The sequence below is a fragment of the Neopelma chrysocephalum genome, unplaced genomic scaffold, assembly GCF_003984885.1.
Source record: "Neopelma chrysocephalum unplaced genomic scaffold, ASM398488v2 Primary Assembly neopelma1_77, whole genome shotgun sequence".
Lineage (NCBI taxonomy): Eukaryota > Metazoa > Chordata > Aves > Passeriformes > Pipridae > Neopelma > Neopelma chrysocephalum.
In genome coordinates, this window is record NW_020897738.1 from 1217348 (window position 1) to 1287138 (window position 69791).

At 54.9% G+C, this 69791-nt stretch overlaps 2 protein-coding genes across 3 annotated transcripts in view; both read right to left on the minus strand.

Annotated features, from left to right (window-relative positions):
* Positions 1-1499: 1499 nt before the first annotated feature.
* Positions 1500-39229, minus strand: SEZ6L (seizure related 6 homolog like). 2 transcript variants are annotated; one of them, XM_027689504.1, is made up of 17 exons: positions 39076-39229; positions 16015-16776; positions 15217-15350; positions 11464-11656; positions 10754-10939; positions 10152-10317; positions 9855-10021; positions 8827-9021; positions 8599-8737; positions 6309-6505; positions 4991-5185; positions 4675-4866; positions 4246-4440; positions 3853-3885; positions 3605-3716; positions 3269-3371; positions 1500-2968 (listed from the first exon to the last, which is right to left on the minus strand). In XM_027689504.1, exons 1-17 carry the CDS (start codon positions 39143-39145, stop codon positions 2939-2941), a joined length of 3069 nt encoding a protein of 1022 aa, XP_027545305.1. In that variant the 5' UTR covers positions 39146-39229; the 3' UTR covers positions 1500-2938. The 2 variants fall into 2 exon arrangements, with proteins under 2 accessions (XP_027545305.1, XP_027545304.1); XM_027689503.1 differs by having other exon boundaries at positions 3605-3719.
* Positions 39230-67288: 28059 nt separating this feature from the next.
* MYO18B (myosin XVIIIB) overlaps positions 67289-69791 on the minus strand; it is a 55937-nt gene continuing 53434 nt past the window's right edge. The window contains exons 42-43 of the mRNA XM_027689712.1: positions 68819-69791; positions 67289-68020 (exon numbers count right to left, since the gene is read on the minus strand). The exon at positions 68819-69791 is cut by the window's right edge and continues 325 nt beyond it. Coding sequence (XP_027545513.1) covers positions 68820-69791 — 972 coding nt within the window. The 3' untranslated portion in view covers positions 67289-68020; position 68819. The remainder of the gene's footprint in view (positions 68021-68818) is intronic.

Genomic DNA, 69791 nt, shown 5'->3' on the forward strand with positions numbered 1-69791 from the left:
GCCCAGACAAAGCTTCATCTGCAGCACAACGCGTGAGGCCAGAGATTGGCTCTGGCTTTACGTCACCAAGGAGGAACGGCAGCATCAAGGGTTTGGGTTTTTTTCCCTTCACTTTAATTCTCTTGCAATCTCTGTCCAAAAATAGCCCGAGCTCCCTCCCCCAGGAATGCTCTGCATCAGAGCTTTGGCTCCCTCGCCCCCTGTGCATTAGCCTGGCAGCTGCTATGCAAAGCCATTATCGATGTCACAGCATAACCTTGTTTAAAAGCACATTTGGAGAGGACAAGGTTGTTGCATTGTTTTGTGTAGGGAGGTGCAGGGATGGATGGAAGACCCTAGGATTCCTTGGACGGGTGGACACCCTGGGAAAGGGCATTTCCCAGACCATCCCCCTCCCTTCCCGCTTCCAGGAACTCTGCAAGCATCAGGAAACACTGTTTCAACTGGGGTATCCCGGTGGCCCTGCTCCTTGGCGAGGTGACAGCCACCCTTCTGCCACCACACTCCTGAGCAGGACTATGCTCAGGGGGTCCCCTGCTCAGGGTGTCCCCACAGGCACCTGAGGTCCCCCCACATGACCCTGTCCTACCCACACCTGATGCTGGGGGGAAACCTCCTGGAGGTTTGTCGCTACAGCCACCAGAGCAGCTCAGCCCAGAGAGACTCCCAGGGAGCAGCAGGGGGACTTTTCCCACCTAGCCCTGGGAATCTTCCCTGAGCCATGCCTGTGGGATGCAGCTGGTGTGGAGCTGTATGGAGGGGGGCAGGCCAAGCAGCCCCCCCATCCCACCATGTTCTCCCTGTTGTTTTGGAAAGCTGTCCTGCCCCAGCTGTAGGAGCTGCCAGGTGACAGCCATGGGTAGTTGGGCAGCTGATGGGCGAGCAGAGCACCTGCAGGATGGGTCCCCAAAGACCCCCTGCCCGGAGGGAATGGGCTAACAGGGCTCCCCCAAGCCTTCTGCACGTCCTCCGTAACAGGGCCACAGGTCTCCAGCAGGGTCCCAAGTGCCTCGGGCAGTGCTGAGTTCAGAGGGTGCAGGGGGAGCCAGCGCTGACTCCTGCAGGGTGTATCAGGGGGAGATGTCCCCAGGGTTGTGCCAGCTCACTCCGTGTCCCAGCAGGGCTTGGGTGCCTCCATCCCACAGGAGCAGGGGGCACTATGGGGCTGCACCAGGGCAGGATCTGGCACTCAGAGCCAAGCCAGTGGCATCAGGCCACCATCCCACAGGAGGGCACACAGCATGCCCGGCCCTCGCTCTCCCCTGCACCGCTGCAGCCTGCGGCCCGAGTCTCTGCAAACTGATTTCAGACATTTAAAAAGACAGAACAATTGGTATCGAGGTTATACTGAACGCTAGAGTTTCCCACGGAACTACTTTATCATGTTCAAAAATATTTAATCCCAGCAATTTTCACATTGTTCTTATAAAAACAGACATGTATGAAGGGAAATGAAATGCTTCGTACATTTTTGGCACATTTTTTTTCTTTTTTTTCTCTTTTTTTTTTAACCTTTACAAATTACAAACACACATTCGTTGTTTTCAAAGGAAAAACCCCAAATCCCAGCTGTACATTGCAGAGCTGCACTACCACCCCAAGCTAACCCAGCCTCCCGCGATTGTGATTGTTCTACAAGGACAAAAGAAGGACACGGGCAGCCAAGGATGTGGTAGTGGCTTCACTGCCCTCCCCAGGGGCTGGCTGGGGGCTGTGGCATGGGGGGCACGGGGACAGAGTGTCCTTTTGGGGTCTGTATCCCTGCAGACAGGGTGGCCCTGCGAGTGCCTGGCTCTGGCAGAGGTGATGGAGGAGCACAGGGCATGCCAAGGGTGGAACTGGGGTTCAGGACCAGCTCTGAGGGGCTGTTCTGCTCCCTGTGGGCTGGTCTCCTGTGTCAGAGCCCCCACGCATCCCATCTGCCTTCCATCCCCAATATACCTCCATCTTCATTCCCTGCCCCTCTCCATCTCCTGCCCAGCTGTGAGACCCAGCCAGGTGCTAATCCGGGATGTGCTGGGTGGGATGTGACGCCGGGGTCGGCCGCAGACCCTCCTGCAGTGGAAGGAGCGGTGACAGGGAGCCCAGCCCGTCCTGCTTACCCTGAGATGCTGCCAGAGGGACAAGGGGTGGCCTCAGGCCGTTACCGGGTCATGGTGTTCCTGGCAGGGTGACTGGAGGTGCTGCTGAGAGGAACAACTGGTGTGAGCAGAGGCACCGGCTGCAGGGCGGCTTCTAGGGCTGCCCACCCTGTTGGGCCGGCAGCCGGGGGTCACTGCTTGGTGCTTCTCCGCAGAGCATCACCCCGTGAGTCCTGGCTCACTGCCTCTCCACATCCAACGCAAAGTGGGACAAGAACGCAGCGTGTGCCTCATGAGTGCCACGCTGTCCTGGCTCCCTGGATGACAGCTTTCCTGAGCCCTGCAGCAAGGATGATCCCTGCACCAGTGCCACCCGAGCCCCTGGGTGAGGGTCCTACTTGGGGAGCTGGGAGCTGCAGGATGGGAACCCTGCAGGGGACCCTGCGCTACCTCAGCTCCCAGCAATCAACCGCAGGCTCTTGCAATGGAGACATCTTTAATTTTTAACAACACCAGAACCGCAAAAATCCCTCTGCATGTGTGGGCAGTACCAGGGGACACTCTGCCATGGAGGGGGACACAGCAGGTGCCCCTGTGCCCCCCTGGCCTCACCAGGACCCAGCTCTGCCCCGGCTCCCACTGCTGCCTGTGCCCAGGGCTTGGCAGCACACCTATCGCAGTTTAAATAGAATAAATACAGTGAAGAAAACAGTAAAATCTTCAATAAAGAGGCAAAAGGAAAGACAACAGCAGGTCCGGGGGTCCAACCAAACTCCACGTGGCCTCTGGATTAGTTACTGAGGAAGTTCTATGAGAGCACATTAAGTTCACAGCCGGAGACTCTCTTACCGCTGTCCTTATATTGAAACCTCGTATTCTCGTGTTTCCTGAAAGGAAGGAAAAGCCAGTTGAGGGCAGCAGCTGCATTTCAAGATCATCTCCCCATTCCCAGGCAGCAAGAAAGATCCTGGGTATTGTTTTGTCCTCAGGGGAGTGATGCCCTCCCAGTTAGGACCCTGCACCTTCTGCACCACCGACCCAGCTCCTGGTGAGTGACCAACAGGGACAGACTCCTGCCCTGCTACTCAGCGCTCCCACAGCAGTGTGGCTGGACTCATCCCATGGCTGCCCACCCAGCCAAACCCCTCAGGAGGGTCCCCAAGGAGGATGGGTGCAGAAGGACTCACCCCTGTCTCATAAATCGGGTTGTCGAACTCTGTTTCTACCGTGATCTGGCTGTAGGGGTGGGAGTACATGAGGGGCAGGCGGAGGCTGGAGTAGTACCGACACCTGCGGGAGATGCTGGAGTCACTGGGCTGCACGGACCAACCCCGGAACAGAACATGACCAGCCCCATCTACCAATTCCCCCATCCCAGCTCCCCACCAGCACCCCAAGGGCCCCGAAGCACTCCCGAGGACCGTGGCCAGGGTGTGCAGCTGGCAAGGGCACGGCAATGCTGAGCCAGCCCTGGCCGTGTCCCCCCTGCTCTGTGATGGTCCCCAGCCCAACTGTATCCCCACCTTGTGAGATAGATGTACGCTCCTCCCAGCAGCAGGGAGATGATCAGCACTGGGATGAATATAGCCAAGGCCATATTTCCACCCTCGAGCGATGTCTCTGCAGCAGCTTCTGCTACTGAAAGGACAAGATCTATTATGTTGGCATTTGCAGGCACCGTGTGATCCCCTCTCTGCCTCTCCCCCTCCTCCCAGGCTCCACCAGGCTCTGGCTCAGGTCCCTGCACATCCAGCAAACCCGCATCGCTCACCTTCCAGAGCGTGTTCAAAGCTGTCTTGGTTCACTAGAAGAGAAATGGAGAATTACTGGTATGTAGCTGGGTTTGACTGGGCACTGGCAGTGGTTGGCTGCTGGGGAGCCCAGACTCAGGGTCTCCTGCCCCATTTGGTCCCAAACCACACTGTGAACTCCCAGATTTTAATAAGCTTTTGATGTCTGTAAGTGCATGGCCAGGACTGAGCGGGCTGGGTCGAGCAGAGCTCACTCAGCCCAAAGCCAGAGAAGCTCCAGGTCTCAGCTGAGTTCAGCTCCCAGCCAGAGACATGCCAAGGTCTGCAGCCAGACCAAGGGCTGTCCCTGGGCTCTCCCAAGTTGGGGACAGAGGTGTGAGCTATCCCCAAGTCCCCCAGGCCCCCCACGTTACCTTTGCAGATGGGCAGGGGTCCGCTCCAGTGGGACGGCTGGCCCAGGATGCATTTGATGGTTACCTCCCCCATGAGTTCAAAGCCCTCATAGCACATGAAGGTCAGGGACTCTCCTGGCAGGTAGAGGCGCTTGTAAAGAATTTGGTACCCATTTTCTGGTACTCCTGGATTATCACAGGCCAGTGACTCCTCAGCTGAAAGGGAACGAAACAATCCGGAGTTAGCTCAGGGCTTAGGCTACTGAGGGAGAAAAGGACCCTGGAGGGCAGTGGGAAGTACCTGAAGTCCCACCCCATCCTGCTTCCAGGTAGCTCAAAGTTCTGTACCACCCCCCTGCTGGGAAAGGTGCTGGCTTCAGGGAAGGACTCCCTGGGACCCCCAAAGAGGAGCTGAACTGCAGGAGAGCAGGAGAGACAACCCAAACTCACAGACACAGTGTGGAAGCCGTGAGGTCCAGATGGGCGTCCCGGTCTCACGGCTGTAGCAGGTGAGCAGGGAGCTGCCCTCCAGCACGAAGCCAGGGTTACAGGTGTACTGGATGGTGGTGCCCACCAGCAGCACTGGGTCAGAGATGAGGCGGGTCGAGTGCTCCACCTCCCCCGGGTCCGTGCAGTACATAACTGGGGAGAAGAGGACGGCTGAGCACAGGATCCCCTCGGAGCAGGGAGCCCCGGCGTGGCAGCAGGACCAGCACCATTACGGGGGTGTGGGACCGGGACAGCAGCACCTTGCTGGGGCACTTACTCTTTTCACAGAAGGGGGGGTCGCTGCTCCAGCTGAGGTCCCACTGGCAGGTGAGGGTGTCGCTCCCCACGATGTCGTAGCCTGGGTCACACTGGTAGGTGATCTTGGCCCCTCTCACCAGCTCCGTGTGTGACGTGGTTTTCCAGCCGTTCTGGATCTCGGGCAGGTCAGAGCAGGAGTCGTTGCGAGACACCTCTGCAGCCAAGAGGGATTCTCACCCACCGAGTGAGACCCCATGGCACTGCCCTCCTTGGAGCCACCACACCTGGACTCATGGCCCAAGTACCTGTCCCTCCCCAGAGCTCTCCAGCCTCACAGTCCACAAATGGCCCAGCACAGCTGGCAGCTGGTCTGCAGGTGGCAACTCCTGGGCACAGGGAAGGGGCAGCAGTGGGTGATGGGGGCTCTTTGAAACCTCCCCAGCCCTGACCCTACCAGCAGACAAAGGGCTCAGATGGGGCAGTACCTGCGCTGGGGTCAGGACAACCTGGGGACACCAGGCTGAGCTCTGGCTGCAGGTGCAGGATCAGTGCAGGTACCATGGATGGTTTGCTCAGGTGAGGGGTCTGTGCCCTGCCCTCCCCAGCCCTGTGCCCACAGCTGAGCCTGACCCCGTGTGCTGCAGAGCACCAAGGAGGGACCTGCAGCCTCACAGGTGCTCTGCATTGCAGTTTGCTCTGTTTGTCATAGCCGGGGCTGTCAGCAGCCAGGGAAAACACGATTGGAAGGAGTCTGGCAGGGGAAGGCAGATGGGGGAGAGGCAGCCAACAAGGCCACAGGCAGCCATGGGGAAGGAGTGCCCTCCCCAGCACTTGTCCCCTGTGGGCACTCCCCACCCCAGTCTGGCAGACAGGGCTGCCCCAAAGGACAGTGGAACAGATGTCTCCAGGTGCTCTGAGCCATTCTGGAGCAAGGAGCTGGGAAAATCCATCTCAGGAGCCCACCCAGGGACTGGCTTCAGTGACCTCTCCTACCATCAGCTTATGCCTGACAGGATGTGTGTGGGGATCCTGCATCCCCATTTCCAGCAATTTCTTTCCCTCTGGGCCAGACCAAGGCTAACAGGAACCAAAAATGGCACTGCCTTGTTGCCAGCCTGGAGGAGGGAGGCACACAGGGACACCCCAGAACTGGCTGACCCAGAGACCTGCAGCTGGGCTGGGGGTTCTGCAGGAGGTTGGTGGGATGTGGAATGCTGGTGTCACAGCTGTTTTTTCCTCTTCCAGACTTGGCACCTGGACAGCCTGGGCTGGCTGTGTGTCACATCCCCACCTCCATGGCAAGGGCAGGGCACACACCAGCCCCCTGCTCTCCGTACCTACATAGTTCATGATGAATCCCTGCCCCTTCCCGAAGATGAGCCCGGCGGGGTCTGAGTGGAACTGGATGGTGAGGTCAGGGCTGGAGGAGTAGAGCTTCTGGGGGCCACTGCTGCCAACGTACTGCCCCAGGATGCGGGCGGTGAGCTCGTCCCCGTCGTAGATGGTGAGGATGTCGCTGTTGGTGATGTTCAGGCTGAGAGGAGAGTTTGGTTAGAGAGCAGGGCAAGGAACCCAAACAGGATGCAATGGTGTGGGACTCAAAGGGCAGTGAGGTGACCACTTGCCCCAACACTGCAGTGCAGCAAACTTGCCAGGCTCATCCCTGTCCTGTCCCATCCCCATCCCTCTCTTGTCCCCATCCCTGTCCATATACTGTCCCTGTCCCATTCCCATCCTATCCCCATCCTGTACCTGTCCCCATTCCCATACCTGTCGCATCCCCATCCTGTCCCTGTCCGTATCCCATTCCCTGTCCCCTCTGCCATACCTGTCACATCCCCATCCTGTCCCTGTCCCTGTCCCTATCCCATTCCCTGTCCCCTCCTCAGGCAGACTGGGCAGCGCTGTGGCACTGTCCCGTCCCCGCCTGTTTGGGCCGCAGCCCCACGGCTCCCTCTGCCCTCCGGGTGTAGCTCCGGGGGTCGAGGTCGGGGCGGTACCGGTGGCTCCGGGGACAGCGCGTCCCTGCCCGTGGAAGTGCCGGTCCCGGCGGCGCCGCGCTCGTCCCCGCGGCCAGCAGAGCGCAGTGGCGGCCCGAGGATGGCGGGGACGGCCGGGGACACCGGGCAGCGCCGGCCGCAGCATCCATCCGCCCCGGCTGCGGCGGGGATGCGGCTGCCCTGGAGCCGGAGAGGATGGGGTGGGGTCGCCCTCTCGCCCCGCTGCCAGGCCAAGGGCAGGATATGGATGCACACCCCGGGGGATACATGGCTCTGGTGCCAGCGCTGCTGCCAGGAGGGTTCTCTGGCTGAACGGATCACATCAGCCCCAAGAGTGGGCACTGACACCCCCTTCCCTGCTCGCTGTCCTGCCGAGTCCGCATCCCAGCAAGGCTCTCCGGCGCTCTCCGGCGCTGGGAGCACAGCCAGCACCAGTAGTGGGGGCACAGCCGGCACCAGCGCTTTGCTGCTGGGTGGCACAGGAGGGGCTGAGGCAGAAACACCCCCATCCTCCCCTTCCCCAGGGCAGGAGAGGGACAGGGGAGAAGCAGCAGGGTGCTCCTGGCCCCACAGGAGATTTCTGAGCTGATACCCAAACGACTTATTAGGAATGTTCTTGGAAGGAGCCCAGCTAATCCCCATGGCAAGCTGACATTTGTAGTAAATCTCTGCTTTCTGTCAAACACGATTTTCTCAGTGACATTTATGTCTGATGATTTCAAATCACTTGGCCTCCAGTTCTGCTCAGCCCAAGCACCCACAGAGCTGGGAAAGGTGCACTGGGAGCTCTGACTTGGGATTTTATGGGAAGCTTTAAAACCTTTATGACTCTAAGCCTCTACTTGAAACACGTCCTCCTCTTGAAAACCCAAAATAGCATCAAAGGAGACTCCCTCTACAGAGGCAGCATTACCATGCCAAGGGCTCCCAGCCCAGCATCGGATCCCATTCCCTCTGATCCCGGCATACTCAGCCCATGCCTGAGCTTGCTGAGTGGCTCTGCTCCCTTAGTGCCCGTATTTCACATTCAGCCCAAAGATTCAGCTGTTTGCAGCTCATGGATGCCCCCAGGTTCTCCTAACCCCATATAACCCAGCTCCTGATGGTGCTGTGTGTCACCCCACGTGGCACATGGCCACGTGCTGCTGTGGCGTCACTCCCTGTGGCAAGTTCCAAAGCCACTGGAGGAGCAATAAACTGCTGCAATGGATGGTGTAACAGTGTTTTGAACTCAGGGAGTAGCACTCGGTCCTGCCCACTGTGCCAAGTGCATCAACAGGGATTAAGGAAGCTCTGAGGGGGAGAACAGGAACATGGCATGACTCTTCTCTGTGAGGGTGGTGAGGCCCTGGCACAGGTTGCCCAGAGAAGCTGTGGCTGCCCCATCCCTGGAAATGTTCAAGGCCAGATTGGACAGGGCTTGGAGCAACCTGGTCTAGTGGAAGATGTCCCTGCCCATGACAAGGAATGAGATGAGCGTTAAAATCCCTTCCAACCCAAACCATTACGGGATTCAATGATCCTATGATGGTGCAAGATCCCTGGGGCAAGGGGAGCAGGATACTACAGCAAAGAGGGCTGTGTTCTGTTGGGGCAGAGACAGATACTGAGGTCCTGGGCTACTCACAGCTGGATGTCCAGGAAGAGTCGCTTCTCCTCACCCACATGGATCCTCCAGATGCAGTCCTCCCCCTCTGCATAGGGCTCTGGCCAGTTGGGGGACAGGATGACCCCAGCCACAGCGGTCAGCTCCCCCCCACACGTGGCTGCGAGAGCGAGAGGTGGTCAGGGCTCAGCGGGGTCACAGGGGTGTTCACCCTCACTGCCCACTATTGCCCGTGACACAGGCACTGACCTCGGCACAGCGGCTCCGTGTCGTTCCAGTACGGGTCCCGCATGTTGACGCACTCGATGACGGCGGGGCCCTGCTCCAGGGAGTGCCCGGGGTCACAGGTGAACTCCACGGTGGTGCCCAGGTTGTAGGTGGGGTCGGAGGTGGTGAAGTTCCCGTTCTGGATGTAGGGCTCATAGCAATGGCCCCGCTCGAAGGCTGGAAGAGAAGTCCTGTTAGCCACAGGGACATGGAGCTTCTTCCCTTGCTGGGGGTTCACTGGATGAGCCCCAGGCTCTGCTACTGTCCCCGGCCAGGAACCAACCCCTGCCTCCCCACTAGCATGGACAGCCTCTTCCATGGTATGTTTTACAGGCAATTAGGATTAGCAACAATTTATCTGCCCTGAGCCATGCAGGTTTAACAAAACCCCACTCCTGTGATGTATCAGCATCAGGGACACACTCACGGCACTGCCAGGCACTGTGTTTGCTGAGCCATCCACCCTGGGATTACTGAGTGTTACCGAGCCTGCTCGGGGGCACAGGGCTCCTGTGGGAATGATCCTCCAGTGGGATCCACCTAAATGATTGGAGCAAAGCTGTGTGAGCTGCCAGGGCTGGTCCTGCACCTTGTCCCTGAAGGAGATGGATCCGGAGGATGGCAGAAGGGTAAGTGGGAGGACAGCCCTGTCCCTGACACAGGAGACATGTCCCATGGACACTCAGCTCACCAACAACCTTTCCTGCTGGAGGAAATGCCATTTCACTATTTCTTTCCCTATTTTTTCCTAGACAAATATATTCCCCAAAGCTCCTACAGCACCCACGAGGTTCAGGTCACCCTGTGTGCCCACAGTGACACAGGGACAGTGGCACAGGGGAGCACCAGGTCTGCTGGTGCCAGCGGCAGCTGAGACCCTTCCTACAGCCATGTGTAGCTATGTGAGCGCCCCAAGGCCGGGTGTGCTGGTTGAGGCCGGGTGTGCTGGCTGAGGCTGGGCACAGCCCTCGGGGCACTGCCCCCGGGGCACCGCGATGAGGACACAGCACCTTCGAAGCGGATGTTGAAAGCCGTGGCGGCCGCGGGCTCCTCCGCGAGGAAGTCGATCCTGATGGAGGAGCCGTCGCTGATCACCCCCTCGAAGGGCACGCTCTCCGCACGCAGCGAGTCGTAGAGCACGGCAGACTGGTTGGTGTCCCCGCTGTACACCACCATCCTGCACGGCAGGACACGGCACGTTACGTGGGACAGGAGTCCCTGTGTCCCACCCAGCCCCAGGAGGTCCGAGATAGGGGAGCTGGGACCAGCTGGGAACTTCCAACCCCAGGTGGCTCCTGGACCCTCACCTGTCCTTCTCAGTCAGCAGGAGCTTCTCAAAGTGCAGGTGCAGCTTCTGTCCCGGGGGTGCCCCGATGGCCCACACGCAGTACATGCTACTGGACTGGTTCCCAGTGTAGCTGGGTGACAGGACACGGCCAATGGTGGCATTGTGGACCTTCCCTCCGCAGGGAGCTGTCAGAACAGAGCACAGCCACACTGGTATGGGCAGGGGGACGGGGCAAGGCGAAGGGGACGGGGGCATTTGTACTCCCACAGCCCACGGATGACCCCCTCCTCTGGCACCTGCCCGGCTCTCCTCAGTCCCTAATGCACAAACCTCTTGCCTAGTTTGGCTTTGCTCTATCTGTACATACATACATATCACACATATATACTCACACATACACATAAAATCTATAATTTCCTGTTCCTTTCCTGCCTAATGAGGGGATAGATTTTGCAGTCTCTGCCTGGCCAACAGCAGTACCTTGGGCTGTGCTGTATGCAGAGCTGGGCATCACTCTCACCCTCTCCCAGGACCTCACTCAACCTATGGCATGAAGAAAGGGACTACTTTTTTTTGGTTGTGGACCCCAGTTTTCCTTAGCTCTGAGGATATGCAGTGTACCTGAGCAGATGGGCTCGGGGCTGCTCCAGTGCGGCCGGGATGCGTTGATGCACGTCAGCACCCGGGGACCCTGCAGCTCGTAGCCCAGGTGACAGTGAAAGTGAGCAATTCCACCCGAGTGCAAATCCATCACAGTGACGTCTCCAAAGTCAGGTCTCCGTGGGAAGTTGCAGCTCAGCATAAACACTGCAACAAGAACACCCATTTGGAGTTTAGGGCTCGTCTGCTCCCAGCCACCCCACAGGGGAGTGAATGTGGGGATGTGCTGGATGTCCCCACGTGTCACAGACAGACCCGGCTGTCAGGTGCCAACCCCCTGCTCTGCTGCTTCCTCACCTGTTACTGCTCTTGCCCAGACCCAGTTTCTATTTTAAAAATAATTTGCTTGAACTCATTTATTTTTTACAGCTCTTCGAGGTAAAAAATAGACTCACAGTGTAAGTTTGTGTAGGAAGAGCTGCTGCACAGGGACAGAAACAGGGCAAGGCAGGCGTGAAAGGCGCAGCCAGTGCCAGGGTTGAAGACATCAGGGCACGTTGAACCGTCTGCTCTGGGCACAACACCTTGACCGCCCCATGCTCTGAGCGTGGGCAGGCAGTGCAACAGGAGCCCAACTGGTCTGTGCAGGCAGAGCCCACCATCCTCCCACCCCTGCAGCCCGATGGGACTGACCCCCATCCCACCCCTACCCACATCAGGGAGACACCCACCCTGATAGTGGAGCTGGAAGGTCCCCACCACCTCGTCCTGGAAGGTGCGGAAGTAGACGGAGATGGTGTTGGTGGGGCTGCGGATCACCTGGCCCTCCACCAGCAGGGTCTGGTTGGCCAGGACCACGAGGGCATCACCATCCACACCGCGGATGGAGAGCACCTCCCCGTCAGACAGGTTCACACTCTTCACCTGGGAGACAGCAGAGACCTGTGAGCTGCGGGTGAAGGGGGGGTCCCAACAGGGTTCCAGGTGAGGGCTCACATCCCAGCCCTGGACACACAGTGCCCACAGAGCACTGCACCAGCACAGCCCTCCCTCTGTTCGGTGCTCACCATCCACCCTGGGAATCCTCCCCAGGATCCCTCACCCCACCGAGTGGGGGGAGTGGTGGGGAGTCACACGGCAAGTGCATCTAATTGGTAGTCCCAAAGCCTTTAATTATTATTTGGAAATAGCTGAGCAGTAACCTCACATTTGCATTTCACGTCCATTTAGCTTAATAAATGGGCTCATATTTCAGCAGAAAGATGCTCATCAGATCGTTTGTTTCCTTAAGTGTGCGAGCCCAGGGCTCTATATTTAGCACCCAGCCCAGCCTGTGATTACAAGCGCTCCCAATGATGTTGTGACTGGAGGGATTGGTGGCTGTTGTCACCACCATGCCACCTCCCCCTGGCCCACAAGGTAGGACACAGCCACTGGCACTACATGAACCCACACACAGCCCTTGGCATCCTCTGCCCTTCTGCTGGGAGGAGGGAGATTTCCTTGGGAGAAAGCACCCTAGTTCCACCAAGTGACTCCCTGCATGACCTGAAGGAAAATCCCTGGAAAAGCCTGATCTTTGCTGTGGGGCTGGACTGAGCACCCCCCGGCTGGGTCAGAGTATGCCTGAGTTCACCCCAGCCCATGTTTTAATCCAGGAGGAGCTGATTTAACCATTTTTTTGCAGCAGGGTGCTGGGTCCTGTCAGGGAAAAGCATCATCAGAAACATGGGCTCAGTGCAACCCCAACCTGCCCCAGGTCATTCCTTCTTCTCCAGGTTTTGTCCCAGAAATGTGCCTCCCCAGCACAGCTGGCACACACTGCAGCTTGTGGGATGGCTCAGATCTAGTTATTAATAAATGGAATGAAGTGTTATTTGGGATAAATTATTTGGAACACGGGATCCAGGGATGCTGAGTGGGCTCCACACAATGCTAACTACTTCCTGCCAGCTCCTACCAGGACAGAGTTTTGCTTCCCCATCTGGGTCTGAATCCCTGCAAAGATGTTCCCAGGGTTTTCTAACACATTTTGTTCTGAAATTCCTCCAGCCAAACCTGCTCCCCAGCTGGCTCCCTCCGGTGAGGATGGTATCATGCACACTATGCAGAGCCAAATCACTCCAGGAAACTGGGAAGGGGAAACATTCAGGAGTGCTGCTGGAGGAGCTCTGCCCTGGGAAGGGGATTCAGGAGAGCATCAGGAGCAGGCAGAGCTCTGTGGAAGGGAGGAAGCTGAGGAGCACTGCTGGGTGCCATGGGACACACATACACACAGAGCACTCAACTCCGCCAGCAGCCTCCCCTCCAGCAAACCCAGGCCCAGAGCAGCCCGGAGCTGGGTGTCACTGCAAATGTCACATGCCATTCCCTGTGCCAGCACCAGGCTGGCATCCTCAGAGGAGTCCAGAGTACCCAGCGAGCCCAGACGATGCAGTGGCCTTGTGCCAGGGACCGTCAGCGCTGCGAGAGGGACCATATGTGTGAGCTCCTGCCAGGGGCTGGGAGGACAAGTTCTAACTTTAATCAATGCCTGCACTGATGTCAGCTCCTCCAGAGCCTGTTGGGAAGGCAGGAGGGATCCTCAAGTCAGGCTGCCAGCCTCGCTCACCCACTAGAAAACCTCTTTAGGGAAATTCTATTTCCTGCCAAGAAGATTCAAGAATTTTAAAAATAAATGTAATTTCACAAAGCATTTGGAGAGCTGGCTGCTCCCAGCTCTCAGGGCTGCCATGGCACAGCCTGGCTGGCACAGGGACAGGCAGGGGCACAGCTGTCCCCGAGCTGCTGTGAGGGATGTGAGGGGCTGCTGGCAGGGAGCCAAGCACGGACCCCAAGCTCTCACACACCCCTCCATGTTCAGCTTCCAGCAGGACCTTCTGAGACCCTGCACCACTTGTGACTGGGGTGGGCACCAGCCCAGGCTCCACACAGAGACCATCCACCCCAGCTCCCCTGGTCACCCCACCACAGCACCTGCAACACAGAGCAACACAGCACCTGCTCCAGAGCTCCCAGCCCAGCCTGGTCTGGCATCTCCCAAAACAGCATCCCTGAGTGGCTCTGGCCTCCAGAGCTCCCAGTTCAGCCCACCCATGTGAAGAAAGGAATCCCCTTCAAATTATTCCTGCATCACACCATCCTGGCAGGAAAGCTCATCCCCTTCCTAACCCAATAAAGACCCTCTCCTTATCCCCACTCCAGGAGCTGTGAATTAAATCCAAACCCCTCCAGTAGTACCAATTATCCACATCACAAGAGGCAGCTGGGGAAGGTGCACTGCATTATCCAGCACCTACCAGATGGAATTCACCTCAGAGTCCCTGGACCTCACAGCCCAGCTGTGGCCGGGCAGCTCAGGGCACTGCCCAGCTGCAGATGAGGCCACACTCTGCCAGCATGGACCTGCTGTTGTGATTTAATTTGTCTGAAATGCTCAGAAGCATCAACAAAGGGAAATGCAAAGCTTGGGGGGTGTAGAGGCTAATTTTATGCTCCATTAAAACCTTGGCTTACAACAGAGCGAGGTCAGGAGTGGTGTCACCTGATGGATTATGGGCAGAGGCGAATTTACAGCAAAGCAGCCTGTCTTTAGCACCCTGCAGATCTGGGGAGACAGTTACTGCCATGGAAAAGTGTCTGAGATGCTCAGACCCCCCAGTGCTCACCCTGTGCTGTCACCACTGCCCCACTTCTGGGACTGGTGGCCACCTCGCCATTGTGCCCGGGGGATCAGCCACAGCGTGTGCCCTCTTGAAGGGGACAACCCCAGTGGAACCCCTGCTCCTTCTAATGCACATTCTTAATTACACAGATTAAAAGTCAATGGATGTTAATTGGATGCAAACAGTGACATGGGGAGAATGCAAGAAGAAAGAATTGAATGCCGGAGTATGGGGACTCTGGGCTGGTTTAACCTGGAGAGTGTTTGGAATGTGTTGAGGCCGCTGCCCTGCTCCCAGCCTCACCAGGCTGAGGGGTGCTGTATTTCGGGGAGAGCTGATGGAGCACATCAACCTAGTGAGAATGCCCCACTCTGATGGGAGGGCACATGGCGAGCACCTGCATTGGCTGGAGAGGGGATCTGGGCTGCCCACCCTGCTGCCTCGGGGCTTCCTGCACCCACTGGGGCCACCCACACCTTTCCCAGCAGGCAGGGGGATGCAGGGACCAGGGGACTTGTGTTCTTCCCACCAAAACCAAGTGCCTTTTTAGCAAATTGCTTGCCAGTACCTCGTTGTTAAATTAATTGTGTGACATTTAAGCGGTTTGATCATCACTGACATTCAGGGTGTACCAGCTCCCTCGTACAGTTTGTTTATTAGGAGGCCTAAGAAAAATCTATTTTTTCCCTGGGAAGGTTTATCTTAGCAAGTGCAGGTGCCCAGGGCAGTGGTGCCCAGGGCTGTGGGTGCCTTGCACAATTTGCTGCTGTGAACACAGGGGTCTGGCTGTGAGGATCCCCAAAGTGAAGCTCTTCTCACCTGGAGCTCGACGCCGTAGCCCGTGTAGACAGTGACATTGTAGGTGCACTGCAGGTACCCATGCAGGGGCAGCGGGGGGTAGTCCGTGGAGTCGATGTAGCCCTCGGGGTCGTGGAAGCTCATGCTGCACAGGACTGGGGGAACACACGTCAGCAATCACACCAGGGGACCGTCACCTGGCAGCTCCCGCCCGCACCCCAAAACCCAGCACCCAGGTCCCTTCTCCATCAGCTGACCCCACTGAGTCATAGGATCAGGGAGTGATTTGCGTTGGAAGGGACTTTAAAGATCATCCAGTCCCACCCCCCACTGTGGGCAGGGACACCTTCCACTAGACCAGGTTACTTCAGGCCCCGTCCAACCTGGCCTGGAACACTTCCAGGGATGGGACAGTCAGAGCTTCTCTGGGCAACCTGTGCCAGGGCCTCACCACCCTCACAGGGAAGAATTCCTTCCCAATATCCCATCTAACCCTGCTCTCTGTCAGTGGGAAACCATTCTCCCTTGTCGTGTCACATCAGGCCCTTGTCCAAAGTCCCTCTCCAGCTCTATTGGGGTCCCTTTAGGCACTGGAAGGGGCTCTAAGGTCTCCCCAGAGCCTTCTCTTTTCCAGACTGAGCAACCCTAACTCTCCCAGCTTTTTCCCATAGGAGATGTGCTCCAGCCCTCTGAGCACTAAGATTTTAGGCAGCCCCCCAAACCCAGGTGGTGTTCTGGTTTTGGGGGGCTGCCTAAACACAGACCTGCTCCCCTTCAGCTGCCGTACCCCTGTACCTGTGCTCTGGCAGCTCATCTTACCTGGGGTGGGCTCTGTGGTGGTGACAGTGGTGGTAATGATGGTGGATGTGGTGGTTTCTTGGCTCTCCTCTGATGAGGAGCTGTGCACGTCTCTCTCCGCGCTGTTCATTGGGATAACGGTGTCACCGCTGGGAGCCGCGGTCGGAACCTCCTCAGCGTCACCTGTGCTGTCAGGGAAGGGCCGAGGCAGGGCTGGTGGCAGGGTGGACGGGGAGATCTGCAGCGTGGGGCAGCTGGTGGTGGCCTGGTCCCCCCAGGGCAGCTCTGGGGGCCCCTGGTCCATGTCCTCTGCTGGCACTCGTGGATCTTGGGCAGTGGTGGGAAGCCGGGAGTGCAGCGGGCTGGCTGGGGAGGCAGTCCCAGGGGGCCCTGCCAGGGTGGGCTTGAGCCTTGGGTGCTTTCTTCCCGTATTTACTTGCTTTAGAGTTGGTGGCTTTTTCTTAACAGGGACAGGTTTTTTTGCGTCAGTGCTGGGGGCCGTGGTGGCTGTTGGCAGGACATGGCTCTGCATGAGCAACGTTGTCTCCTCTGCTGCTGGTTTGGCACCATCCTCCGTGGCTGGCAGCAGGTTGAGTGCAGTGGCATGTCCCTGCTCCTCAGCTCCACCATCTGAACCCATGGCATGCCCAAAATCCTCAGGTCCACTGGCCAAACCTGCTCTGTGCCCAAACTCTGCAGCTCCACCGACCATCTTGTCCACAGGCTCATCTGCAGCAAGAGGGTCTGGGCTGACAGGGACCAGCGCCGCCCCTGATCCGCTGTCTGAAAAAAAAAACAGGCAAAAGTGGGACTTGGGCAACTCTGGGCATGAAATTATAACTGTGGTGCTGGTGTGAAATCAGTCCCCTGGGAAGCTGTGGCTGAAGGAACACCTGCTGCTCTCCCAAAGAAGGAATGACTGGTCCCCACTGCACAACACAAGCCTTGGCAGAGTCCCCTTAGGCACCCCTTGTGCTGGGCAAACCCAACACAACCTGAGGGATAAAAAGCAAGTGACCAAAGCCACCCAGCACTGCCCCAGTCAGGGGATAATTGCATAAATACAGATTTATCCAGCGCAAGTGGGGTGTCCGGGCTGTGGTCTGTGGGGTGAAATATAGGGTGATCTTTGTGAGATACTGCAGAGAGCTCCGAGAGCCAGAGAGTCAAAGCTTTCCATGGAAACAGCAGTTGCCAGGGAAAGTGCTTAATGCATGGTACTTAAAGGCCGTAATTCCAGCCCCCTCAGCTCCCCTGGGAGGGTTTGGAGCCCCTAAAATTCAGGATCCCTGCCCTTGTGTGGGCATGGGGGGTCTGAAAGCCCCCAGTCCCACTGCTGGCTGCCCAGGCACGTGCTCCCTTTCACAGCTGCACACAAAGGCACCAACCTGCTCCCAAAAGCAGTTTGAGCTGCTGTGATGTGCCCATGGGGTCAGCCAGGACATGTGCCCACCACAGGGCCAGTTCTCCTGGGGATGGGGAGCTGGAGCAGCAACCAGGGTTTCTTTCCCAAGCAGACTCCAGATAAACCTCCGGATCACCTGTCACTACGGTCAGTACTACAGGTGCTTTAAAGAAAAGCACAATGCTTGGGCTAGACTTAACTTGGTTTTTTTGTGCTTCAATTCTGCCAATTTAGGTAGGACCAGAATGAAAAGGAAAAAAGGAGCTTCTGGATGTGAAATCTGAAACACAGGGACACTGCTGGGTGACACTGCCCACGGGGATGGAGGGATGACACCAGAGCCTGCGTAGAGGGACCGAGCAACTGATGAAAACTGACTTTGCTCCATCTTCTGGAAAATCAGAGCAGTTTCTGGCAAGAGTTGAAGATAAGGAATAAGAGGGAAAGGCAAAGGCTGGTGAGTTATCCTGAAGGATGGAGTCACCAAAATTCACTGACAGCTCCTGTGCTGCTTCTGGTCCTTGGTCCTAGAGAGTCTTTGGACACACTGTAAGTACCTGGGCTGGTCCTTCACCCCTGGAACAGCCAGGGATGGAGCTGTGCCCACCCCAAGCCACTGTGTCCTGCTGCCAGCCAGTCGAGTCATGGATCCAGCCACCAGCAAAAGTGTTCTGGCCCCAGAGGGTTTTCTGGCCTCTCCTACTATGTTTCCCACAAGTTAAAACATTAATACCTTAATTAGCAAGTGGTTCAGCAAATCAATTAGCTCATTCCCTTAGCACATTAGGAGACATTTCACACACATCATCTGCAACCACCAACTGGTGTCAGCTCTGAATAATCTCCCCTGGCTCCCCCTGGGTGCCTTGGTGTCCCCACACACTGCTGGGAGTAGGACCTGGCAGACCCTGCAACCTCCACTTTGTTCTGGCAGTCTCTGCCTCCCTCTCCATCCCACCCTGAACTGGTCCTGTCCCCCATGGGCATCCTGCCATGGGCTGATGGAGGGCAATTGGTCCCCAAGGCATTGCCAGTGTCAACTCTCCTGTCATGAGGAGTTTTGCAGAGCTTTCATGGGCTTTTGCCTTCCTCTCGCAGCTGAAGTCCATGATGGTGGTTGCTGTCCCACAGGTCAGCTCACTGGTTTTAGTGCTCTGCAGCAAAAGGCTTTCTCCATGATGGGAGAAGATGAAGGTTTCAGGCAGGGAGGAGGCAGCACAGTCCTGGAGGTGAGGGGATGGGGCTTGCTGGCTGGTGGGATGTGGTGAGACATGGTGGGACATGGTGGGACACTGGGTGACAGTGGGACAGTCAGAGTGTTCCTGCAAGACCCCAAGTCCTTAAAGCCAGCGTATTCCCAGAAACATCAAACCAGCATCCCAGGGTTATTTGTCACATGAACCCTAATTCTTAATGGATTTTGCCATTAAACCATGTTTTATGCTTTTGGAAAGTTGACTAATTCCTTATTAGATCCTTTGCCAGGATGCATTTACCCGATTCTGTCCTTAACAAAGCATGAAATAAAACACCCTGTAAAGTGACTCTTTAATGAGACACTGAACATGCTTCAGTCTGTAAAGGGCAAATGTGCATTCCAGGGAAGTGGAGAAGGCGGAATGAAGCCAGGCTGTGGTGGGAAGGGGGACGTGCAGGGGCTTTGGCATCAAGGATTAATATAGGCTTATTCCACGTTACAAGAAAGAGAAGTGATTAATGATCTCAGCTCCAGATTGCATCACCACCCCCAAACCCGAGCTGTGCTCCAGCACATCCCCAGGCTGCCAGACTCTGCTCCCTCCCCACCTACCTCAGAGCTGCCCCACAGCCCCAGCACAGCCCCAGCGCAGCCCCCTGCTCGCTCAGTCCTGCCTGGACCCCATCTCAGGAGACAGAATCAAGTATCCAAATCCTTAAGGAAGGATTGCAATGGGTTTCCATATTTTGTATTGATCAGGGTGGGCTTTGGAAAGCCTTTTCACACCGATTTGAATGCACACAGCCGTTCTCCCCCCTCCAAGGCCCACAGGGTGAGAGATGACCTGGCTCCACAGGAGGCTGGGCTGGGGCTGGGGCTGAGGCAGGCTGAGTAGGACTCTCATTGGCTGCCAAAATCCATCCTGTTCTCACAAATTATCAATCCGGAGACAGTGAGCTGGTGGAAGAGAGATGGTCACGTTTGACCTTGATCTAATCTGCTAAACCAGCTCTGGAGGAAATAAATGCTATTGAGATGAACAAGGGGTTTATCTTGTATCTTGATCAGGAGCTCTCTGCAGGCGGTTGAGGACTGGAAAGGCTTCTTCAAATCCATGGAAGGCTCTGTTGTGGCCCTGCAGCCCCTGCTCCCCCAGGTGTCGCACCCGTGGCTCTGTGCTCTGCACAGCAGGGTGGGCACGGGCGGCTGCTCCTGAGGGATGGGACAGATACGTCCAGGACAGTTTGGAGCACAAGTGACCTTAATGCAAAGTGACAGCTCTTCTTCAGGTCTATTCTGGGATCTGCCTGGATACCGGCGTGTAAACACCGTGGAAGGAAGCTCGGCTCCAGGGAGGATGTCTCCAACCAGCCGCACTCCCCCGCGGTTTATACTTAGCTGTGTCGGAAGCTCTGGCTCCTCGGTGGGATGAGGGTGCTGAGCACTGTGGGAGCTGCCAGTGGGACACGGCCCTTTCTCGGGGCTTGGGTGATGGCACAGGGGTCTGGAAAGGCAGCAGGATAGGAGGGGTTGCAGGGCAAGGGCTCCCAGAGCATCTCCCCTCACCCAGACCCAGCACTGACACGGATGATTGCAAGGCATCAACCACCCGTGGGAGCCCCAAAGTTTCATCCGCATGTGAGAGGGTCCCCAGGATCCCTGCAGCCCCAGCCAGGGAGATGGGACTCTGTCCTGTGGGCTGTGGTGGCAGAGAAGCATGTGCTGCTCCAGAGGCGCCGTGGCTGGAGAGCTGCAGGCAAACCTGATTGCTGAGATACCTCAGCCAGAGGGGCTTAGAGGAATTACAGAGCTGCAAATGCCTGATAAAAGGATGCTGGAATAATCACAAAGGCCTCATTTTGCCGCTGTGCTCCTGAAAGGGCTAAACCACGAGTAGCTGTATCGCGGGCTCCCATTACTAATGCCGATGGTATCGCTGCCGCACAATGAGCACATGCTCCTCGGCTGCTGGGAATGGCAGCGGGATTGCTCCAGCTCAGGAGTCACTGTCCAGGAGGGTTTAGGATCTGATTATAGCAGAAATGGATAAAGCTTATCCAGATGCTATTAATGGTGGTGTTCAGCCCTGTGCTCTGCCTGTGTGACGGGCTGGGCAGATTGACAGGTGCTGGGCTGGGCTAATCCGTCCTAGAGCTGCTGCTCATGTCTCATGTGAGCCTTTGTGGAGAGCTGGGATTGATCCTGCACCCCCCAGCACCCCATCCAGGACTGATCCCTAACCCTCAAGGACCCAAGCCTCTGCATGCAGGCTGAACCCCCAGAATTCCCGGTTCCCACACGGGTGATAAAGGAGGGTTGGCAAGTGCTGCCATGCACTGGATCGTCAGGAGGATGAGTTCATACAGGGCTTGTCCAGATCTTGGACAAAAGAGGGCTGTTGAGGCCAGTCCCTGATGCAACCCAGTGTCAGTGGGGTCTGGTGGGCGGGAAGGGGCAGCAGCACCCTGGGCACCTCCTGCTCTTCTGCCTCTTCCCACATCGATCTCCAGCACCTGCCACACAGGTTTCACCCTCAGGGAGGAAAACAGAGGGTTTGGATGGGAAGTGAGGATCTGAGAAGAAGTATGTTGTGCCCATGAAAACACTCAGCTGTGACGGATTGGAAATTTTTTGGTTAAGTTTCAGATTTTAGATTTTTGCCTTGAATCTTGAAGAGCAGAAAAACCTTAATCAAAACAGTCTTTCATTTTCCAAATGTCCCCACAGCCGGAAGCAGCCTCGCTGGCCGCCTGCCTCCAGGCAGGAGATGTGAATCCCACGTTTTCCTGCAGTTGCAGTTACAGTTTCGGCAAATTAAGTTTTTCTAATGGCAAAAAACCCCAACTTTTCCTCAAGAGCATCCTGCCGGTTCACCCTGTAAGCAAATAAAGCCGTAGCAATCCGATCCGGGTGAGTCATCCCCGTGGGAGCGCCGGGAAGCGCAGCCAGAGCAGGGTCTGCCCGCGGCACCCTGAGTTTCGGAGCCGCTCTCCTCTTAAAGGCGACTCTGTGCCCCCGGCGAGGCAGAAGCGGGAGGGCTGTGGGTGGGTTTCAGACAAACATTTCCATTGCAGTCAGAGAAAATAGAAAGTGATTCTCCGATGTGGCACAAGGACACAGCAGTTGTGCCTGTCCCCGCGTCCTGCCCGGCAGGGATGACAGCACAGGGGTGCTGGGAGCCCCAAGACTCCAGTGCTCGGTCCTGCACACCATGAAAACATGGGCTGTCCCACGGAACAATAGATGTAAGATAATTCAGAAGAAAAAAGATGCCCAGTCTTTGCTCAGGAGGAGATTGCAGCAGAGGTCAAGAAACTCGGGGAATGATTTGCTTCCCATTCCAGGGGGCACCTGGATGTCGTTCCCATGCTGTCCCCATGTGCCACATCCTCTGCAGTGCAGGTGAACCAGCACCTTTCCCTGCTGATTTGATCCTGCTCTGGGCTCAGGCTGGGATGTGCCCCAGCTCTGATTCCTGGGGCAGGATGGGGTCAGGATGCATTTCTTTCCATTCCCATGAATTTCCCAATGCCACGGAGACTCTGGTGGCCCTGGGGAGTTTCCAATCTGTTTTAAAATGCTGTTAAATTGCCCATGTGCAGGGGTTTATTTATGCTCATAGGACTGTGGTCTGAATATTTCATTTTAAAATTTACATCTGTGTCACTTGCGATGCTCAAATAAGGTTGCCATGGAAACCCCTCATTACTGGGTGAGGATGCTGGCAGTGGTGCCCAGCCCGAGGAGCCGTGGCTGGGAAGGACCAGGCTCTCCTCCCCACTGCCCACCTGGCTGCAGCTCCCACATCCAGTGGCAAATCTGTCTCTGTCGGGAAAGGAGAAGAGAGGAGAAGAGAGAATCATGGAATCATTGAATCCTTGAATGGTTTGGGTTGGAAGGGACCATCTCATCCATGCCCCTACCATGGGTAGGGACACCTTCCACTAGACCAGGTTGCTCCAAGCCCTGCCCAACCTGGCCTTGAGTACTTCCAGGGATGGAAGAGAGGCCTTTTACCAGTGCCTGCTGCTCATGGCAAGAGACTCAGGGACCTGCTGCATTGGCAGAGGATGCAGGGCTGGGACATGGTCCTGGGGGACAGCACACACCCATTCCCACACTTGATCCCAGCACTGGGCTGAATCGGATGGAAAAGCCCCCTGGACTGGCCACAGGTGAGTGGGTTCCTGGTCCCAGGTGGGAGCAGGGAGTTTGTCAGGGACTGCTGCAGGTGGTGGGCAATATTCCAACAGCAAAACACTTCTAAAAACCTGTTTTAGCGGCAAATCGATCCTACTTGTGCCTGATTGGTGAATTCATGCTGCTTGTGCCTGGCTGACTCTGCTCAGGAGCAAGGACACCACCAGGAATACGGGAATTAAACTTGCAAACCTCTTCCCTCCACGTGTTCCCGAGAAGCTCGTAACTGCTCTAACGATCCGCAGCGGCCTGACAGATGCTGGGAAATTACACACTTCTCTGAGCTATGAGGAAAATAGATTTTCCTCCCCAGTGCTGCTTCATGGAGCTGGAATCAATGAGACTTTGACTCTCGGGCATTTGTTTTGGCCACACCAGCTCCGTGCAGGCACCTGTGGCTTTGGGCAGGTCCCCTCACTCTGGAGCCTGTGTGTCCCAGCGATGCCCCAGCCCTGGCACCCTGGCACCCCTCACCCCTGTATCCCATCTAGCAGAGAGCAGCCCTGGCAGAGCCCCAAATACCCAGGGATGAAATCATTCCGGGAATTGCCAAGCTCCTTCCCAAAAGGACACGGGAGGAGCAGCACCAGCAGCTAATGAGGAAGAGGAATTAAAGAGGCTCATCCAATTATGGAGGAATCAAGAGATTTGCAGTGTGGAAGCGATACAACTCATCGCATGCCGACTGTTCCTAAATGGATCCCACTGCTTCCCCAGCCAATGTGAGAGGAATTATCCTGATATTCCAAGAGCGATACACGGACTCGAGGGGACCAGGGGCCAGGGAGACAAAGCCATTACAGAGAGCGGAACTTTGATGAAGGGGTTGCTTTGAGTTTATCACAGATTTTTATGATGTCAAGTGTAAGAAAGGCACATCTGTGCCTTGTCACAGGCAGACAGACCTGGCTGAAAGGAATTAACCCAGTGGGTTCAAGGAGGCATTAATTTTTTTGGAAGCTGAGCCTCACCAGGTGCAAATAGGAATTTTCCCATTGAGCTTTCTAGTCTTCCTGGTAAATCCCCAGTGCCAGAACTCCATCTTGGCCAGATGCACCCCCAGGATTACCACAGCCAGCACCAGACACGGATATCCGAGGGCAGGGGGACCTGCTCTCCCTGTCCTCTGCTGCCGTGTCCCCATGGGTGTCCTCACTCTAGAGGGGTTTGTCACAGGGATCACAAAATCCCAGAATGGTTTGGGTTTGAAGGGACCTTAAAGATCATCCAGTTTCACCCCTGACATGGGCAGGGATACCTTCCACTAGACCAAGACCTGCCCAACCTTACCTTGAGCAATTACAGGAATGAGGAATCCACAGGGATGAAGGAGCAGAGGCAGATCCATCCTGTAACTCTCCCGGGCTCCCCAAGAGGGATGTTTGCTCCTCAGGGCCCTCCCAGGGAGAGGAAATTGGGTATTTTGGCAGTTTTTCAGGGTACAAATTGAAGTGGGGGAAGAGAAGCTCCTTCTTTCTGCACCAATCATCCAGCCCAGCCGTCTACATCAGGGCATAAAATTAAATGGGTTCCTAAAGAGAGAGTATATTTAGCTACAAAACCCCGTTCTAGTCAGCTCTCTGCAGCTAAAATAATTAATCTCCCATCACTGTTAAGACGTAGCGGAGCAGATCTGAAGAAGCGAGTGCCGGGATTAACTCTTCGGGAGCAGCTCATGCTCTGCTCATGCTGTGACACCACAGGGATTCCTGGGGGCTCCTGCCTGGCTGGGCTCTGCTCAGCTGTGTCCTTGCCACGCTGGTGCCTCTCGGTGCCAGTGCTGCACAAGCCAAGGTGTTGGCAGGGGTGCTCTGCCCTGGCGCTGCCTCTGGGGTGGTGGAGGGGACCCGGAAGCGATACAGGAGCCCCGACAGGGATGCAAGAGCACTGGCAGGGATGCAGGAACCCTGGCAGAGATGCAGCCCAGGTTTCAGCAGCTCTGCTGTGGGCAGGGCATTGCTCACAGGGAATGAGCCAGGACCCTCTGTGCTTTCAGCCCCGACCACAGAGCCACGGCAGTTCCTGCCGCCTGGGACCCATCTGGGCAGGCTGGGGAGGTTGGAATGCCGTGGCAAGAAGGGCTTTACCTCTAAGGACTCCTCTCCCTGACACACTGATGTCCTCAAGCTCCAAGGAGCCAGGGGTTCTGTGGGAGCGTGGGCAACACACTCGTGTCCCTTTCTACCCTGCCTTGGCCAAGCACATGCCAGGTGAGGGTGAAGAGCCCAGGCAACCCACTGGACACCCCAGAATTGCATAAGCTCTCATCCATTGGGTTCAGTCAAACTCCCTGCCCCTGGGGACACTGGAAAGCAATTACTGGATACACAGCCCTAAAACATCTGGACAGAAAAAGTTTAGTCTGATTATAGTCGCTGACTGTTTCTCTGCCTGGCCATAAATCATTCATGGACTCACTTCCAGGCAGTCACATCCATGCAATATCCGACTATTCAAAACCTCCCCTGTTGTCATACCTGTCTGCAGTGTGTTCACAGTTTGGTTGGTTTTGATTTCCACTCCAGAAGTGGAGATATGAGATGACAACGTGATGTTAGAGATGCGGGTGACCAGAGCAGCGTCACTGCCCGGTGCTCCCTGGGCTGGGGCAGCCGGAGAATTTGGCTCCTGTCGGAGCTCACAGCACAGCTCCTGAGTGACTGCAGTGACGGGGGAGAGCTGAGCTGCCTCTGCTCAATCTGTTTGGCAGCTCTTTATATTTCTTTCACAGGATGTAACAGGAATCACAGCGTGGCTCCAGTCCAGGCTCCTGAGAGAGCAGCAGACACTGGCAGCACCCCGGGGTGCATCACTGCCTTCCCTGTAGCAGCAGGGCAGGACATGGCTGGCACCGCTGCTGCCCTTGCCTGCTCTCCTCCGTGGGTTTTTCCAGGGGGACTCCAAAAGATTGTTTTTGTAGTACCCCAAAAGTTGCCCTGGGGCATCTCAGGGCAGGATTTGAAGCCCACCAGGTCCTGCCCTTCTTCCTGGGTTGCAGAGGTGTCTTAGAGTGATGAGGATGGCATGGATGACATCTGGCACAGGGCACACAGGTGTTTTCTGCTCTCCCCATGGACCCAGACAGGTTGTTCCCAACACAGGGATGCAGCACCTGGGATCACACCATGCATAGGGGAGAGGTGGCTGAGCTGGAGCTGCTCAGGGTGAGGGACTGGGGACAGGGCTGGGGATTCTCGGTACTCCAGGCTGTGCCTCAGTCCACTGCAACACCCAGTCCATGCACAGCCTGATTCTCCCTCCCGAGGGACAGAGTGGGGTCTCAGCTCTGCCTGCTGGGACACTGTGTTGGGCCAGGCATCGAGGTCAGTGTGTCCTGATGATGGTCACAGTTTGCATCATCCCAAGGATCTGCTCTGGAGGGGAAATTTTTCCAGGCAATGCTTTTCTTTGCACTTTCTCCTCTTTGAGGCCATGCAGGAACCGTGCAGGAACCATAAAAGAACCAGTGCTGCCTGGTGCTGCCCGGTGCATGCTGGTGCCCTTGAAAAGACCCTGTTGCACTGCTCTGAAATGATGCAGCTCTAGTGCCTAATGACTCCTGACAGCTTGTGAACGGCCCCGCTGCCGGCAATCAGGAAGGCAGGGAAAGCGGAGGGTTACTGATGGTTGTGGTTATTACAGTTATTGGGCTCCATCGATTATGGGGACGGTCTGTGCTGCCGAGGCTGGCAGGAACTAGGGCACAGCCGGCGCTCTCTGTTCCCATTCCTGCACCACTGCCAGCCTCGTGTGCCCCGGCAGAGCTTGGAACTGCACGGGATGGCTGAGGGATGGGACGTGCTGGGCTCCCAAACAATGTTTCACAGCCTGGAGCAGTGCCAGCAGATGTGATCACAGAACCATAGAATCACAGAATGGTTTGGGTTGGGAGGGACCTTAAAGCTCATCCAGTTCCACCCCCTGCTGTGAGCAGGGACACTTTTCACTAGACCAAGTTGCCCCAAGCCTCGTCCAGCCTGGCCTTGATGCAGGTTGTCAGCCAGTCACCCCCTCCATTACTTAGTGTTTTCCTCCTAAAAAAGCAATAACCTGCACTTCATTGCTGGATCCTCATCATGTCAGGACAATTTGGGGTTTGGCAGCAGAGCAGCTCCCTGTGCCTATGGGCACATCCTGCTGCACAGATCTGTATGGGAACCACAGCTCCCACCATGCCCCTAGTGTCCAGAGCCTTCTTGCCAGGGATGTGCCTCTGCACTGGCTCATTCCTTCAGAAACTAACCCCTTTGCAGACAAGATTTGCCTGAAATTCGGTTTTTACCTTTTAAAAAAATTTTCTCACTAAAAATGGAGTTTTTCTGGGGGTGCAGAGCAGCAGTTTGGGGTTGGCACAAGCTTTACCCCCTTGCCCTGCCCCAGACCTTGGGACCGTACAGCCCACCCCAGGTCCATCCCTGCAGGGTCCTGGGCTGTTGCTGCTGCTCCTCAGCCCTCACCTCGTTTCCAGTGACACAGGTTTCTATATAATTAATTGTCAGCTGTATCAGCCATCAGTGATTTGTGTTTTAAAGATGGCCTGGCAGAACTAATTCCACTGCTGCACGACGCTGTGCTGGATGATGATAACCCATGTACAGCTTCTCCCACGGAGCCTCAAGACGAGCTGCTGCACTTTATTTTAATTAATACAGATAGCAAATATATTTTCATTAGCCATCAGGATGTCAGGGAAGGAGCACAGTCCTCCTGCATGGCAAGCAGCAGCTTCACTCTTGGGGTTGGGTGCAGCCCTGCTGAGTCCCCTGCCTGGCTCCAGCAACCTCTGCATCCCTCTGCATTCCTCCTCATCGATGTGCACCCACACAGCAATAGCTGGGCAGGCACAGGGCAGAGAGTTTCCTTCCAGCCCAGTATGAGTGGCATGATGCATCAAATCCTAAAACCCTACTTTGTGGCAGCAGCCCCCAAGGCTGGAGGTGCAGTGCCTGCAGTGGGAGCTCCCATCCAAAGCCTCTCCCAGGTCTCTCCTCCCTCTCCAGTGCAGGAGAACATGCAATTACAGAGCACATTCATAATTTCTGAAATTTAGAACAATTAAGCTGGCTCCCTGGTATTTCTGACGAAAGCAGCCCCTTGTTCCCTGAGGAAGTAACAGCCCTCCTTGACCTCTTCTCTATTATTCCGTTTGATTGATCTTGATTATATCAGAAAGGATAATGATAAGCTTTTGGGGGGTGCAAGTACATTGGGAACAAAGAGGTTGGGCGCTTTGCCCAGGACTGCTGGGGTGGTGACAGCTGTACCCAGCTAATGAGGCGTGGGACACCCCATCCTCTGCACCCAGTGTGGCTGCCAGGGCAGCACCAACACCCAGGACATCCCTGGATTCCCCAAAATGCAGAAAGGGAAGGCTAAAAGTGTGTCATAAACAAGCAAAGAGGATTTGGTCCTCCAGCTGGACTGTGGCCAGCAGCTGAAACTGTGTCTCTGCCTCTCCCACTCGCTGTAGGGAACTCCCCACCTGCATCAGAGCACCTGCCCAGCGTGGGGATGCATCACCTTCCCCTGTGCCCACGGGGATTTGTTGCCCCTCCACCGTGTTCCACCTTGGGAGCAAGCACAAGGATGCTGACAAGGGGCATGGAAACACGTGTCCCTTTTAAGGGACTGGGCAATATCACTTTCCTCTACTCCGCCCCAAAAAAATCCTCAGATAGAAAAATCGGAAACCCCACACACTCAAGTTACATCCTTGTTGTTCATTAATCACAGGTGGATTGAGCTAACTAAGAAAGCCCTAAAATGCCAGCTCTGGAGGCTCATTTCTACCCCCAGCTCTGCCTCAGAATGGGTGTGCTGGGGAGGACCTGGACCTGCTGGAGACCATCACACTTCCTAGTGGGCAGCTCTTTGGTTTTCCAGCTTTTCTACTCCCATCAAAGCAGCTTTGGCACCGTGTGACACCAGCAGTACCATGCTGGGAAGTGCCACTCTGGCTCAGGGAGCTGCATCGCTACACAAGCCTCTCCTGAGAGCTTTGATGTTGGAATCAGCATGAGGAGAGGGGCTGTGTCAGATGTTCCTTTTGTATTCCTGTAAAACACATGTGGTATCACTGGTGTCTGGGCACGTTTTCTGCTGATATTATCTTTGGCACACCCTGGTGAAGGGGAAAGGTGGTGAGAAAACACCCAACTCTTCTTCGCAGCAGGTAAAGAATCAGCTAATTATAAAACCCTGCTTGTCACTCGCCTTGGATAAGGGCTTTTTCACTGCTGCTATTGTTTATGTTCCTACAGGGTAACCGTAATTTTTAATGTCCTTTTGATAGCAGTGTAGTATGATTAAAAGAGGCATATCTGAGACATAAATCTGGTTTTAAACATTGCTGTTTTGACATGCAATATTGAACACTCAGGGATCAGGCTGAAGGGTCCTGGGCTTTCAACATGTATTTTCCATGAGAGAAGGCTCTGGCCTGTAGCTGGGGATGGTGCTGGGGGGCTGAGGAAGGAACTTTTGGAGCTAAACCCCTGTTTCAGAGGTGACTCTGACTCCGGGATCGTAGCCCTGACTTTAGGCAGGTTCCTGCCTCTGCCATTTGCTCAGGCTTCTTGTTTTGATCAAGGATGCAATGCTGTATAATTTAAGAAAGATTTTGCTCCTGAGGCCAGTTTGATGCATGTGGAGTGGAAATGTGGAAAAATACAGCCCTCCCCCATGGAAGTTTGATTGGATACCTGAGCCACTCCAAGAGATGTTTCAGTTTGTGCCTTTGGGTGACAATGTGCCCACCAGGAAAACGAGTCACAGTCACCCTGTGCCTCATCCTGCCAGCAGATGGGCTGGAGCCCCTCTGCTACTGAGCCAGGCTGGGAGAGCTGGGAGTGGTCAGCCTGGAGAAGAGAAGGCTCCAGGGAGACCTTAGAGCCTCTTCCAGTGCCTAAAGGGGCTCCAAGAGAGCTGGAGAGGGACTTTGGACAAGAGCCTGGAGTGACAGGACAAGAGGGAATGGCTTCCCGTTGCCAGAGGACAGGGTTAGATGGGATATTGAGAAATTCCTGGCAGTGAGGGTGGGGAGGTCCTGGCACAGGTTACCCAGAGAAGCTGTGGCTGCCCCAGTGTCCCAGGCCAGGTTGGATGGGTCTTGGAGCAACCTGGTCTAGTGGAAGGTGTCCCTGCCCATGGCAGGGGGTGGAATGAGATGATCTTTAAGGTCTCTTCCAACCCAAACCATTTCAGGATTCCATGCTTAGCTCCAGCAGAGCCATTCAGCCACATCAGATGGCTCCAAGGAAGCAGACTTGGGGGTTCTGCCTGGAACCACAGCTCAGCGGTGCTGGGGAACCAGCTGGGCTGCTGGAGGTGCAGCTTCCCTTTCCTTGCAGGCTCTAGATAAACCCCAACTAGAGGAATGGAACCCTTTTCGAATTTAGATGTTGTAAAAGACATTTTGCAGTGGAAAAACTGAAAAGCCCTGCCCCTGGGGAGCAGGCTGCAGCTGCAAGGGCTCTTGTTTTGCTGCACCCTTCCCTCCCTACCTTTGCTAATGAATTCCAAGAAAGCCTCGATGCATTCCTAAATGGGAACACAGCCTGTGTCCTTCACAGTCATCTCCACAACAAAGCCAGCCATCTCGCCGCTGGCAGCCACGGGCTCCTCTGTGAGCTGGAAACAAAAGCTGAAAAGGAGCCTTTCTAGTTGTGATTAGAAAGCTTGAAAAGTTTGGCTTTTACTTGATATTGCCTCACTGATTTCATCTCCGTGGCAGCTCTGAACCTCTAGGGGAGAGGAGAGCAGCTCAAGCCCCTCTCCAGACGACGAGCACGGATTCTGCTGTGTGAGATGCAGCTCCAAGGGCCCAGGAGGAGCAGGAATGGGAATATCTGTGCCTGTTAGGACGCTGCACTGGGTTTGAACGCTGAAAGCTGGTTTCCGTCCTTATGGAAGGAGCAGCACCATTGCCCAGCAGATGCCAGAGAGTTCGGCTCCCCCCAGGAGAGGACCATGGGCACCCGGAGCATCCCCACGATCCAAGGAAATCCCTGACCGCTGAAACCATCAGCACGCGAGTGACCCCAACGGTGCCAGTTATTGTCCCAAAGCCACAGCCACCCCCCACCCCCTCCGATCTGGGGGGAAGCAGAAATTCATCCCCCCAGGACACGCTGCCTCCATGGCTGCTCCAAGCGGGGGTGGGGGGGGTGGGGGGTGGGTGGTGGAGGTGGAGGGGGGGTCTGTGTTGGAGGGTGTGTGTGTGGGGGAGCTAAATTTAATTTTTTTTTTTTTAAAAGAATGCATGAGGAAGAGAAATTATTGGGGAAATTTTCTTGGGGGAAAATTCTGGCACAAACTGCAATACCTCAGCGCAGGCTGGGGACTGAGTCTTGGATAAAAATAAAGCAGGAGGCGGCAGCACCTTCCCAATGACATTCGCTTCCATTCATCTCCCGCTGCCGCCAGCGTGCACAGGCATTAGGAGTTACGTTTTCCTTCACTATTTCTCAAATATATTTATGCTGGGAGATGTTTGTGGAGGTACATCGTGTGCCTGGGGCAGAGGATTAATTCCAAACTGTCACCTCGCTTTTTGATGGGTTTGTAAATTCTGCACTGTTGATTTGCACTCGCAGTAAATTGATAAAATCCTCTTTCCAAAAACCTAATTCACCATTTAGAGCTCACCAGGGTTTTAGACCTCATTGGCTCACATATTTATGTAAATATAGTGTCCAGCAGCAGTTTAAAAACTGCTGCGTGGATAATAGGGATGGATGATAAGGAGTGGAGGGAGACATGTTGTCTGGTGGGGGCTGTGTACCCTGGAAAGGAGCTTTTCCTTGTCTTGGGGCCCCAGATTTTGGGGTGGCTTTGCAGTGGGTGGCTGCTTTGGAAAGTGTTGCCCCAGGATCTTTCCCCTCTGCCCCAGAGCTGATTAACCCCAACAACATTGGGAATGGTCTGAAGTCTTTAAGGATGTTCTCAGGACATTGGACATGTCCATGAGGACATTGCTAAGCTGTGTCTGCAGAGCTCCTGTGGCGGGAGGGGATGTGCTGGTGTACTGGGTGCACTGGGAGCTCTTAGGGCTCATGCCAGAGTGGTCTGTCAATTTAGGGACTTCGTATCTTTGCAAATGGAAGTTCAGGACTGTCAGGAGTAGCCTGGTTTTTTACTGAAATTGCACTCAAATCAGTGTCAGGAGATGCAAACCCTGTTTCTGCAGATCACTGTGCAGCCCCATCATCATGGAAGAGATGCAGGGTGGCAGAGGGGACATCAGAAGTGATGTCCTCAATATTGTCCCCCAGCCACCACTCTACCCGAGATGAAGCATCTCATCCACAAAATGTTGCCATGCTCCATTAATCCACCCTAAAAAGTCAGATGGAGATTCTCTCTTGAATTTTAAATATTTTCAGCCATTCTGACTAGCTCTGAAATTGCCCTGAATTGACCGGTTTCCAGAACATTCCCTCACTCCCCCTGTTATTCCTGTGCCTGCCTGCCCACTCCTGCCTGCTGTGCCAGGTCCCTGCAGTGGTGCCCTTGACCATGGGCTGGAGCACGTCACCGAATGTCCCCTGGCAGCCCCAGGGACCAGGTTTGCTGCCCCTTCCCCGGGGTCACCCTGCAGTGCCGCCCTCCCAAGGACACTCCTGGCCCCTCGGCTCCTGGTTTTGGCACATCACACACCGCTGTGCAAGACAGCGAGACGGACCGAGACGTGAGAATCCTTCTTGCCGAGCAGATGACGCTGCTCCGGGATCCACCCCACAGTTATCCCTTCTGTCGTGCTTCAGTTTTTGGATGCCTTTGCATTTGGCACCAAATTTCCTTCCCAGACTAAAGCTTTGCACTTGGAATCGTGCCTTCGGAGCTGGGCTGAGTGGCCAGGCTGCTCATACGATCCCTCCTCTCTGCCAGAACTTGGATTTCGCTTCCATGAAGTCTCCTCGCACCTTCCTGCCGCAGCCATCTGTCCTGGGGTGCTTTGCCCTCACTCCTAGGAGGGAACACAGAGCCAAACCCCTGGGAGCAGTCTGCCAGGCTCTCTGGGGGTTGAACACCTACTGCAGGAATGGGATCCTGGGGTTGGAAAAAGGGAGAAAGGTCTGGATAACTCTGTGCTTAACCTTGCAGACCTGGGAATCCAGGCAGAGCCTCCTCACTTTGTGTCAGGAAAGCGCCAGGCTCAGCCAGCGCTCAGGGTTGGTCAGCTGCTCTCCTGGCCTCTTCCCAGGGAAAGGAAAAGGAGGAAAAGGAATAAAAAAAGAGATGGCTGAGTCGGGGCTGTGCTCTGGGAGCATGCCAGCCACAGCTGCACCACCAACAGGAGCTCCAGCAAGCAAAAAGAGGGAACAGAAGGGAAAGCAGCTCCTCAGCACCTCAGGAACACCGTCCCCCCCGAGCAAAGGTTGGGAACAGCATTACGTCCATGTACCCACAGCCCTGAGCCCCCTGGCACCACAGAACAGAGCAGTGCAGCAGAGGATCCCCATTCCAGGGGGCTGTCGCTCCCCTCTCCACCCCTGTGGATGGATTTGCATGCCCCTGTTCACTCCCCATGGGCTCTGGCTGCAGCCAGGACCAGGACACTCATCTGGATCCCTGAGTTACAGCTCAGTGCAGCTCCCACAGCTGTGACAGTGTGACACTAAATCCCAGCAGCACGCTTCAAAGGGCTTGTTATCCTACATCCATGTCATCTAAGGAGGACACAGGGCCAGGAATAATATCTTCTCAAAAGCACCATTGGAGCTCCCTGCGAGCTGAGCCCCACTTTTACAGCTCCTGGAAGTTCTTTCCTGACATCACCTGTTTTTTGGGGGTCCAGGGGCTGCCAGGGGGCCCCGAGCTGTGCCAGGACCCAGGCACTGGCCATGGCTGCTCAAGCATCCCCTGGGCATAGGGATCCAAGCCAGAGATAACCAAGGCTTGCATTTGGGTATGAGCCAATGCCATGGGCTGTAATGGAAATCCACAACATGTAACTCTCCAGTATGGAAAATGAGTCTCCCTTGCTCCCAGCTTTGCCCCTTCAATCCCAGGCTCCAGTTAGCTCCTCCAACTGCCCAGCTCCATGGATCACCTCTGATTTTTGAAATCCTTATGGATGAAGTCTGAAACACAACAGAGCTGAGTGAAAAGAGGGTCACTGCAAGCATTGTAAGTTCATTTATTTCCCTTCTTCACCTTCTCAGTGGTGCAGGTGACCCTGAAGATGTTCTGGGTTGGCACTGGAGGGATGCTGGGTGCCCACCAAAGCTGCTCCACCCTCACACAGGAGACAGTCCTGGGGTTCCTTCCATGGGAGACAGTTCTTCATGAACTTCCCAGTGTGGGTCCTTCCCACAGGCTGCAATCCTCCAGGAACTGCTCCACTATGGATCCCTGCCACAGGGTCACTCCTTCAGGAATAGGCTGCTCTGGCGTGGGTCTCCCAGGGCGTCACAAGTCCTGCCAGCAAACCTGTTCCAGCATGGGCCTCCCATGGGGTCCCTCCTCCGGTATAGGGTCCTCCATGGGCTGCAGGTGGATCTCTGCTGCCCTGTGGACCCCCACTGGCTGCAGGGGCAGAGCTGTCTCACCATGGGCTGCGCCACGGGCAGCGGCAGCACCTCCTCATCCTCCTCCTTCACTGACCTTGGTACCTGCAGGGCTCTTCCTCTCACATATTCTCACTCCTCTCTGTGGTTGCCTTTTCCATTTTGCAGGTATTTTTATCCATGGATAGAGCAGGATGTGGATAGAGCAGGATGCGGATAGAACGGAACCGGCCCCATGGGACAGAGCGAGAACATCCTTAACAACTTGTCTGTTAACAAGCTGTGAAAGGAGACAGACAGCCAGGAGCTGGCGGCCTGTCCCTGGAATGAAGGACACCTTCCTTCCCTGAGCACCTCAGCGGGAATGACTCCAGCTGCAAAGTCTTTCTCTCTTCTCCCGGCTCGTGCAGGCTGAGTTACCTGACACTGCATTGGACCTGGGGCTGCAGCGAGAGCTGCTGAGGCACCAGCACCATGCGGACCTGCTCCCTGCATCCCATCAATCCAGCATTGCTCACGTGTGCATCAGCAGAAAAAGTGATCCTGTGAAGCAGGTCCTTTTGGGGAGGGCTCTGGAAAGTGCAGAATAGAGCTACGAGCAGCAGCTGAAGGAGCCAAACCCTCCCTCCCCCCGGACAGCCCCCCCGAGCCTTTGCTCTATTCTTTGCCCCCTGTTTTGGGGGGCACCAGTTGGGGGGTGGTGTGTCCCCATCCCCACTGCCGGGGCTGGCACCAGCTGCACCCCAAGGTTTCTCTTGGCTTTGAGCCCCTGTGCTGCCCCACGAACGAAGAGGCGTGGCCGGGTATTGCCCACGGCCCCCACACTCCACATTGGTGTGGTTCATCCTGGTGCTCACCCCACTCAAGCCCTGATGGGGTCAGGGGGCTGGGTACTGTCGAGGTGCCAGTGTCCCCCTACACATCCAGTGGGTGATCCCCCACAGAGCTGTGGGTCCACAGCAGGGATGGACACATCCCCATCTTACAGAGAGAGCACCCTGTGCCTGGCAAACCAAGTGGTTAAAGCTACAAAACTCTTAGCACTGAATTCAGCAATTTCATACCCCTGACAAGAGCGTAAATCCATCCTGATGGACTGGAAAATTGGAAAGCCAGTGCTCACGCAGTGTTTCCTATAGACATCTCTGAGCTCCTGAAAGATGCACTCAGTGGCAGGCCCCAGTTCCAGCCGTGTCGCCCTCGTCATGCTAATTAAAATAGAGCCTGTGTTTTGTAACAGGATTTCCTTGGAGTGTATTTTACTGTTCAGTAACCACTTTCAAATATTTGAAAAATAAAATCGCATCAAGTAAATAACTTTTGGATTGTCACAGAAGGTTAGTCTGGTTTGAGTTTTTTTGTGCCCAAAGCCCACTGGAAGCAGCTGCACTCATCACAGTGACAGAGGATGGAAAATACATGGATTTCTGAGGCTGCTTGTAGTCCAAATCAAAAGCTGCATCTTATTTAATCATACAAAGCTCATTTCATTAAAAAAACAACTGTTTGTACAGAATGGGATAACAAAGCACCCCGGTGCTTGGCACTGAGCACGGAACATCCCTGCCTGCTGGCAGGATGGGCCATACTCACACCTGCTGATTTTGATGCCCACGTTACCTGTCCAGCAATGCCCTGACACCCCTCTGCCTCATCTGTGACGTACTATCCATTAGCTTCCAAACCCAGCGCAATCTGACTTCCAAGGGCTGGATCACACACTAATTTGTTCCGCACTTCCCTTTTTACATGGTTTGCGTTTCCAAGACCTCTGCCTGGCATTCTGGACGCCAAGGGAGCACACTCAGCTGAATCGGTGCGGCCTGCCTCCTCAGCCCCAAATCCTGGTACAGATCCCTCAGGGACAAAGTTAAAAATGTACAGAAAGAAATGTCTGTGACACTGTGACATCCAGAAAGCTACACTTAAAATGGCATCTTTGTATATTCATAATGGCAAGAAATACGGGAGAAGCAGAAGGCTAAGAGAGACTAATTTCATTTGCTCCTGGTCCAGGCTCTCCCTGTCCTTTCTGCCAAGGAGGAGAGAAGGAAGAGGAGCCATTTGCCATGGCCTCTGATAGCTCTCCATCAGGCAAGCCCCATTCCCGTTATCTCCGGCCGCAGAGCCCGCGGGCAGCCTGGCTCTGTGCCGTTATCTCGTTGCTCGGGGTGCTGCCGCGAGAGCTCACCGTGCACTTGTTGCAGCCCTTGCCGAGTTCACGCTCAGTTTTCCTTCCTGCTGGACACACCTGATTCTCTGGAAACAGCCTCCCGTGGTGCTGCGCTCACCACAGAGCCAAAGGAATCTCTGTGCCTTGCTGCTGCACTGTGACAGCCAGCCTGGGGGTGCCCAAACCCCTCGGAGAAGGGAGGGCACAGATCACGAGGCTACAGAGGAGCCCAAAGCTCAGCACCCCTGGCTGCATTTCTGCTCCCGGCACCGCAGCCTCGGGCAGGGTTTGCTGGTCTCGTCACAGCCTCTAGTGGACACCCTAAACGGGGTACATTTAGAAATCCTAGATGTCCCAGGGGTCCCACTGTACCCCTGCCATCCCCAGTGACCAGAGTTTGCCAGGAGTCAGTCCCAGCCTGAGCCTGCATGGGCAGCACGGGTCGCATTACCCTCTCTGCCCACAGCTGCCCACACGCCCCGTGTTTGCCCTCTGCATCATTTCACGGTGCTAAACAAATACCCCCGCTGGTGACCGTGCTCCCTGCACGCCACTGCTCCCTGCACGCTGCTGCCCGGAGCCTCCTGGCACAAGTCCCTGCGGAGAGACGTGCCTGTCTTGCCTGTTCCGCTCTGTGCCGGTGGGTGGGTGCGAGCGGATGCCGAGAGGAGAGGAGAGGCTTTCACACCTCCTCTCTGGTGATCTAAATGGCTTCACCAGTGCAGAGCACCAAAAGCCACCAGCCGAGCACCCGATGGGTGCAAGTCATGTGAAATTGGTTGTTTCTTGAAAGCGTGAACTGAAAGAGCAGCAGATGGAGTACAGCAATCTGACTCTGCAGGGTCTGATCCTGCTCCCCCCCCCTAAGCTGGAGAACAGCATGGTTTGCTGGTCTGGGCCCTGACTGTGTCCCCCTCCACACAGATCAACAACCTTCCCAGGCATGGGCAGAGCTGCCACATCACTGCTGGCTCCAGGCTGTGTAGGCAGGAGTTGAGCTTTTACAGCAATAATTCACCAAACCTTGTAAAGGGTCAACAATTTATCAGCTCCCTCTCTGCCAAGGAAAGAGGAGTTCAGCACGCTGTGTTCTCCTATCCTTAGATTTACGGCAGATCATGCCAAATCCTGTTCCCAGGGAGCTGGGCTGCCTGCTGATGCTCCCAATGGGACTGGGGCAACTCTTCTGCCTCCAGCACATGAGGCAGTGTGGGAGCTGTGAGCCCCACACTGGGACTGTGCTTGCTGGATTTGTTTCCCAGCTCCCCCAGACCCTCCCCGAGGGGCTCAGGGACCATCACTGTGCTCACACAACCAACCAGCAGCTTAGACCAGAGTGTCTGTGTAACCAGAGGAGCGTGCCTCTCTGTGCCCCCATGCTGGAATAGGATGCCAGGACTGGCAGGGACTTTGAATCTGATTCCTCCACACATACATGCATGTCCATATGCAGAACACAAATCCATGCAGGTGAGAGAGAAATGCCATCCTCTATGCTCATTTCTGTCTTGCTGCCCAGAAAGGATGGATTCTGTAATACAATCCCTGTCTAGAGAGCTGGGTTTAAGGCCAAAAAGTCAAAGTCATTCAATGCAATCTGAACATGAGAACAGGGACCGAAGAGGGCAGGCAGCATTGCACAACACTCCTGACACCAGGAGCTGGTCGTCCTTGCTATAAACCCCCCATCAGCCCTGGAGGGCAGCCTCGGGCCCCGCACACACTGCAGCACTGGCAGACACCGGCCTCTCCCGTTCTCCCACTGAACAATCCGCCCTGGTAACCCCATCCGGACACACACCCAAGCCCAGCTGCCTCATCCCAGTACCCCACCAGTGCTGAGGGGCCGGATACAGGCACCACTTTTGTCATGTTTAAGCCCCACGCGAGTTTGTGATGACTTTGCCAAGTCACCCGCGAGCACGTCCCGGAGCCTATTCTTAGGTCTGTCATCGCGGCAGTGGGAGCGGGAGCGGGTCTGCGTGGAAACGTGACACACGCGGAATGAACATGCAGCCCCTGGATAAACACACCCCCTCACGGCCACCCCCTGAAAGCCCGAGACGGTGGGACAGGAACACCGGTGGGGACTTGGCAGTGAGGGCTGGATGGACCCCGGGGGCTGGGGACACACAGAGGACTGGGGACACATCGGGTTTGCCTCCCTGCGGGAGGTAGGCGGAGGGTCCGGCACGGCTCCCGGGAGGCCGCGGCCCCTTTAGTGCTCGGTTCCCCGTTAGAACGCGGTTCCCGGAGCGGCCCCGCTCGGCCCGGGCGGCGGGAGCTGTCCGCCCCGCGGTGCTGAGCCTCCGCGTCCCGCCGGGCCCCGCGCCCGCCGCCGCTCCAGTGACGCTGCCGCTGCGCTCCCCCGCATTGCCAGAAGTTTCACCCCGGCCCGAGGAGCAGCAGAAGCTAGGGGTTCCCGGTCGAGGATGCCACGGCCAGTTCCAGCAGCCCCTCCCGGTCCGACTCCCCTCTCTCCGTCCCGGCTGCATCCCCCCGCCCCGGGCGGTGCCCACTCCCCGGAGCCGGGAGGCGCTGGGCCCCGGGGAGCCCCGCAGCCCCGGCCCGCTCCGCCCCGCTCCGCCCCGCTTACCTGGGCGCGGGGCCGCGGGGGTGCCGAGCAGCAGCAGGGCGAGCAGGCAGAGCCCGCGGGGCCCCGGCATCCTGCGGCGGGCGCGGCGGAGCCTCCGCGCCGGGGCGAGCTGGGCGAGCCGAGTCGAGCCGAGCCGAGCCGAGCTGAACGGAGCGGGGCCGCGTCGATCCGAGCCGAGCGGAGCCGCGCCGCGCCGAGCGGGGCCGGGCCGGGGCGGGGGCGGGCGCTGCCGCCGAAGCGGAGCCGGCGCGGGGGCGCGGGCGCGGCGGAGGGCGGACTGGAGCGGAGCGGCGCGGAGAGGAGCGGAGCGGAGCGGAGCGAGCGGCGGGGGAGGGCGCCGGCGGCCGCCCCGGCCCCCGCGCAGCGCCGATCGCTCCGGCCCCGCCCGCAGCCCCCCCGCCGCTCGCCCCAGCCCCACCGACCCGCTGTGCTTCCCGGGGACGGTTCCCCACAGCATCCTCGGTCACACGGTTCCCCCGTGGTTTCCTGCATGCCCCCCGCCTCCCCCCTGGTTCCAAGAGCCCCAGAACCCCTCTAACCTGGGCAGTGCTCCCTACTGCAGGCCCCCACTCAGCCTGTGCCCAGTCTCTTGTATGGTCTCACTGCCCCTTGTCCCCAAGCCCCCCATAGCATCTCAAGCCCCTCTCAGCATCCCAACTCTGCTCAGCACCCAAAACCCCCCTCAGCACCCAGAGCTCCTCTCACCTCTCTCCTCAAGCCAAGACGTACCCCCATTCCCTGCCCTCTGACTCCCCAAAAGCAGACTGTGAGTAGGGCAGTGGTGCTATGGGAAGGCTGATACAGGCCCCATGGCCCCCCTGGGGGGGATGCACTGAGGTCTGGTCGTGCTGCTAGTGCCAGCCAAGTCTGACTTGGAGAGATTTGCATCTGCCTGGTCTTAGTGGGGCAGGGGCTCTAGGTATACAAGAGCTCACAGTTTATGGATGTTGCTCAGGGTCCCCTGTAATGTGGGAGTGGCACTGTGGCCGTGGGTGAGCACTGGAATATCCTCAGTCCTGCGGCAAAAGAAACAGCACACAGAGTCCCTGCTCAGCACCTGGCCCTGGAGCTCCACAACCTCCTTGCCTATGAGGGGACCGTGGGCTTGACCATGGGGCCCTCTGCCCAGTCTGGTCCTGCCTGTCCTCCTACCCAGGCCACCAGTAGCTGCTGTGAGCCCAGGGCTCCCAGCAGGCCCCTCCTGAGTCCATCAGGGCACACGGTGTAATTACACCGACTTTGATAAGAACAGAAACGGAGGCTTCGTTCTCTTGAAATCCCAAATCCTGCCCTGAAATGTTTACTGTAAACCACCTCCCAGTGAGAGCTGCCTGGTCCTCCCGGCCTCTACGCCTGTCAAGTCAGATAGCCAGGACAATGTCACAAAGCACGACACGAGTGTCAAACAGCACGAGACAGAGCGCAGTCTCTCCCCCAAACAGCCACTTTGTTGATGCTGCCATCTGAGAAGTCCCTGTTACCTTTGGGAGAGCAATTACACTGATCCCGTTACCTCAGCAACAACCATCACACACTGGTGTCACTACCAATGCCACCACGCAGAACACATCAAGTCAAGGAACTGTCCAAACACGGAGACTGATCCTGCCGCCGTTTTCCCTTCTGGGCTTTGCTGAGCTCCTTTCTCCACCGATGCCGCTGGGAGTGGAGGCAGCAGCCCGGGGATGCTGGGGAGCGGGCAGAGGGTCATTTGCATTCCCAGTGTCACTGTGAGCCACAGCCAGCTGGGAGCAGTTGGGCAGCAGGCGCAAGAAGGACAAAATGAGGAAGAGAGAGAAATCACTGAGAGGTGCAGAGTGTTATTTAACACTGTCATTTTCATATCCAAGTGGGACTCGCCTGCTCAGAGGTTTAATTTGGTTGAACAAAGCTATCTGTGGCAGAGCGAGCGCAGCCTGCTCTGCTCCCCCCCGACTCCAGCCCCGCTTCTCTCCCAACCTGACATTATTAAAGATAAAAGTTGTCTATCATTTAGCAGTTCTCCTTGAGTGATTTTTATTGTGCTCATCTGCATTGTAGTAAACTCCTAAGATAGCCAGATAACAACAGCAGTGCCATGGAAACAGGCAGGAAAAGAGACCAAACGCTGTATTTGTGATGCAGAAATGCCCACGAAGTGGCAAAAGTTGTTAATGTTGGAGAGGGAATGGTGAGGCTTGAGCCTCAGCTCCTCAGCCAGGTTTAGGGAGTGCAGACAGGCCCAGCTCCCACAAAACAGCACCTTATGATTCCAAGGCATCACATCTGGGGAAAGGAACCCTTTGCTGGGAGTGGTGTCGCTTAGTGAGCCCGGGGGTTTTCAGCAATACTGGGGTCACCTTGTCCCTCCAACCCTTTGCTGCAGACTCGAGTGAGCTGAGAGGCGGAGTGCATGGGGGGAGACGGGCTGGGATGAACTGCGGGATACACCATGGGATGCACTCCCCAGAGTGCATCCAAATTATTGGAATAATTTCCCTCTCACAGCCACCACTGAGGCCTAATGGCCTGTGAAATTTCAACCTGAGAAACAGCGGTGATGTGTGCGGCGGGAGAGCCAGCAGCCTCAGTGCTCCCAGGGTCACTGTGCTCCTGCTGCTCCCGGAAATATCAGGGCCCTCCGGCCTGCAGGTGGGACCTGTCATCCTGAACCCCCTCCAGCTGGACCAGCCCTTCCAGTATTGTGTCTGGCTGTGCAGCACCGTGAAGCACCGAGCACCATTGCCCGTCGGTGAGTGCACAGCCTGGCTCCGTACTGCGAGTGGTGCTGACAAAAGTGGGTGAGACATGGCTTCTCAAGCTCCTTCAGCAGCACTCAGGGCTGGACATGTTTGCAAGGTCAGAGAGCTGAGGTATTCCAAGGAAATAAGAGAAACATCTCCTGAGGCCACTTTATGGGCATTGCTCTAATTAGTGCCGTGTTCATTGGCCGTTACCTCAGACCTTTGATTAACAGTGAAGAAAATCAATAACTGCTCTAAAATTTCAGATAAGTTTCGCAGCTAATTTTAATTTCACATTTTAATCTTGTATTAATGTCAATCTTAATTACCATAATTAAGTCAGATGTGACTTAGCAAGAGCAGCTTGAAGATAAGACATTAAAGGCAGACGGTGCCTTTCTGCTGAGCAGGCGAGTGCTGCTCACCATGGTTTGGATTGCGGCTGGTGCCGGTGAGCCAGGGGATCCCTCAGGGAGCACAGGGCACCTGCTTCCCTATCCCTCCGAGTGTCCCCAGTCTTGCCTGGTTCTGTGTCTTGGATCTGCCCCCTGCACTGCCAGTGCAACCCTGAAGCCTCTCATTTCTGCTTTGCCCCTGTTCCAGGTGCCTGAGCCTCCAGCCACCTCACACCGCTGCTCCTCAGCACTCAGGAGTGCAGGGAGGTGACAGCCCCACTGAGCTGGCCCTGTCTGTGCTCCACTTGTCAAGGCTGCTGAGATCCATGAGATCCAAACTGCCCAGAAAATCAATCTCTCATTTATTTTCGTGACGGTGATGCAGCAGCCCGGTGCTGCTGCGTTTGCTCTGCAGTTGTGCCTATTGATCGCCGCCCACTCTGAGCTCCCTGCACTCGTGGGGCAGGAGCAGCACTGCCAGGGGCTCTGTCCAACCTGGCCATCACCTCCGGAGCCCTCGGACACATCTGACCTGTGGGAAGCATCCCAAATCCTGCATCCCACATCCTGACCCTGCATCCCCACAGCTGCTGCCCCCCACAGCAGAGCAGGGCAGTCCCAACGGGGAGATGGGGACAGAGGTGCTGGGAGGACAGACCCCACCAGGGTACATCCATGACTCCTGGCTCCAGACCCAAAACATGCAGGGGATTCTGTTGAGGATCACAGGAAGGTACAGCTGTTTTGTGGGGGTCCTGTGAGGGCACACAGGGCAGATATGGGGTGCCAGGTTTCTGACCCCAAAAGCCCTCTGTGCACATAGGGGACCAACCTCCTCCCTGCAGCTTTCTTGGGAAGCTTTCAGCCCTCCTCCACTGTGCCCGGGGGAGCTTCAATGGCAGAAGGAAGCGGAAAAATAACCTCAGCTTTAGACTTGGAAGCTGAGGTCTCCCATAGCGCAGCTGAAAGGAGCCATCCCCAGGCTCCACTGGCTGAGGGCATCACTGGTGAGTGGCAATATTGTCCCAGGGCAGAAAAGGCCTTTGTTCCTCTGAGATGGCAGAGCCACTCCAGCCTTTGGCTTTGGGAGCTGGCTGCCTCCCTGCTCTGCCTTCCAAACACGGTGCTGAATGGGGGGTTTGAGCCAGAGGCCAGGCTGGGATCCAGCCCCTTTGAGCAAGTGCCGGCAGGCACAGCTGGGGGCCCGCTCAGGAGGGAAGTCCTTGTTCCTTGTCAACAGAAGAAGACTTTGCATGGCTCAGAAATAGGCTCCCTATTGCCCACTGGGGTTTGGAGGGGACTGAGGGAAACAAACCTGCTGAAAGGATGGCAGGCAGTGGCGTCCCTGTGGAGCGGGAGGGAAGGGACCCACGGGCAGCCTGCCTGGGGTGCTGGGTGGCCTGACCCCTGTGCTGCCCTTGGCCAAGCACCTGGCCAGGGCTGGGGGCTGTGACCCCCAGCATCACCTCTGCACTCCATCAGTGTCCCTCAGTGATGCAACGTCCCTGTGTGGGCCATTGGCCACAGCACAGCTTCGCAGAGTCCCTGTGTCACATCCCAGGGAGCCATCCCATCATGGAACAAAGGCTTTCACCCTGCAAAAGGGATGAAGCCTGCAAGCACCTACTTGAGCCCGTGACACCTTAATTCCCCAACCATAAATCAGGACATTGTTTTATCCTCTATGCATAATTCATAATTCAGAGCTTAATTAGCTAAAGCTCCTTGTGGCAGTGCCCGGAGAGGCTCCCACCAGCTCCAGGCACTTCAGCTCTTCCAGCTGCTCCAATCCATGGCTGCTGGGCTCTTTCCCAAGGCAACAGTGCTGCACTGGTTGCCATATCCATATCTCACTGTTGTGCTGTGCTGTGCTGTCCAACATCTTTTAAAGACTTTTTAATTGTGATTTTCAGTTTTTCGCTCAGTCAGGATTTGCATCAGGCAAAGCCGGTGGGAGCAGCCAACGGTTGAGCTTCACGGTCGAGCTCCACGGCCCCCCTAGACTGACCATCCCCACAACAGCCAGAGAAATCTGCCTTCCACACAGTGCTGGCTGCTGGAAAATACCTGCTCTGGGGAGATTTTCCTACCTTGTCCTCCATTCTCTCCATCCTTTGCAGAATCGGTATTTCTGCCAGGACACTGCTGGCATTTACTCATCGCATCCCAAATACAAATTGCAGGAGAAGTTACTCTGCACCCAACACTGATACAAAAAATGGCATTTGTAAATCCAAGAGTGCACAGATCTGTTGTCCTCTTTGGCAATTTTCCTTGAGGAATAACAAGCAGTTTTTATGAAGTGAGGTAGAGTGCAGCATGACTATAGTGCTATCCCACTGCCTCTGGAAAAAGGGATTTCTTTGCATTAATCTACACTTACTATAACCTACTAATTGTCTCCAGAAAGATGTCCTAACTTTCTCACTCACACCAATGTCTCCCCATGTGTTTTGGGGTCCCCTGACCCAGGCAGGAGGGCACAGCACCAGTGCTCAGCACCCCAAGCTGGGCAGGAACACCTGGGGGGAAGACTGGGACAGGATAGGATGACCTGAGTGCAGCCTGCAGATGTTGACCCTCAACACAAACCATAGGTAAATATTTTTCATCCATCTGGCCCCAATAATTTCCCCATGGGAATCATAAAAGCAGTCTCGAAGGAGCTGATGCAATCAGCATCCCTCGGTGAGGCTGATTGGGAATAATCCCTGAGATGCTGGTGAGACTGGAGCAGCAATGATGGGTGGGAAGGGGAAGGAACAGGGAAATAAGGGAAAAGAAGGAAAGCACAGATTACAACTGGCATCAGTAACCATGGCATTGTGAAACCCAGATTTTGTCCAACAGCTGATTGTAATCTTTGAGGAGATGATGCATTTGATGGAGGGAGGTATCTGATCACTGTCGTAGGTTGTTGTGATGTATTTGATGTGGCATCAGGCACCATTCTCACAGAATCAGCGTGATGCTGTATCAGTGCAGCACATCTTAAGTGGGCTGTGAACTGGCTCATTGACAGATCTTGGAGAACAGACAGATGAGGAGGAATCATCTTCACAAGGAAGAATTATTAATGAGTCTGTTCAGCTCTGGCACTCAGCACTGTGACAGCTTCACGTTGTCACGGTCTGCAGGTAAATACCAAATCCCTGGTGATTGCTGTACAAGCAGGAGATCAGGGCTGGTTAACGGGAGCGGGGACGTGCAGCCACATGGCACAACCCAGATCACAGCGCAAGTGAATTATTAAACAAGATGCAGTCCAGCCACTCAGATTAACTCATTTCTGTGCCAAGAAACAGAGGGACTTGGGGGTCCCAGAGACTGCAGTATCCCTCAGCAGCGGTTGAAGCAGGAGGCATCACTCAGGTCAGAGAAACCTCCTGCAGCTGGAGCAGGGAGTGGTGCTTTTCTTCCCCATGGCACTGCAGAGACACTGGCAGCCCCACAGAGCACACTCCTGATGGGGTCTGTGGCTTGGCCAGCAATGCCATGGGCCAGCAGCATCATACCTGCTCCTCTGTTGCTTTGGGCATCACCCAGAGACCAACACCCACGAACTGGGTGACACAGGGAGCAGGACAGTGGCACTAACTCCGTCTGTGCCTTTCTGGGGAGGTGGTAGCCCCCTCCTAATCCACCTGTGGGTCCTCCCCAGTGCCCTAGGGCTGGTTTTCTCTGCAGAGGATGGTTGATCTCTTTGTGGGGGGAAAAGGGATTTGTACTAAAGCTCTTTGCATGAAAAAATAAAATCCATACTGTGCTGCTTTGCTCTGCCCCGGCTCCCAAGCTGTGATGTTTCATTGATTAGCTTGTAAGAGCTTGGAGCAGAGCCCGTGCTTTGCTGGGAGCATTTCCGCAGCTCCCGCAGGTGGAAAGCCATTAACCGCCTCCAGCCTCTTCTCTCCACCTCCAGCCTCGTCCCTCCACCTCCCGAGTGCCTTTGGGTGGACGCTTTGTAATTGTTTTAAGAGAAAAGCCCCTAAAACACACAGTCGCCACATGAGACTGGGGCACTCACACTCTGCCTTGGCCTGGGGGCTGGGGGTGTCCCAGGCACAGAGTCACCACTGGGGCAGAGCCACTGCCCAACCTGCAGCACTCTGAGCTCACATGGATACAGGAATATTTGTTCCCAGACATTTTAGCAAAATAACAACATTTCACTTATGCGGAGCAATTATGGAGGCTTGCTCAAAGATCCTGCTGCTGCATGTGTCAGTGTGATGAGGGGCTGGTAATAAAGCTCCCGGCACTCACTAAGTGCTGCCATATAAATGTCTCCTCTGGAATAACAGCGCTTTGGCTCCCAGCACCTGCTCACATCCTGTGGACAGGGATTTGTGGAGATGGAAGGTCTGGTGTTGGGTCCTGGTGCTTCATACGGTTGGTTACGGGATCCAGTGGCTCTTCCCGGATGGGCTTGTCCCTGGATGGCAGCCCCTGGGCTCTGTGCTCACGGCAGGATCCAGCCATGGCTCCTCACAGGGGATGCTCTGTGCAGATCCTAAGGATGGGCAGCAGCCCCACCACAGCAGCTCCGGCACCGCGCCACGGCAGCCAGTGGCCCCAGGCCCACTGACTTCCCTGTCTGCAGAGGAGCAGCACCTGGGGGACTCCACAGGGATCCAGGCACTACTCGGAGCCGCGGGAGGGAAACTGGGGGGGGAGGAGGAGGAGGAGCCAGGCTGGAAGCCACTTGTGTGGGGCCCTGGCAGGGCTTCAGCATCGCAGCGTGTGCGTGTGCGTTCGCACGGTGGGAGATGTAGCGCAAGCTGCCATGAGATTAGCAAATGTACTGCAAACACGAGCCATCCGGGAGGGAATCGCTCTCCAACCAACATGGCCCTCCATGCCTGCTTTGGGGGGCAGTGCTGCCCGTTCCCCGTGTCTTGCCTGCAGGCAGGCGGGGGCTTTTGGTGGGTGTTTGTGCGGGGATGTCCCTGGCTGGGAGCACCCGGCATTGTTCCCGGTGGCTCCAGCAGGTCTCAAGCAGCACCTGTGCCTCTCCGAAAGGACCTGACTCTCCATGGCACAGGGTCAGAGATGGCAGCCCTGGGCCTGCCCAGGTGCCGGCCCTGCAGAAACCGTTTCCAGTTGTAGCTAATTACTGTGCAAGGAAACTGAGCTGCTGCGTGTTGGCTGCATGACACAAGTGTGATCCATGGCAGCTCAGCTCCCTGTGGCCCCGGGGAGGTGCCCCTGGCCCTGTCCTGTCACCCGGAGATGGCACCAGAGCTCGGAGCTGCTCAGGCTGTGGCTCAGGCAGGGCTGGGAGCTGGGAAAGCAGGAAGGAACGTTGGCTGTGGGTTAAAGGAGGTCATGTTATTGCAGAGAGGACTGCTGAGCTCCCTGAGCAGCCACGGGGTTAATGGAATGAACCACAGAAATTTGTAAATCTTTCCTGAGCATCCAGGAGATCAGTTTTTGTTTTGTGTTTGGCCATAGAAGCAAATACTGCTCTACTCTCCCTGATCTGGCCATTGGGATGACTTAGTGAGGACTGGTTTTGATTTCCAAAGGGGTTTTATACACCTGGGAAAAGCTCCATGGGAGTAGGTGCTGCACCAGCCTCAGGTCCCTGCACGCTCAGTGGCCCTAAGCCCAGCATGTCCTAAGGCTGGAGGGACGTGGGACACACAGCCTGTCTGAGTGCAGTGAATTAACAACATCTTGGGGGATTTCAAATGGAAGAAGCCTCCTGACAGCTCACATGTGGGTCTAATAATTTACTATAACTGCTTTTATGGCAGACCGTAAAAAATCTAAAATAAGTCTGGGAATTGTCAGAGAATCCCACACGGAGCTGAATTTCTGCATAATCACAGTTTTTAGGCTCCAGTGCCTTCCTCTGGAAACTCTGAGGTGTTCAACAGGCTCCCTCGGTCCTGATGACGAGTAGGTGATGGACGGGGTCACTGAAGGAGATCTCCAGTGGTCCTGTCCAACCTGACTCTGGGAGCCAAAAGGTCCCCTCCCTGCCTTGACTCTGGAGAGCAGCTCCTCACCTTGCACCCTCCTGACAGCCCTCCCACTGTTCCCAACCTCTCCAGAGGCACCAGCATCCCAGGGGAAGCAGAGAGCGATTTTGTTTCCCAGGCCCAAGCTCTCCAGTCCCTTCCATATGGCACAGGGAGGACATGGTCTGTCCCCAGAGGGTGACATTAAACACTGAGGTAATTCTGCCTCTGAGAGCTGACCCTGAGCCGTTATCGCAATTACCCTGAGTGCCACCGGATGATACTCAGTAATTACGTGGTTCTTTCATCTGGGATCTCTGAGCGCTTACTGATCAATTAATTACACTTTGCAGCAGGCTTTCGCCCCAGTGCCGGATGCTGATGGATCAATAATCCCTCTCCTGAGACATGGCCGGTGCTGAATGGCACAGCCCTGCCAGCACAGGGCTCGACCCACAGGGGTGGAGTCCGGGGGTCTGAGGTGCCCAGGCTCCCTAGGGAAGGTGGAGGATGAGGTCAGGGAAAGCTTATGGGTGACAGTTATAAAATTTAGCTTGGATAAAACCTCTAAGATCATCGAGTCCAAGCCTTAACTCAGCTCAGGAGGGTCCTGAGCAGCTGCCAGTTCTTCCCTACCCTTCCTTCTCATTTCCACAGCATCGACTCTTCAGAGATGCAAGAGTGGAAATCAAGGTGCGGGGGCCGTCCCTGGGTGGGGTGTCACAGCTATCTCACAGCTTGGAGCTAAATTGCAGCATTTGCAGTCTGTCCCTGCCAGGAGAGCTGCAGGCTACACTGTCCCTGTCCCAACTCATTGCTGAAAATTGCCAGTTGCAGGCAGAGAAACACATTTCTCCCTTCCCAGGAGCCCCCACAGCTCAGCCGAGCTGATCTCATTCCCCTCCTGCTTGGCCAAAAAGCTGCATCACTCTGCAGCCTGACATCCTTTCCATCCTTTTCCTGGCTGCCCTCAGTGACGTGTTCTCTTCCTGCAACACCTGCCGGGCAGAACCGTGGCTCCCAGGCCCCTTCCCGATACTAGTGGGGACAGTGGCACATGGGAAGCGAAGCACAACCACCAAGGGGGGCTGCACTGGAAGCAGGACAGGTTTTCTCACCCTGGGACTGTGCCCTGCACTCTTGGCTGTCCTTCCTTCCTTCCAGGCAACCTTTCAGCCCAGATGGAGAGCACCATAAGGAGTTTTGTTTCCTTCCCAAAACACACAACACATTCCCTGCCTGTCTAACAAGGTGTCTGAGCTGTGCTGTGTGACGTGGTGCGAGGCACAGCCGGCTCTGCAGGAACCATCCACACTCCTGCCCTCAGTCCCTGCAGCAGAGAGGGGGAGCGAGGGGGAGCAAGAGGAGTGAGGGGGGAGTGAGGGAGCTCTATCCTCCCACGCCCCATGTCCTGATGAAGCAGAGCCACATCTCGTGCTCAGGGACACTCTGTGGGTGGGTGCTGTGCCCAGAGGGCACCATGCCACTGCACCACAGTAGATGTGGTGCTGCTCTGCCAGGGCACATGAGGGGTGGTGCAGTTACAGTGATGTTAGCTGCGGGGCTGGTGCAGAAGGGCTGTGGGTGCGTGGCAGTGAGGCCAGGCTGTGACTGCCGGAGGTCCCCAGAGTGTGGCCACCACCAGACCACCCATTCCTTGGCACTGGCACAGCACGGAGGGGTTTTGGAGCTGAGGCAGGTGTGGGACACAGCCAGGTTGGAGATGCTCCCTCCCACCTGCGGCTTGTTATTGAGAGCCATTAGAAAGGGCAGGGGCTGGCCCTTCCAGGGGCTTGTGTGGAAGAGACTGAGGATGGGGAAGACTTTTTACAAGGGCATGCAGTGATGGGTGGGAATGGCTTCAAGCTGAAGGAGGGTGGGTTTAGATTAAATGTAAGGAAGAAATTCTTTACTGTGAGGCACTGGCTGCCCAGAGAATTTGTGGATGAGGGGGTGGCTGTGGGGATGTCCAAGCGTTGGGATGAGTGAAGGGTGCCAACGGAGGGATGGAAGGATGAGCCATCAGCTGGGATTTCTCCAGCGCTTAAAAGCCTCCTTCACATTCTCTGCCATGAAACACAACCGTGATTTTTGCTTTACAAGTGTGATTGCTTATAACAGCATGAAATTACAGCCAGACCTGATCTGCCTGGCAGCAGATAAGGGGAGCTGTCGAGTATGGCAGTGTTAGTACACAGGGGGGTGGAAGGAGCTTGGCAGCCCCTGTATGAGCCATATCTCTGGGCTATCCTGGTGGGGATCCTAGAGGGAATGCTGCAGGGTTAAACCTGGCAGTGATGGAGTTGGGTGGGCAGATAGAATTAGTCAAGGGGCTCAAACTGGGAATAAACATGTGGCTGCCCTGCCCAGGGCGTACTCAGTCTCTCATTTGGGGACTCCAGCTCTGGTTGTAATGACTTTGTGTTAATTAGCCTTGTCCCCTCATCAGGATGTGCCTTGCCCCAGGATGAAAGGTGCTCACAACCTCCTGAGGACTCAAACTCTTATGTGGAACAGGTAATGAATGATCACTCAGGACCTCAGGTGAGCCATCAGCTGGTGGGGGCTTTGCATGATGGGGACAGTTGGAGCAGCTCTTTCCAGCCTTGTGGTGTTGGGACCTGCCCCTCTGACACTGGCTGTGGCCTGTAGCCAGGGATGGTCACAACTAGACCTGGCTTCCGCTGGTATCCACTGGGCAAATGGTAGCAATGGATCCGAGGCTGGACTCAATGATCTTGGAGGTCTTTTCCAACCTAAATGACTCTGTGATCCTGTGGGCCCAGCTCTGGCAGGTCACATTGAATGTGAGGGGGTGAGGGGAAGATCATGGTGACACACAACTTTGAGTCACAGCCTTTCCCAGCTGCCTGCATGGCTCCCTGGGTCTGAGGATGATGAGAGTATGAGCTGTACAAGCCTTTAACACCTGGAGCCAAGGGCTTGAGCACGTAACACTGATAACGCAACATCTGTAACCACAGACAGTGATTTTTCTCTAATGGTTCCCCCAAAATTAAGACTTTTTGTAAAGCCATTGCACTTGCTTCCTCCTCCGTACATGTGGTGGCAGATTTGTGCAGTGTTCATGTGATGAATGTGCCCCAGCTCAGTGTCATCTCTGTTCTGTGTCTGCACAACCCTCTGCAATCACCCCACGAGTGAGACCATGAGGATGCTCCAACATCCTTGGAGCCTTTCTGCCCGAGGTAGGGGCTGTCTCTTTGGTTAGCTCCAGGGTCCTGTTCCCATTCCTCCCAGAGCCAGTAAAACTTCAAAGTGGGGGGCAATGCCTGGGGGATCCCTGCCCTGGACCCCTTTGGAGGGGGCAGCCATTCCTCTGCCCTGCTGCTGGCTCCTCTTGGTGTGCTCCTCTGGTACAAACGCTGCTCTGTCCCCCAGTACCTTGAGGAACACCTCAGTGGCCACTTAAAAGCCTGACTGTTCACAAAAGGGGCTGCTCAGGACCCCTGAGCCTCAAGGAACATTCTGGCTCAGGGTGGTCCATCTCTCTGCCCTGCAGCTGATGGGGATGGACCTTTATCCTTCGTGGAAAAGGTGATCAAGCATTGGAACTGGTTATCCAGGGAGGTGGTGGAGTCACTGCCTTTGAGGGTGGTCAAGAAATGACGGGACTGTGCCCTGACTGAGGCTGCTCCTGTGCTCTGCAAAACTCAGCTTGTCGAACAAACCTCCTCAGGATCACTGAGCCTGTGTTCAGGGTGTTGTGGAGCAGTGCTTGTTGCTGTCACAAATTGCTATTGACATATGAACTTGCTGCAGTGTGTGGTCCTGGTGGATGCAGAATTTGGGAAGCAGTGCCAGGCTCCACACCCCAGGACTGAGCTGCTACCAACGCTGCTCTGTGCCAGCTTCCTCTGCTCACAGCCCTGTCCCACACCTCCTTAAAAACCAGTCATTCCCAGAATTTTCCTCACTTTCATAAGCTTTTTTCCCACTCTGGAAAAAAAAGGTCTCCATTTACTCGTCCCTGCTCTAATTCCATTTGCCATCCATGGGTGTTGACCTGAGGTGGGTCAGTGAGACCCAGGTAAAGGATTCCTGCTGGAAAGAGCCTGTGTGTGCTGGGTGGGATTGATTTCACGGTGCAGAAGCCACTCATCAGGCAGCCCCTGCCTGTCCTCCTGCCATGCACAGCACTGTGGAAAATGCACTTACTCGCATATTAGACCAATTCTCTGAAGTTCAAGCCTTCCAGGTATTTCTGGTCTCCACTGGTCTTGCCGTCTGTTTGCATCCCCTTTCATCCTGCTGCCTTCCCACTTCTGCTCAGCTTCCCGTGCTTTTCAGAGAGAAAACAAACCAGCTGAGGGATGGCACAGCTGGGGGCTGGGGAACGTTTACCCAGAGTCTGCGCTCTGCCAGCCTGACCTTTCCAGGGAACAGCCTCAGCACCCAGGCAGGGCTGATCTTTGCTGCGTGCGGCTTTCTCTGTGGCACTGCAGCAGCACTGCCAGGAAGGTGGGGCCCATCCCAGGGTCTGGGTCAGTGGTCTGTGCTCAGAAAGCCTCGACCATCATGACATTGCCTTTGTGGGACTGGACATGTTGGTGGGACAGAGCACGTTCTGCACCCCGAATCCCAGAGGTGAGGGGCTCTGGGGGATCAGGGCAATGCTCTCTGGGAAGCAGTCGGTGTCTCTGCCTTTTCCTTCAGCCCTTGATGGATCCCTGTGACCGATGGCCAAGTCTTTCACCCTGAACACACTGATAGCTTCCAAAAACCCCGGTGATGGATGTTCTCATTAAAAAGGGGTGCACTGTGAGGGAGAGGAGCAGATGACTTACTGCCTTCACTGTGGGCTTTGCTGGCAGTGTGAGGCACGACTCATTCCTTCTTGCCCAAAGCCAGGGGAGCAGCAGGTGTGTTCGTCACCTGAAACAGCCTCGGCACATGTGGGGTCTCTGGGGCAGGGACTGGGGTGCAGTGTAGGGCTCAGGGGTGCCTTTGAAGGTCACTGTCTCACTGCAGCCCAGAGCAGATGCCTAGCAGGAGCTGGTGAGATGATCCAAAACAAGACAGTCCCTGCTTATCCATGACTTTGCTCACAAGAAAAGTGACAGGACTTGGGGGGGGCTCTGAGCATCCTGATCAAGTTGAAAATGTCCCTGCTTATTGCAAGGGGTTCAGAATAGGAGACCAAAGGTTCCTCCTACCCCAAACAATTTTGTGATTCTATGACTAGGGCAGTGGCAAGTTGGACACACCAAATAGTGCTGCCCGTGCAGCCTCCCATGATGGAAAACAGCTTCAGTCCATGCAAGTGACATCAGCACTGGCTTGGTGGCCATGTATTCCCTCACCAACTGGCCATGCAGTGCCTGCTGCAGCCCCCTGCTGCTGGGGTCTGGGCTGCACAGGGGCTGTCACTGGGCTGGATATCATGGGGCTGGAAGTATGCCTGCAACCAGGAATGACACCTCATTGTGCTGGAGATCCATCTCCACCCTCAGCACTCATGGTTAGTTCATCCCCATGTGCTCACAGCATGGATATCCAAGAGGGTGATGATCCAACACAGGAGTGGGAGGTACTTTGATTTCTCTTTCTGGGATCATGTTTGTTTTCTTGGCACACTTCAAGAAGTTCTGTGCAGGGGTGTTGAGAATAAGCAGGCTGTACTCAGGGGTGCCTGGATGCAGGTTTTAGCAGGGGATCAGGGATACAGGGACTGAGTAAGGATGGACTCTGCCCTTCAGCACTGCTGGACTTTTGTCTGGGATGCTCTGGGGCTCATGGCCTTGGGGGACCAGGGACACAATTTGATTTACCCAAGTTTTTTGGTCTTGAAATGAGCAGTAAAGGGAAAGTGGGAGTTTGAGCAGGGAGAGGTTCTTGGCTATATTAGAGGGAAGATTTGCAGTCTCAGGCTGGCTGTGGGATCAAGGACTGCATTAGTATTGACCTCAGGTGTGGTTAGCAGCAGAGATTTCCTATCTCAGCACGAGGCTGTGCTCAAATCTAAATCTCACCTAACATTATGCAGTGATACCACCTGCCTTGTAGGAGTGTTTGGGGTCTTTGATTCTGCAGTGTCTGCTGAAACCCACCCCTACCCCGAGATAAAGATTGCTCTGGCTGTGTGACGTGCTGTTCTGGCTGTGAATTGTGCATCAGGCACCAATGTGGCATCTGAAACCATCTTGTGCAGAACAAATGTTGTACTGAGCAGGATCCCAGTCTTGGGGAGGGAGCCTGGGAGGAAAAAAGCTCCCCTATCCCCTTGCCCTTCTGCTGCAGCTCTGCCCCAGCACAAGACTTGGCCCCGTGTTGGGCTTCAGGCAGAAAGAGCAGGTGATGGTTGTAGAGTCTCATGTTACTTGCAAGAATGAGTTATCCCAGGAAAAATGCAGGTTCTCCCTCTCTGTGGGCTCCTGAACTGCTTTAGCTTTGATATGCTTCTTCTGCAAGTGAGCAGAGCCAAAGGGAACATGGAATCTGCACTGTCTTCCCCCAGGAGTTCTTCCTCTTCAGGCTTCACTTGGTGTCATAATGATCCAATCAATCCCAGGAGGCTCCAAATAATTATTAATTAAGGCAGTGATTGGGTGATTTGGCCGTCATTGCAGCTGTCTTTCACAGGCAGAAAGAAAAGCATGTTCCTTTCTTATTTTTTCCTAAAGCCTGACTTTCTGATGGCACGCGGCTGCTCTGCAGAACACAATGTAATAGCAGGGTGAGTCACAGCCAAGGATTTGTATTCAATATCAGTTCGGATTACATTAGCTTTGCCTAATGCCTTAGCAATAAAGTGCCTCTTCATTGTATGGCTGCAATTTATTTCGGCTCCTGGGTTGGTACAGAGCAAACATCCGTCATGCTGCAACACGTGTGCCCTGCGACGGGAGCGAGCGGTGGATGTTGGCTGGTCTCGGAGGTGGTGGGGGATGCAGGCTGTGCTGGCTGGTGCTCTGCCTCTCCTCCTGCTCCTGCTCCCGGCAGGAGCTCTGTGCTGGCTGCTGCCACTGCCCGGAACGTGCTGACAGCAGATGGGCTCTGCAACAGGGCTGCTCTTAAAGCCATCGCTTGGAAGCTGGGACAGAGATGTTTGTGGAGGCTGGGAGGCAGAGGGACCCTGGGGATGTACTGGTGGCGAGATCTCTTGTTGTCACAGAATCACAGAAGGGTTTGGGCTGGAAGGGACCTTAAACCTCATCTTGTTCCATCCCCTGCCTTGTGCAGGGACACCTTCCACTAGAACAGGTTGCTCCAAACCCCATCCAACCTGGCCTTGAACACTTCCAGGGGTGGGGCATTATCCATTTGTTGAGCCATAAAACCTGCCCAGGTTTCAAAGAGGAGCCCAGATGAACACAGTGGTGTGTTCCCCCAGCAAGGTGTGGTTTTGGTGTGGGGTGCTTCACTCCTGGAGCAGTTCCCTTAATCCCCCCTATAACAGGCTGCTGGTCCTGGAGCAGCATTCCAGCCCTGCACCTCCGTGCTCCCTGCAGTGTGCAGGATGTGGCTGCTGCCTCACGGCACTGAGCAGGGCTTTGGCTGGGGTTTGAAGCCACCTGAGCCCCCAGTGCCCAGCTCAGCTGCATGGGCAGTGCAGGAGGGCAGCAGATCCCCAGGCTGACGATGTTCAGGTCACGTCCCTGCTGCACACACTGCTTTCCCCCCTCTGCCAGCCTTGCCTCTGGTGCTTTCCCACTGGTGCTCTTCCCCTGTGTGCAAATGCCTTGGCAGAGCAAAAGAGATGCAGAAAAGCAGCAAAGGCTGCTGAGAGCACAGTCCGTGCTCTGTTCTGTGCCGGCTGCAGCTGCTTGGCAAAGGGTTCCTGTGCTGGGCTCTGGCAGCTCAGCGCTGCCGGCACAGCCCAGAGCAAGGGCGAGGGGACAGCCAGGATTGCTTTTTTTAGTGGGTTTGCAAAGGTCTGGGAAAACGGAGCGTTTTCTTTTGCTGCCCTTGTGGGACCCAGTGATGATTCACGTGGGCAGCGGTGAGTAAGAGTCTTATCTTTATTTACTTGCTGGTTTTGTGGTGCTGCTGTGGAACACTGAGGAGGAGGAGGAGGAGGAGCAGTTCCGCAAGGACCCTCCTGGAGCACTTCCAGACTGGCTCTGGTGAGAGGAGGGCTGAGCGAGTCAATAATGATTTATGGACTCTCCCATGCAAAACAGAGGTCCCCATTCTGCCTCACACAGAGGCACCAGTTTTGTCAAAGGAGGAGACTGGCCTCTGCCTCACTCAAAGAAGCTGCCAGAGATTTCCCTACTGCTGAAGAAACGCCCCCACATGTCCTCCTGTGTGATGGTGGGTGTTGCGTGGTCTCATCCTGTTTGTTTGTCACCCAGCCAGGAAGCAGGAGTGACACTGTGTCTGCACACAATTGCTTGCACAATGCAAGGAGCAAGCCATGAGTAATCCCAGTGAGCTCTCAGTGGTGTCCCCTGACCTGGAAACTGTCCCCATGGGAGATGGACACCCACAGATGTCAAAGCCACCCACCAAATAGGGACTCTGATGCTGTACCGCTCACCAGGCAGTGACACAAAGATTTGGGAATGAAGGTTGTGACCCCAGGACTGTGCTGGGAGGGAGGGATGGCCCTGGGATGGGGTCCTTAAGGCCAGCATTGGTTGGTGATGCCTGTGCAGTACTGACTGCAGTGCTCGTGCCAACGCTGTTCCCAGGTCACCTGGTGGTCTCTGGACGCTGCTGGTGTCAGTGGTCTGGGACAGGTCTCCTGCTCCCACACTGTGCTGAGCTGCAATGATGCTGCTGCTGACTGGAGACATTGTTAGAGGTGACATCTAATTGCTGAGAACACCTCAGGCTCACAGCCCTGTGATTGCAAGCACGGTTGGGCGAGTGCCAGCTCCGCGCGCCGCAGCCGCCGCCAGCGCATGCCCGGCCCAGGATGGGATGCTCCTCACCACCGTGCCAGGTGCCCGTGCTGTGCCACCCGCCTGCAGTGCGCCAGCAGCACCCTCGGCTTTCCCAGCCATCACCTCTGTGTTTCCCAGGAACCAACTGCTCTCCCATCAGCACTCCCTTGACCCTTTTCTGCCCGATAACCCAGAAGTAGCACCGGGGGGCTGGGAGGTTGCCTGGGGTCTGGTTGCCAAGCCAGAACTCTGGGTGCGCACTGTCGTCCCCCACTTTCCTTGGCCACCCCTCACACGCTGCTGGTTTGTGCTGGTGGGATGGCTGTGCCAGCAGTGATGGGAGAGCTGCAAGGACCAAGCAGAGCAGGGAGTTCCCCAGTGCTTCCTGGGCTGCCGGGGATGGGAATGGGGATCCCTGAGCAGGAGTATTGCCCTGATCTCCCCACAAACCTAGCATTACTCTCACTAAGGAGCTTAAGCCACAGAGCCTGATGTTAAACCTATTAGTGCTGACAGTGGTGCCCAGGAGCTGAGGGCTCAATGTTGCTGCCAGTGCCGAGGGCACTTCTCTGGGATTAAGAAACATCTCAAGCTCTAAGACACAGTTCCCTTCCTGCAAGGTTTGGGTGAAGAGCCCCGTTTGCTGGGACTGCTGGTGTCCCACGGGAGCAGTGGGATCTGGGTTCCTTGGTAAATCAAGTACCATCCAAGAAAAAATAGATTTTAATCAAATCCAAGGCGATGTCGCGATCTAGAGACAGGAAATATAGGCCATGCTCGCAAAGTGGGAGGCTGCGTCCCAGAAAACATCAAATGTGAAAATAATTTGGAGTCTGTAGGAAAAAAAGCAGCTCAACGGGTGCTCTTAGGGCTGTGCAGTGGGGGATCTTCCAAGGCTGGAGGGAACAGCCCCAGCACAGCTGTGGGTCAGGTGGGGGGCTAGGGGAGTTGTCATGGTCCTGACATGGTCCTGACATACCTCTGTGACCAAGTGAAATACTCCAGGCAGGTCAGGGATCTGTGGTTATTTAAAGAGGGGTTTGACAAACAAGAGACAGCGAATAAAAGAGGTAAGAAAATTCTTTGAGGACTGGAAAAATACCTCTGAGAGGTGAGGGGGGACAGCAGCCCCTGGGGTTTAGCAAAAGGATGATCCAGAGGTGCCTTGAATCCACTGCGCAAAATCCACCCTGAGATACAACAGGCACTGAAAGGGCCCTTTAATCCAACAAGGAAAGCACTCCAGAGCTGATGACTGGAAGCTGGAGCCAGACACATTTAAATTAGAACAAAAGACACATTTCTAATAGTGAGGTAATTAACCACTGGAACGAATTATCAAGGGGAAGTGATGCTTTCTCAGTCTCTTGAAGTTTTCAGATTAAGTGAGGATGTTTTTTCCGAGAAGAAGCTTTACTTGAACATAGACGACTGGAGGAATTTACTGCCCATGCTTGAAGGTCAGCCCAGACCCTGCAATTCTGCCTTAAAATCAGTGTTTTGATGAAACTGGTGGAAATTTAAAGGCAAAAACCAGGTTCAAGTCATGGCCGTGGAACAGGGAGAAGAGGCGTTTCCCTGCATATCCTTATTCCCAGTGAAGCCAGGACCACTTGTCCTGCCACTGTCCCTGCTTTTGCACTTGCCACCCTCAGGGCAATCAATTTGCTTTTGGTAAATGGTGCCTTTATAAAATTTGGAGTTGGAGAGTGGTCTGGATGTGTCCCTGGTGACCTGCTTTGGGTGATAGAGCTGCAGCTCTCTGTAGAAAACCACCCTGGAAACAGAGGCCTGCCTGAGCTGGGACTCTCCTTGCAGGACATTATATATATATGTGCATATATATATATATTTATTTATTTATTTATTTATTTACATTTCTATGGCACACTGACAGTCCTGCAGCAGTTGCACCATTGCAGTGGCCATGCCTGACATGAGGTTGTTATTGTGTGTTTGATGTCAGATGGTTTGGCCCTTCCCATGAGCTGGGGCTGAGCTGGGAAGTCAATCACAGCCACTCCGTAGAGCTCTGGTCCTGTAATTATTCTGTGATTAAATAAAAACGTAATTCCTTCAACACCTCCGCACTTCTGCTTTATTGCAGGAGAGCCCACACAAGGAATTAATGTTTAAATAATGGCTTTCCTCCCCAGGAACAGGCTCTGAAATAGTCAGGAATGTATTAGTGCTCTGTCCTGCGGATGGAAGGAGCAGCACCTTGCTGTGGGACACTGGGAACAGCAAGTGCAGCATCCTCTGGGGTTTTCTCAGTGATCTCTGTCTCCATGTCTTCTGGATGCAGCTGAGAGGTCTCTCAGACAGAGCATGTGGGTGCAGCCCCCCAAACCACCCCCCCCCCCCACCTGGCAAAAGGAGCCTTCCTGGGTGCGATTCCAGCTTGTGATGGCTTGGAAACTGCCCGGTAATTTCTGCAATTCAGATGTGAGTCTGATGCCTGGAGAAGCACAGAGAATTCCAGCTTCTGGCTGCATGGATTTCTAAGCTGCCCATTTTTCGTGTTGGCAGATGCCAGCTGAGATATCTGTGCCTTGGGAGGAATTGTCTCTCCCTGCAAAGGGAGACACGTTTTCAACCTCTTTATTAAGCTGAGCACAATCCTGTGCACCAGCAGAGATGAAGAAAAGCCCCTGATAAGCGGGACTGGTCTTTCCCTGAGTTTCCAGTCTCCTTGGTTACAGTACACCATACAAAGGCTTTTTTTGGAGACCAGGCTGTTAAGCAGAGAGTTTGAATCCCAGGTTTGAGAGGTTCCTCAACTCTTGCTGCCTTGTTCCATCACACAGGGAGCCTGGGTGCTGGTGATGGTGTTTTAAGGATGCTCAGCAGAGGAGGATGTGGGACAGTGGATCGTGTTGGTTTTGCAGAGGTGCTGAGCACTGCCAGCAGAGCAGATCCCATGGACTCTGTGCAATCCCCAAGGCCAAAGCAGCTCCTTTCCCACAGCTTTATCCTGGACAGGAATTTAAGCTAAGCCCAGCAGCAGAAGGAGCCCAAAATTGTCCTGTAACACTTTTCTGAGCCCTCCAGAGCAGTGGGAGGACCCAGACCTGCAAAGCCAAAGTGGTTACCCCTGTTCAGCTGCTGTTAATGTTCATAATGTGCCCAAAATCCCTGGGGATTTTGGCCATGAGTCCCCCCCTGTATTAACTGTGTTTGTCACGTCTCCTGTGATCTGAGTGCCTTAAACACAAGCACAGGCTGTTTTCCATGTTGACCTTACACCCCTGCTGTGCCCACAGTGCCACGTGCTGTGATGCCAGCTCGGTGGTGTCACCCAGGACACAGCAGTCCCAAGGGATTGCTGCCACCACATCCAACCTGTGACACAATTAGTAATGCGATCCACTGGCTGGTCAGAGCCTCCTGTAGCTATGGTAATGGACTACCATAATTCACAATTAGAATGTCAAATTTAAACCCAGGGCTTGTGCAAAAGGATAAAAATATCTCTTTGCTCGTGGGATCTTGGTATTATTTGCTTTGCTATATTGGAAGCTAAATGCTCTCACTAACATCAAGTGATTGCGCCAAGATTAAACACTTTTTCTGTTTATTCACGTTTCACCCTTTTATAGTTTTATTAAAATGCTGGCTGCACTCTCAATTAAGTGAATTCCTTCTGCAGTTGTAAGCACATTTCATAGGAATAAATAATTTAATTTACAGGATGTTTCTGGCTCAAAACCAATGCAAAGATGTTGGAAGGGTACAAAGCTGGGCCCCCCTGGGCCTGCTCTGGGGCAGGGGAGGGGGTACGGCCATCTCACTGTGGTTCATCAGGGATCAGGGACCTGAGCACAGAGTCCTCCAGGTCTGTACTGGACGTGCCCCCTCACAAACCTGGGCTGCACCACCAGCCCTGCCCACCACCCTCCAAACTGCCCACAGGGGTGAGGGGGCTCATGGCAGAGCCCACAGTCCCCTTCACTGCTGCGTTGTCATCAACCACCCATCTCGGTGATGCCACTGACACCTTCCATCTGAGGAGCCCAAAGTCCTTAGCAAATATTAATTAATTTTCCAAGCTGCGCAGCTTGTACTCCACGAAACTTCACAGTCATCATTTCACCGAATTTCACATGAAAAAAATCTGTCTGTTTTCTGCCATTTCTTAACCTCCAAATGTTGCTTTCTTGGCACTTTCCAGAAAGCACATGTTCACGTTTCCAGCACGGAGTCGTTTCCCTGGATCCCTGCCCACGCTCCCCGTGCTCAGCTGAGCCATGTCCCAGTGCAGGCAGGTGGTTGCGAGTCCCAGCCCCTGTCCAGGGCACCCCAAAAGCAAACCCCTCTGCCCCTCACTGCCACCTCTCCTTGGTGAAGGAGTCCTGGATCACCAGAGCTATCGGTCTGTCCTGCACCCTGTGTGTTTGTACAGCACTGGGCATGCAAGCTCCCAGTGACTATTCCTGGGAAACTCTGGCAAAGCATCCTGTAGGATGGCAGCTGACAAAGGTTGTGCTGTTGGAAAGTAATTAAAATAGACAGGTACCAAACCTTTGTCTTAAAAACCACAAGACCTTGAACTATTTTTAAGACATCAGCAAAAAGTGGCAGCAGAGCGACAGGCGCAGGGTCAGAGCCATCTCCAAGGGGCCCCTTTCCCAAGGCACGGCCGTTGTGCCCTGGCCCCTCAGGCCAGAAGATGAAAATATTAATATTCCTTAGGAAGAGCATTTTCAGCAGCACCAGTTTGCCCCAGTTTGGGGTTTTTGCTGGAAGTGATGCCTGAGCGGTTTGGAGTTGCAGTGCCAGCCTGGAGACTGCAGTGGGAATGCAAATGAGCCTCAAACTTAGTGATTTGCTTCTGTTGGGTGTTTTTTTTCCCCTTTAAAACCCTCCCTCTGCCCCAGGTGCCCCGGAGCCAGCACAGTGCTCTGAAAAGGTTCCTATTGTAGGAGCTCCTCTCCCCAGCTGGTTTGCAATGTGCTGCATGAGCACAAAGACCTTTCACTGTAATTAAGCCCTCGCTGTTCTTTCAGGACTTCGATTCAGAGAAATTCATCACTCAGATGAGCAGCTTGACTGGGAACTGAGGAGAAACAACACTTTCCACCCAAAGCCATGGTCAATGCGTGAGGTTAATGCCCCAGCAGTGTCCCTGCTCCCTCTCCATCACCCGAGTGAGCGGAGGAGGGCCCATCTCCTGCTCTCAGTCCTCATGTTATATAAATTATTTAGCACAATACAAATTACTAGGATGGATCACTGGTTGTCCAGCAAAATCTAACTGTCTTGGGTTCATTTTGCAGCAATTTTGCTTAATGACAAGGGTGGCCATGAGTGGGTGTGTGGTAAAAGTGATCTCTTGGATACAGGTGGGAAAGGCCTGCGTGGGCCCGCACTCAAAAATAACAACCAAAAATTAACCATTATAACAGTTCAAGCAAAAGTACATTTAGTCTAAGGAGAAAATGGAATGATGATAATTATAGTGTTTTTTCCCTAATGCACAATGTCATTTGATGACATAGCAAACTCCTCTATAAACATGGATTAGATAAATATAATACTGAATATATAACACATATTATACAGAACACATAACACATAATACATAATGTAATATTTGTAATATACAATATAATATCTAAATGCTTAAATATATAATATGTATCTAACATATATTTGTATCTAATAGTTTCTTTATGAGATATACAAAATATATAATATTACATAGATATAAATTTAATATAGTTGATATATCAAAAATATAATGCATAAAATACGTATACTTTTGAGTTGGGAGAGACATCAAAATGTCTGGAGTGGAGCCAGCCCTGTCCCTGCTGCTGCACCAGAGTCCCAGCCAGGGCAGGGGTCATTGAACCCCACCTTTGGCTCCTCGTTTGTGCTCTGCAGCCCCACCACATCCTCTGCTCATTTGCTACTTGGATCCCAGCTTTTCCAGGACCCAGGAGCTGTGGGGTCAGTGCCAGCCTAAGCTGAGCCCAGCAGAACCTCAGCCCAGAAACACCAGCTCTTCCTCTGACTCCTTGTCCTGACTTCAAGGAATTTTTCCCCTCAGTGAGCGTGAGGTGATGGCACGTGTGCGTGTGGTGTAGTTAATATTCATCAGATTATCCGGGGCATTCTGGGTTCCTCTGGGATTGCCAGGAGCCTCGCTGGAGCACAGCACGCTCCTGTCACCGGCACGGCAGGAGAGTGAGGGCTGGCTGGCACTGAGACAGGAATCCCGGTGCGACTTCAGTAAGGATAAAGCTCAGCCTGATAAAACCAAGCCCCAGTTTGACAGAGGGCCCTGAATCCACAGTCACTCAGCCCTGAGCTGGGGAGAAAGGTGGGAGCTGGGTAGGGAGCACATCCTGCCTTTCTCTTGACAGTCCCATACCAGGATGGACACGGCACTGGGCAGCAGGAGGACACCCTGGGCAGGGGTAGGGTCCAGATCCTGGTGGGAACATGGGGTTTGGGGTCATCCTGGCACAGCATGGGGGCACCATCCTTGCTCTCCATCCACACAGGGAGGTGGAGGGTGACCAAGGCTGTACCACTTTGGCAAATTCAGGTAATTTTCACATTCTACACATCTCTGCCATGCCACACCGTGCCATGCCAAAGACTTGGCTCATCTCTTCACAGACCAAACTCCCCATTCCAACCCATTTGAAGGTCACTATGCTGGGTATGGGCTTGGCCGTTGTCGGAGCCGCTGGGGCACGAACCCACCCACAACAGCAAACAGTGAGGAGAGAAGGAGGAGGCTTCCATGGCTGCTGAATTGCCTGCAGGAAGAATAATTTCAATTATAACCCCCTTTTGGAAGGGACACATTTAAGTGGCAGAGAGGCTCCGTGCATGGCAGCAACTGGGAATTAACTCCATCCAACTGCCGTGAAATTGAATCCTGTCAGTGCAGGCGGGAACTGAATCCTTTGTAGGCTGAGGGGGGGCCCTCACCCCCATCCTGCTGGTGGAGCCACCAACCTGCAGGAGAGCCCCAGCTGCTCTGCCAGGTGAGGATGGGCAACACTTAGTGTTTCCCATTCCGCTGAGCTGAATTAGGAGTCAAACCCAAGTGTTCACGGATACAGGCACTGGGAAAAACAGCTTATTTTTTAGAAAAGAGGCTTACAGACCCAGCTAATAACCTTGGAAGTGTAATGAATGGAGCTCCCTGACTGCCCTGAGAGCATTGGAGGGACCACAGAGCATCTCAGGCACACAGTGGAATTCTTGGTGTGTCCTGTGCAGGGCCGGGGGTGAGATTGATGATCCTTGTGGGTCTTTCTAACTCGGGATATTCGATGACTCCCTGACATGCAGCTCCTGCAAAGGTGTTATGTTCAGGGATGGGGAGCCTGGGGGGTCTCCAGCACTGGTACTCCCCACAGCAGGGACCAGGCATTGCACCTGAGCCTACCCAGCTCGCCTGCTCTGCTGTTGAATGCTCCATCAGTGACGGATGTGACGTGCCAAAGGAAGCTCTGCCAGCAGGAAAGCAGCTGACCCCGGCTCCATAAGCACTGCAGGACAGCTCTGGACAGACACTTTCAATCCTGAGTGATGAGCATCGTGCAGAGAAGGAGCTCTTACAGAGATTGCTCCTCTGAGGAAGGCTCTCCGCAGGCACATCCATTGGAAGAAAAGAGCACGCTTCAATTATGCTAATTAGAAACTTGGCAGTCTTTTTGCTCAGGGCTTTTCCATCTGACGTGGAGACATTTCCCTTTGCCAGGGTCTGCCTTCCTCAGGGAGGGACGGTGTTACCGGCTGCTGTGGGCACAGGAGTGCAGGGGAGTTATCCTCACATTCCTGACTAATCCCAGCTCTGAGGTGCACTCACGTGAAGGATTCTGGCTGGCAGGCTCTGGGCCAGCCCTTCTCCAAAGGTCACATGCAGTCTCCACACTTCCCTCACAGTGGGCTCCATCCCTCACAGGAACAAAGGGCAAAGCTCTTGTGCTGAAAGGCAGTGAACATGGCTAAAACACAGGGACAAAGGGAATAACTCCTGTCCTCCCACTCCAGGTTATAAACCACCGTGGTGCTGCACTCGGCTGACTCAGCCATCAGTTTTGTGTCTTCTGAACATTCTGGGGGGGAGCAGGGAACAGGATCTCTGACCCCCATGCCATGCACGCTCCGTATTTACCATCGGCCGGCGCTGATGGATGGCTCGGTCTTGCCATCCGTGAGCTTTGCTCTCTGTCTGCTCCAAGGGCAAACAATTCTCTGGACTCAGCCTGAAACACTCCAGGCCAAGCATCGTTTTGTCCTGGTTTGTCATTAAAGGATGTGCACAGCCATTCCAAGTGACAGAGCAATTTCCTTTGTGTCCTGCAAAGCAAAAGGAAAAGAAAAAAGTCAGCGTATTAGACACAAATCTGCTTTTCTTCTGCAAGTTGAAATAGGAACAGCTTAATTTCCAGCAAACTCGCCACCATATTAATTCCAAATCAAAGGCTTGGTGTCAAAGGAATCATTTTGCTACAGCCACAAATAATGAGCAATTTATGTTGTGTTTTGAGATTAGATTAAAAATGAGCTGCAAACTGACTCCTCATCCAGAAGCAGTTGTAGGCTGGATTTCAGAGGCCAAAGGTGGGTACGATGCTCCTGGCACAAGGTGTCCTTCAGGGTGTCCCTCCTCCAGGTGCCACTGGTGTCCCTCCCCTCAGGTGCCACCAGCTGGCTCTGGGTGAGCTGGGGATCCCATTACCTGTAGACCCCTGTGTTGCAGAGCTGTTTTGCTGTAGGAGGAAGCCGTGCTCCGATGCTCTTCCTGATAGTCCATCTGCCTTCACTCCTGATCCAGGTCCTGCTTGGCATCGTACTGCCCCATATCCCATATTTTACGTCTATCCCATGGGACAGACACTATCTGCCTCCCTGTCCCCCCATGCCAAAGGAGCAGCCTGTCCAGGCCATGGCATCCTGACATTCCCAACTCACTGAAATTTTTTCTGCATCAGGCTGCACCCCCATCCATGTGGGCAGCAGGTCCAATTCTGCCCCTCTGCTCTTCTCAGGTGAGACCCTCCTGCAGTGCTGCTTCCAGCTCTGTGGTCCCCAGCATAGGAAGGATATGGAGCTGCTGGAGTGAGTCCAGAGTAGGCCACGGAGATGCTCCAAAGGCTGGAGCCCCTCTGCTCTGGAGACGGGCTGAGAGAGCTGGAGATATTCAACCTGGAGAAGAGAAGGCTCCAAGTAGACCTTAGAGCCCCTTCCAGTGGCTAAAAGGGCTACAAGGAAGCTGGAGAGGGGCTTTGAACAAGGGTCTGGGTGACAGGACAAGGGACAATGCCTTCCCACTGATAAAGGACAGGGTTAGATGAGATATTGGGAAGAAATTCTTCCCTGTGAGGGTGGTGAGGCCCTGACAGGGGTTGCCCAGAGAAGCTGTGGCTGCCCCATCCCTGGAAGTGTTACAGGCCAGGTTGGACAGGGATTGGAGCAACCTGGGCTACAGGAAGGTTTCCCAATCTGTAGCAGGGGGTGGAACAAGATGTTCTTTAAGCTTTCTTTCCAACCCAAACCATTCCAAGAATCTATGGTTCTACGAAATCCCTCTGGAGAGCAAGATTCACTGCAAAGAGAAAAGCACTTGCCTTTTGGTTCCATAAATAGCAGAATCATTAGAAAGACCAATTTTAAACTAATTAGAGGTAATTTCTCCATTTGCTGCCTTCTTGCACGAGTCACACATTGCAAGAGGGACACCTGGAAGCACAGGGAATGTCACTCTGAGCAGAGCTGCCTCCTGCCAGGCTGCTGGCCCTGCCGAGCCGCTGGGACGGAGGGATTGCTGGGAATTGCTGGGAATTGCTGACGGGCGGCCGAGCAAAGTGCTGATGTGAGCCCTCAGCCCCAGGCTCCGCATCCATCGCTGACAAGGGAAATACTGCTTGCTGCAAGGCTTTGCTTTAAATTAGACACGAATGTGAAGAACCCAAGAGGAAAAACAAAATGCTGAATAGTGACCAATTGGCCTTTCAAGCCCCCGCTGCCCGTGGCCACCTTGGAGGGGCCAGAGAGGTTGTGCAAACTGGTGCAAATTTCACAGTCTAGCAGATGACTTAGAAATCCCTGATGGAAAGGAGAAATTTGCACATGGACCTGTACCATTTTGCCCCAAACCTGTGATCAATGAGTAAATTTGGATCTCTTCTAGGAAAGAAGGCTGAGGTTGAGATATGAGCTTTTCACATATGCAGAGGGACGGGCTTGGCTCTGCACCACCTCCACAGACCCGCTCCCACTGCAGGAAAAGGAATGACAAGAAGTGACCTGTGTGTCAAAGAAGCAAATATTTTATTGTGTAAAAACCAAGCAGACATCAAATAGAGCCTCCCACTGCCCCACCCGCCGCAGTGCTGCCTCGTGTGTCACTGGGATGTGCCCGGATGTCACAAACAGGCAGGAACCATGGAAGTTCATATGGATCCATCTTCAAATACCAAAGGAATTATAAAAGCTTCAGAGCTCCCCTTTTACTGGTGTCACACCAAGACTGAACAGTATGACCCTTGGCCATTGGGATGATTTTTGAGTAGTGCCATGTGGAATGAGACATCTGAGCTGCACCTCTGGGTTAAAAAGACGGGGTTTGGTGTTGTTCCAGCTCTTCTCAGTGTGGCCTTTCCCTGGCCATGGCACGTCCTCAGCATCTGTGGCAGCCACTGGGTTTTAATTAAAGCACCAACTCCTGAGTCAAACAACTGCAGGAGAACAGGAAAGTCTCTTGCCCCCATGGCTGGCCCTGAGCAAAGCTGAGGTGCTGGGAAACGGGGCAGGAGCATAAGGAAATCACGGTGTGTCCAAAACCAAAACAGTTCGTAAAACCATCCCATGACTTTCAGGGAGCCCTTTGCAGTCGCTGCTCACATGAGGTGCGTCCTATCAGGAGCAGGGAAGTCGTCTGCCCGACGTGGCTCCTCGCTGCTGAGGCTTTGGGGTTCGGCTGCTGCGCTTTATCAAAACAAATTCTGGAGAAAGTGGGACGTTGCATTATGCAAATCAGCTTCCTGGAAAGAAATGTTTTATTAACACACGCTCCCTTCGTGTGTTGGCTTAGTCAATTTGGTCACAGCTTGACATCCAATAAGTTAGTCTAAAGGCAATGGTTTTACAAAATGTTTTTCTAATCTATTTTAAACACTTAATTACAGATGTGGCGCATTCATTAGGGACTTCACTTTCAAACCTGGATTGCAGCAATAAATCCTAATTCTCCAAGTGTCAGCTGCAATACAGAAATGGCATCCAAGTGGGTGTCAGAGGCTGTTGATAACTGGGGGAAAGTATGTCTGCACTAGGCATGAACCCAGTCCTCTGGAGAGGGAACCTCCAACATCCAGCCCAACCTGGTTTGTAATTACCCAAACAAAGTTGGGTCCCAGAGAAGTGAGGGCTTGTGGGGCTTGGGGTGTGTGTCTGCTGGGTGGTGGTGTGGGAGCTGGGGGATGCTAATTTTTGAAAACTCCCGTGGATTCAGGGGTGGTGCTGTGGCCAGCTCTTGGGGCTGTCTCTGGCTCCGGCAGTATCCCCATTGCCCTCCCCCTTGCAGCTCTGAAGGTGCCAAAGAGTGGGTAAGGGGTGGCCAGTCCCAGTGCCACACACCCCATGGGACATCCTGGCAGCGAGGCTGAAGCCTCCCATGGCCTGGGGTGCTCTGATATGCTGTGAGGAGCGTTGGGACCCTGTCTCCACGCACTCCCCCACATCGGTGCAGACACTGAGGAGGGGCAGCAGCTCGGGGCCAACAGCCCAAACCTGTCCCCACTGCCCTGAGCTAGTGCTGGGCAGTGGCTCAGCACAGTTACCTTAGTCTTTACCCAGGTACTTCTTCATGATGCTGCTGACATCGTCTTCCTTTCCTTCGGCCTCGGCGCGGTGGCTTGTCCCGCTGCCCTGGGTGATGTCTTTGCCACTGGACCCCTCCCCATCCCCTCTCTGGGGCTGTGGCCGACGCTTGATGCTGTCGGCACTCCGGGAGGAGAGGAGGGAACCAGAGGATGAGGAGTCAGAGAGATCTCCAGGGTCTTCCCGAGGGGCCAGGCTGCGTTTGGCTGTGCCCTTGGTCTCAGAGGACTCCAAACTGCCCGCTATGGCCTCATCCTCGAAGCGGACGGTGAGGGGCCGGTGGCCGTCCCTTCTGTCCCTCCTGGTCTTGGCCAGGCTGCTCGTGGAGCGGGATTTGCGAATGGCCGGGAGGAAGTCGTCAAAGTCGACCTTGGTTCTCCTCTCGTAGTTGAGGGTGGGTATTCGCCAGCTGAAGGGGTCGCTCCCCTTCCCCTCTCCCAGCCCGTCACTGGACAATGAGCTCAGAACTCCTCCAGAGCCCCTTTCCAACTCCACATCCTCCAGCGACGGCTCCAGGCAGCTCCTCCAGGAGCTCGGCCGCAGCGTGCCCGGTCCCTCCATCCCGGCGGCTGGAGAGCTCGGCCGGCGGCCGGAGCTGTCCAGGGATTGCAGGAGGGAGTCGTAGGAGCCGAACTTGGATGCCCTTTTCAGAGCTGGGGAGCGTGAGGGCTCGGCCGGCTCCGAGGCCATGCTCCGCAGGCTGGAGGAGCGCGGGAGGCTGGCGCTTGCTCCTTCACCTTCCCCTGCCTGATTCCCGTCCAGCTTCCCCAGGGCATCCTCCGCCTCTGGGACAGCCCTGCAGCGCCGCAGGGCCGCGGCGCCGGTGGTGCGGTAAATGGGGAGGGGAGAGGTTTCCCCCAGGGCCGGGTGCCCCGGCTCCCGCTCCGCTCCCCGCTGCCGCCGCAGCTCCTCCACGTACTCGGAAAGAGCGGC

Excerpts from the sequence above, each read along its gene's own strand:
- SEZ6L (XM_027689503.1), bottom strand. The coding sequence starts at position 39,145 with ATGCCGGGGCCCCGCGGGCTCTGCCTGCTCGCCCTGCTGCTGCTCGGC. Across the intron at positions 16,777-39,075 it reads CCCCGCGGCCCCGCGCCCAG|ACAGCGGATCAGGGGCGGCG; the intron begins GTAAGCGGGGCG and ends TTTTTTTTTCAG. Across the intron at positions 4,441-4,674 it reads ACGGCTTCCACACTGTGTCT|CTGAGGAGTCACTGGCCTGT; the intron begins GTGAGTTTGGGT and ends GTTCCCTTTCAG.